The sequence below is a fragment of the Nelumbo nucifera genome, chromosome 8, assembly GCF_055504915.1.
Source record: "Nelumbo nucifera cultivar China Antique chromosome 8, China Antique-T2T, whole genome shotgun sequence".
NCBI lineage: Eukaryota > Viridiplantae > Streptophyta > Magnoliopsida > Proteales > Nelumbonaceae > Nelumbo > Nelumbo nucifera.
Genome location: NC_142656.1, coordinates 13,020,102 through 13,081,372, shown reverse-complemented (window position 1 = coordinate 13,081,372; position 61,271 = coordinate 13,020,102). Strand labels below are relative to the sequence as shown.

At 39.7% G+C, this 61,271-nt stretch overlaps 4 protein-coding genes and 1 pseudogene across 14 annotated transcripts in view; 1 reads left to right on the top strand and 4 right to left on the bottom strand.

The window, feature by feature from the left end:
- The first annotated feature begins 9,235 nt into the window (after positions 1-9,235).
- On the top strand, positions 9,236-11,324 carry LOC104592329 (protein SLENDER RICE1-LIKE 1 pseudogene; annotated as a pseudogene). The gene has a single exon (XR_016079409.1). The product of XR_016079409.1 is annotated as a protein SLENDER RICE1-LIKE 1 pseudogene (transcript).
- Positions 11,325-29,446: 18,122 nt separating this feature from the next.
- LOC104592328 (trichohyalin) lies at positions 29,447-33,026 on the bottom strand. Its single transcript, XM_010251650.3, has 7 exons — positions 32,756-33,026; positions 32,472-32,587; positions 32,261-32,379; positions 31,976-32,138; positions 31,647-31,873; positions 31,187-31,553; positions 29,447-31,084 (listed from the first exon to the last, which is right to left on the bottom strand). Exons 1-7 carry the CDS (start codon positions 32,912-32,914, stop codon positions 29,692-29,694), a joined length of 2,544 nt encoding a protein of 847 aa, XP_010249952.1. The 5' UTR covers positions 32,915-33,026; the 3' UTR covers positions 29,447-29,691.
- Positions 33,027-36,856: 3,830 nt separating this feature from the next.
- Positions 36,857-39,071, bottom strand: LOC104592327 (molybdate transporter 2). Its single transcript, XM_010251649.3, has one exon. It carries the CDS (start codon positions 38,325-38,327, stop codon positions 36,903-36,905), a length of 1,425 nt encoding a protein of 474 aa, XP_010249951.1. The 5' UTR covers positions 38,328-39,071; the 3' UTR covers positions 36,857-36,902.
- Positions 39,072-40,674: 1,603 nt separating this feature from the next.
- Positions 40,675-57,458, bottom strand: LOC104592326 (DNA ligase-like protein). Of its 4 annotated transcripts, XR_016079892.1 has the most exons (9): positions 57,073-57,456; positions 42,825-42,949; positions 42,660-42,748; positions 42,494-42,589; positions 42,301-42,395; positions 42,185-42,225; positions 42,021-42,104; positions 41,374-41,696; positions 40,675-41,176 (listed from the first exon to the last, which is right to left on the bottom strand). XR_016079892.1 is itself a non-coding variant. In XM_088894068.1 (8 exons), the coding sequence occupies exons 1-8, from the start codon at positions 57,200-57,202 to the stop codon at positions 41,547-41,549; spliced, it is 810 nt and encodes a 269-aa protein (XP_088750194.1). In that variant the 5' UTR covers positions 57,203-57,456; the 3' UTR covers positions 41,210-41,546. The 4 variants fall into 4 exon arrangements, 3 of the variants coding, with proteins under 3 accessions (XP_088750194.1, XP_010249949.1, XP_088750195.1); XM_088894068.1 differs by lacking the exon at positions 40,675-41,176 and having other exon boundaries at positions 41,210-41,696; XM_010251647.3 differs by lacking the exons at positions 40,675-41,176; positions 57,073-57,456 and adding an exon at positions 44,508-45,002 and having other exon boundaries at positions 41,210-41,696.
- A 1,397-nt stretch (positions 57,459-58,855) lies between these two features.
- Positions 58,856-61,271, bottom strand: part of LOC104592325 (protein argonaute PNH1-like) — a 16,511-nt gene continuing 14,095 nt past the window's right edge. For all 7 annotated transcript variants that reach the window (XM_010251641.3, XM_010251640.3, XM_010251643.3 and 4 more), the window contains 7 exons: positions 60,709-60,771; positions 60,471-60,534; positions 60,258-60,393; positions 60,086-60,159; positions 59,692-59,786; positions 59,585-59,616; positions 58,856-59,199 (listed from right to left, as the gene is read on the bottom strand). In XM_010251641.3, the coding sequence (XP_010249943.1) occupies positions 59,030-59,199; positions 59,585-59,616; positions 59,692-59,786; positions 60,086-60,159; positions 60,258-60,393; positions 60,471-60,534; positions 60,709-60,771 (634 nt within the window). In that variant the 3' untranslated portion in view covers positions 58,856-59,029. The remainder of the gene's footprint in view (positions 59,200-59,584; positions 59,617-59,691; positions 59,787-60,085; positions 60,160-60,257; positions 60,394-60,470; positions 60,535-60,708; positions 60,772-61,271) is intronic.

Genomic DNA, 61,271 nt, shown 5'->3' with positions numbered 1-61,271 from the left:
ATTTATGTGTTTTTTATATGTTTAATCAAATAAATGGAAATTTGGATATTTGTTCATAGTATTTTACTTGTTTATTATTTATATATGAGAAGAAATAAGGAAATTAGATGTGGGTTGTAGACCCAACCCACCAATCCGATCCATCTCACCCTCAAATGCAGAAAGAGTAGGGTTGAGAAGGGTTTGGATTTTGAAAATCCAACCTGCTACAAATTTTAGAGAGGGTTACAGGTTCGAAGGTCTAGGGTAGGATCTAAAATTTAGAAAATCCTCCCCATACCCGCTCCATTGCCATCCCTATCTAAAACTGCTAAATGATCTAAGAAATGGGCCAAGAGAAAACAAGGACATGATGGCCGGTTCAATCAATTACCAGAAACTTGAATTATCTCATTAATTCTTGGGACGGGGTCAGATTTCTGAGGTGGAGTGAACTATAAAAACCCCTTAATTCTTTTGCTCGGCGCCAGAACCTAAGCTTAATTTTGAGTCTAAGCACTTTCTTATTGGACGCATAATTGGCTGAACCAAGTCAAAAGCGTGCAGGACATGGGCACCAAAGGCTGGAATGGTTGATGGGATGCCTTTGAAGAAAAAATTAGAGCAATAAGAGGCCAATTGGGCTCTATAGATCCATTGGATAGGACTAGAGTTTGGCAGAGACTGGGCATTTGGGTCCAGTCAGGCCCAAGGAGCCCATTTGAATGAAATACTTCCTTTCCAAACACCCACTGGATTTATTTTCTTGATGATTTCAACTGGTTGGAATCCACCAACTTAAACTTTAACCCATTCTCTTCCCTTCATTTCTCTAGAAGAGAGGAAAAAAAAAAGTAAAAAACAAAAACAGAAACATCAAAAATCCCCCCAAAAAAAAAGCCGGTTTTAGCTGAGGGCTCACTTTCTCTCTTCAAAAGAGTACATCAATCTTCCAACATTAATAACAATCTATTCATAGCATCAATAGAAACACCACTTTAGGGAACCAAAACCCGATTCAATGCAAAAAAGAAAACCACTTTGCCAAGAAGTCAAATACATGCATCGACAGTTCGACACTATCAACATCAACACATACTATCATTCAAAAACTGCACATGAGTCTCCTTTTCTATTTGCTCATCAACTCTCTAGCCAATTCTGCCGACTCAAGAACAGCTTTTCTACTGAAGCCTTAGTTCCACAAGCTAAACCAAAGTAAAGAACAAAGCTTCTAAAAGTGTTCCTAAGAAAAAAAAAATCGTTTTTCATTTTAGTAAGTAGAAGTTAGTTCAGGAAATTAAGCAGCAGTAATTCATTTCTTGTCCTTGTAGATAAGAGAAGAGACTTTAAAGGACCCCAAATACATGAAACTCCCAATTCCCAATGAGAGGGCAAAAATCACTTCCACAAAAGGGATTTTAGTAAATAAATGGGTTTGCAGAATTCTAGAAGATCTTCCATTGAATGACCTTTTCACTAGCTTATCCTCCCTTCCCCCTTTCTCTAAATCTGGACCGAGCTTTGCCAGCTGGATCCGGGCTCGGGGCTCCTACCTATGTTCTGAAATGTAAAAAATGTAAATTTTATTTTGGGTTTTACTTTATTTTGTTTTATATTTTAATTTATTTCATTTATACTAAAATCAAACAAAATAAGCTAAAATTTAAAACAATAAAAGGCCAAAATTTACATTCAAATCATTTGCACTGCCATGATTTTTAATTTGCATTGCCATGATTTGCCATTCTTTCTTGCTCTGCATTTGGAATTTCAACTGCCCATAGTCACAGTACCTCTAAAATCTGGATGATCTCTCGAGTAGTTAACTATACATCCATTTTTTTATTTTCTGAACCATATATGATACATCTATGGACCAACTCCAACTGAACAGAGGAGGTTTCTACTTCCAGATTTATTTGCTTCAACCCAACATGTCAGTCTTGGGCCCAAATTAAGGATGCTTCATGCAATAAAAAAGGGCAACTCAGTGCACGAGACTCTCGCTAGTGTGAGGTTCGGGGAGGGACAGATGTACACAGCCTTACCCCTGTACACGCAGATAACTAGATAAGTTGTTTCTAAGATTTGAACCATGGCCACCCAGGTTGTAATGGAGCATCTCAACTGTTGCGTCAACACGCACACCCACATTTAAGATTTAGCACATAAATACAACTAAATCCTGATCTCTTCATCTGATTTGTCTCACCTATGATATGGCTTTTCCTTTAAGCATGTTTCCTGCAATCAGTTTTCTAAAAACTGAACCAGAGGACATTAGAAATTTGGTCATTTCTTCATCAGTTGGTATTTGGTAACCCGGAAAACCATGTTAAAACGACCCTAAGCTTATTCTAAGAGCTCACCTGGTTTTACAAACCACCATTTTCTTTGAAGAGAATGTGGGCACGAAAGCAATTAAAGTTCAAACACTCAGCAGAAGGAGAAGAGTCCCCTTACTCAGGTATACTATGTAGAATTACTAAAACACCCTCTACCAAACCCCATTTTCATTGTTATGGGGTGTGAAACAAGGGCAGACATTGGGGACAGAGTAGACTGCCATTTATGAGTAATGGAGTTGTTTTCCCCAGCTTGTTTACTGCCAGAGTTGAGTCAGTGGCTCGTGAGGCGCTTTTATTAGGTGGCCCCCGTTGATTGATCTCAGTCCCACATGAGTGAGAATCAATCTTTATGGTACATGGCTTGTTTGGGTCGCTTATCAAATCGCTTTCTTCTGTTGCTCAAAGACTAAAACGTGGGAGCCACCCTGTTGGAGACCATGAGACCAATTCAATAAATTCAACAAGGTGGGATTATTCCCAGAGTATTAATGTATTATCTCATTTTTACAGTTAAAAAAGTCAGGGTTCATAGTATAGTATTTTAATTGTAAAAAGGAGATAAGGCCTTAAAATAAGGAGTGCCAAATGCAACTTAAACTAGTTGAGAGCTTGAGATTGGGCCAAGATATTGAAAAGAGTATTCCGGATCAAAGACCGTGGGTCAGTCACTCGGTTTGGGTTGGCATGACCCCAAGGGCAAAGGCCGCTGTTACCCTTATGACAGGGATGGGATATTTATTGGGCTGGAAATGGGCCAAGTTGGGTTGGGCTGGAGATGGGCCCATAGCAACCCAATGTGCTGGTCCTGGCAATGGTGGCAAAATAGAAAGATGACTCTTCAGGGTTAGATGTAAAAAACATGGACAAGACAGAGGAATTGGGTAGTCTCTAGAGCAAATTAGTAACAGAAGTAGAGCAGCAAAGTAAAAGGATGAACCATATCCCACCCATTTCTTGTAGCCAGATAGAGGAATGACATGGAAATTAAATCCGGAGTGGCATCTGATACATAGTTGGGCACTGTATCTGTATGTGGATCAGTGCTGTTGTCTCTATCAGCCCTCTGACCTAATTATGTGGAATGAGCTGTTTCCTTGGTCACGCCAGCCATTGATGTTTCCAATAGTCCCTAATTGCAAAATGTGTAGAAAGAAGCGATGGTTTTGGCCACAATCCACATGGAGGTGGGTGGTGGGGCCTTAATCTTTCCACTTCAGAAGAGGGTAAAATGGTGTTCACACATGGAGCCCCATTGGGTGAAGGAAAAAGATTCTGGGCCTGTTAACCAAAGTAGGAATATAAGGCATTGGGTCATTTTGGGGTCTTGCTCATGCACCAACTGCAACACAACCACAACCCTGGACCCTGAAGGGCAGGACACTAGGACAATTAACTTTTTCTTTCTCCTCTTTTTAACCAACTTCTTTTTTCTTTCTTTCAGGTGCATTTGTGTATATATGAGAGAGAGAGAGAGAGAGAGAGGGTGGAATTAATGAATTATGAAGCAGAATAATGGGAAAATGAAAAGAAAAACCAAAGTCTCTCTGGGTCTGGGGGACCAAAACCAAGGATGAGAGAGTATCAGAAATCAGACGACAACATACTCGCTACTCTATGCTTTTAGTAACGTGACAATGTCAGCTAAAAGAACGGGACGGGCACATATCACCCACTTGGGGTGTCTGTCTCCAACACAGCATGTTCTCTTTAGGGGAATGCTGGTCCCAAGGTCCACCTCCACACAAACCCAAACCCCCCTCCTTCAAGAAAAGCCCTTCCCTCTCTGCTCTCTCCCGTTTTACTTTGTTATTTCCCACTGTCCTTGCTCGTATCTACGAGCCCTCTTTACTATCATCACTGTTGGAAATTGGGACTACTTCCTCTGTAGAATTTCTCATACCATGACCTAACTTTTTTTTTTGGGTGCTTTGCGAGGTTCCTGATTTTCCATTATTTTAACCTGCTGGAGCCCATCACCTGACCTATAACGGGCCCTAGGATAAATAAAATAATCTCTTGATTAATTTCAACTTCATAATATTTTAATTAGTCTCCCCAAACCCAATAGTTGCCAACAGTTTCTTTCTGCTCTTCTTTATATATTTTATTTCTTTTTTAAACAAAAGATGTGATTCATCTACAGGAATTTTACTGAGCTGATTGCTCGAACTTGATCCCTGTATGGAATGATTTATAGTTATATTGAATGTTTTGTGTTTGTTCACATGTCCTGACACCCCAAAAGTATTTGCAGAAAATAACTACGTTCAGTCTATAACAGTTATACAAAATATATACATGCAGCTGGTGCAGATATTCAAGGTGGTCTCTGCAGAATGAAAAGTAGAATAATAAACTCACATGGAATATAGATCTTGGAGACCTAAAAACACTCCAACAGTAGAATTCTAGGGAGACCCATGTCTTGAATTAACTCATTTGACTACTTAAAACTAATTACATGTCTCTGACAAGTCTTCCTTCTCATGAAACCATAGATAACTAATAGTTAATTAAGAGAGAGAGAGAGAGAGTTTTAAACTATTTTTTTATTTAATCTTTAGAGAGGGTTAGATTAGAATAATCTATCTTAGTGTGAATATTTATTATAATAATTGCTGATGTCCTACTCCTATATCTTTTCTTCTTTCAAAACCTCAAATTGGGAGGATATTCTGGTAGAAAATAAAATCCTTCCCCATTTCCATGACATTGAATATGTATTCTTCATCCACTTGCTTCCGCAAATGATGTTGAATCGACATTATTTTAGTAGTTATAATTTGATGGATGTCTAGTGACCCATTTCCACGCTCCTCAGCTCAAACATCCCTCATGCTAGCTAGAATATTATTTATCCCCAACAAAAGCTAGCTACTCCTGAATCCTGACCCGTTCCATCCAAAGCAAAAAAGCAAGTCATTTTAGGCTTGGCTAGCTCATCCTGCAATCAGGAATAAATTTGAGTTGGGCATTTCCAGCCCGACCTGATGAATTGCCCCCTCTGACTAGTGAGCATCAAAACCTGAAATGAAGGTGCCTAACTACTCAAAATGTCTAAGAACACTGGTGAATTATTGAAGTTGGGTGTATCTAAAACTTAGCAACCCCCTTAAGACTGATGGGGTGGTGCATGCAGTCGTCTTTGATCCCCCCCACCTAGCTATTTATCTAATAAGACTATGACTAAGATCTACCAGCTGATGTAATTCATTACTCTCATTAATCACTTTCAAGGGTTGTTTCTGTTAGTTTATCACACCCATCTATGTTTCTAATTAACATATCAGACGAGTTGTCTGTCAGTGACACAAAACCTTCTCTCCCTCTCCTATTAATGCCCTCTTCAAGAATCTTCATGGAAATATTGCTTATGCCCAGTTTAGAAAGAGTACAAATATAAATATGTACAGTGCAAAACAAGGTTTAGAAATACAAAATACATGTTTTTGCACTATACATATTTGTACTTGTACTCTTCCCAAACTGAGCCTAATAGAATTCATCCCTCAAATGAATGGAAACACATTTCTATCTCCTCTGCCAAAAAAAGGAAAAGAATTTTCAAAGAGTTGTGGAAAATGCCCACTTCATATTAACCATATTTGAATCCTCCCCCAACAATTGCATAAGCTTCATTTTGCTTTCCTAGTTTTTTCGGAAGAATTGCTGAAAAGAATATCTCTTGTTTTTTTTTTTTTTTTCTTGGGAGGTGGAGGGGGTTGTTTATCGGATCGAAGCTCCACAGGAGGAGAGAGGGTCATGTGATGAACAAGTACAGCCCTTTTAATCCACCATCTAATAAATTCCTACCCACTGGTAGAGAATATATTAATAATCCAAAAGCAGTCTAATTTGTTGAATGCTGCGAAATCTCAGTATTGAGACATGTAAAATCTTGGATTAATTAGTGCAAAATCAATATCCAATTACATAAAAGACATTAAGCAGTAGTTTTTCCTTTTAAAATTATTTTTAGTATATTTCATGGTAGTTCGATAACCCCTTTTTTTCTATTTTTTTCCTGCATTCTAAATAAAAGAAAATATACAAAAATTAATCAATTGTTATTTTTTCTTCTTTGTTCCGTATAAAATTATCTAACTTCTCTGAATAATATGTTTCATCATCCTAAAATAATGGTTGTTAAGAGGTCATTATCTTCCAAAGAACGTGGTTAATTGGTTATCATAATTGTTATTATTATTTTCATTAGCATCTAAGCTGTGAGTGGCCGAGTACATACTAAAGTCATCAAATCACCCTACTGTCTGGTTAAAAAATTAGACCTTTTCATCAACGTATGACAATCCACCTTGGTTTTGGTTTTAATTAATTATCAAAGGAAGATGCTAATCACTTGTGACTGTGATTTGCTTGATAACCAAAGAATATTATTGATTTATTAATTTCTACGAGCCCCTCATTGAGCTTGAGAAAAAAAAAAGTATCTCCATTATTTGTTTAATTATGTTCTAATTAATTAATTAATTATCTTTAATTAATGGGTTTTCAATTTTCATTGGGTATTGGGTAGTTTGATGTTGATACAGACCGCGACGTAGTCATCACCGGGAAAGAGTGGATACTGTTTCCAAATTCCAACCTATCTTATTAAGCGAACCTAACTACCAATATCTCACGATATATTCTGGGGTCCTTGGGAAACTAATGAGTGGATTAAAATTTAAATTATCTTTATTTAAATGGTGATTATGGATAAATAATTCAAATCAAAGGCCTATCTTTCTCTGGGGCAGGGCACCTACTGCGCAATTCCTTCTGTGGGTAATACAATGGCACGTGTTCTTAATTTGAGTGATATTTTTTTATTGGGACACCTTTTGGTCATTACATTACACCATAAGAAAATTAAGGCCAAGTTTGAGAGTGTTTATTTAAAAAATAAGTGATTAAGAACAATTGTTTATTCTAATAAGTATTTTATTAGCATTTGGTGAAAAGTCACTTATTTTAAACAGAGATAGTATAGATATTTTGGAAATGATGTAAGAGCCCAGATAAGTCAGAAAATAAATAAACACTTAAAAATAAATCCAAAATTTATGATTCTCAAATCTTAAAATAAACACTTATTCTAAATTTATCTTTTAAATGTAAATAAGCGCTTATTGATGTAGTCCCAGCTCAAAATAAGTGTTTATTTTAATAACTATTTATCCTAAACACTCCCAAATTTAGCATCGCAATTTCTTTCTTCCCGACTGTTTTTATATTACTTACCCCCCAAAAAAAAAAAACAGTTTTATATAAAAGTTGCTTAAAGGCAACATCCATAATCATTTCGTTTGGTTTGATTGATCGAGTTGGAGGAAAACAAAGACTCTAAAAATTCTTCGTGATTCATGAGTTATTGATGATTCAGCAGTGATTAGGCTTGTCACTTGTGAGGTTTCATGTCTTTTGGTCATTTCTTTCAAAAGTAGTTGATGATGAGTGGTTAACACGTTAGGCCAGGGCTTATTAGGAAATAGGAATCCATCATACTCATGCATTATTCGTCAAAAGAATAAGATTCTTTGCTGGTCGAGTCGTGTAGAGGACTCTGACCTGCTGAATGACTGAATATATAACCCCGGCAATCTTTTCCACCTGACCCCACTTGCCGGCCTCTACATGCACCAAGCGTCCTCTCTAGTCTCTTCATGCATTTTGCAGGCAACCCCAAAATTGAAGACTTAATTTGAAGCTTTATTATTATAGCTGACCTGGATTGAAGAATTTGACAGGTGGCCAAAAATCAATGTCCAATGGTTGGAAGATCTCTCAATTAATATTAAATCTCACTCACTCGCATCTCAAGACTACAAACTCAGAAAAAACATGGATGAAGACATTAAACCCCAGCTTCACAATGCATAAACATGAAGAAACTGTTGGGTCTAGTAGTTGGATGCATGCATATTACTTAGATTCAGTAGCTCTATCATATATACATGAACATGGTGTCTAGCTAGAAGCCTAGCTACAGCTTGACCATGCTATGATGTAGCTATAACAGCTTAATTTGCAGCTAGCTAGCTAGCTCTTGTAGCTGTTGCAAAGATAAAAGATGATCTTCTGTTTTTTTTATTTGTCACAGTACAGTACAAGGTACAACTTACGAGAGCATTAGGTGTAACCGGATGAATTTAAAAAGTAGAGCATGGAATATATAAACCTGGGAAAGCTCATTAACCTCGAAAAGTTAATAGAGATAAAAAGGAAGGTTGTGGATTAATTGACCTCCCTTGACCCATATCTTTGTACATTAATTATCAATCTATCTAACAATCCCATTATTTTAAACACATCTATAAACTATATATATAGATATCTCTTAGGGTTTCCTTAACTAGTGTTTAAAAAATGGCAACATAATCTGAATCCGGTTTTTAGACCATGTCTGATGTTTGGTTACATGTTTGGTGTTTTCTTATTTTACTGTTGCTGACAATATTATACTGATGTGGCATTGAAAAATGCTTATGCGGCATCAATAGAAACGGTTCCAAAGAAAAGAAAAGAAAAAAAAAAAACAAAAAGAAAAAACGTTTTATGAGAAAACCGCATACCAATGCAACACCCTTTTCTCAAAAAACACTTTTCAGAAAATGGCATTGGTTCCAAGCATGCAACATCACTCCTCAATATTGTGTGTGTGGCTGACCCACCACATTGCTATACTCCCCGGTAGCCGTTAACAGTGCAACTTATTAGTTATTATGTATATGTACCGTCTTATTATTATATCTCGCGAGATGAGATGAATTGGATAATCAAGCGACGAGAAAAGAAAAAAAAAAAGGTTAAAAAGGAGAGAAAATGGGATCGTGGGGTCATGCTACGTGCATGGCCTCCGATGGATGCATATCCATGCATCTTTTAACAGTTTTACAGTTGGCCGGCATAGAAGAAAGATAAAAACAACCCTGCTATCGGTTTCTATACATGTAATCCCCCGCTTACGTCATCAGTCATCTCTCTCTCTCTCTCAAAATAACAAAACCCACCTTCCCCTCTCTTTCACATATCACTTCTCAACCTCTTTTCCACATTCTCCACCTCTCCTCCGCCCTCTGCCCTCCGCCTCAGTGTCTCTCTATCTATTGCCTGCTAGTCCCCTTGTCGGAGTCCGGATGGTTCAGGCGAAACGCCAAAGCATTTTTTTCATCTAAGCGGGAAAACACAAGTGAGTGGGGGATGGGGCCGTATGACTACGGTATCTCCGCCGGAAGCAGCAGCAGCAGCTCGTCTTCATGCGCGGGGGGAAAACCGACGGAACTAGACGGGCTACTAGCTGGTGCCGGGTACAAGGTGAGGTCCTCAGATCTCCACCAGGTGGCACAGCGTCTCGAGAAACTGGAGACGTTCATGGTCAATGCTCCAACAGAGATCTCCCAACTCGCCTCCGAGGCTGTACACTACAACCCCTCCGACCTTGCATCCTGGGTGGACTCCATGCTCTCAGAAATCAATCAGCCCTTCCCTGTATCATCTTCTGATCTATCAGACTTTTCCGATTTCCATTACATGGATGATTTAGTAACTCCACCCCTCCAACACGAGGTGCTTACCGACGCCTGGGCTGATCAGAGTGCGCAACAGCAACAACCACAACCTCCTCTTCAGCAGCAGCAGCTGACTGTGGTGGCTGCAATTGAAGAAGATTCCGGCATCAAGTTAGTGCATTTGCTGCTCACGTGCGCCGAGTCAATACAACGTGGCGACCTCGCATTGGCTGGAACCTTGCTAGAAAAGATGCGGGCGTTATTGTCGCGTGTCAACACTGGATGCGGCATCGGAAAAGTCGCCGGATACTTCATCGACGCCCTGAGCCGCCGGCTTTTCTCACCCCAAGCCGTATGCGCCGGCTCCGTGCTTGAGAACGAGATCTTGTACCATCACTTCTACGAGGCCTGCCCGTACCTCAAGTTCGCCCACTTCACGGCAAACCAGGCCATCCTCGAAGCATTCGATGGCCACGATTGTGTCCACGTCGTCGATTTCAACCTGATGCATGGACTACAATGGCCGGCCCTGATTCAAGCCCTTGCACTCCGTCCGGGTGGTCCACCCTTACTCCGTCTCACCGGGATTGGACCCCCATCTCCCGACGGGCGCGATTCGCTTCGTGAAATTGGGTTGAAGCTCGCCGAGCTGGCCCGGTCCGTAAACGTCCGGTTTGCCTTCCGAGGAGTGGCAGCTTCACGGCTCGATGATGTGAAGCCGTGGATGCTCCAAGTCGGTCCCAGAGAGGCGGTTGCCATAAATTCAATAATGCAGCTCCACAAGCTACTTGGTCCAGACCCTAATCGCGGCTCACCCATCGACTCGGTACTCGGATGGGTTCGTAGTCTAAACCCGAAGATCATAACGGTGGTGGAACAAGAGGCGAATCACAACCAACCGGAATTCCTGGATCGTTTCACAGAGGCATTATATTACTATTCCACAATGTTTGATTCACTAGAGTCTTGCACGCTCCAACCGGAAAAGGCCGTGGCCGAGATGTACATACAGAGGGAGATTTGTAACGTGGTAAGCTGTGAAGGTTCGGCTCGGGTGGAGCGCCACGAACCGCTGGCAAAGTGGAGAGCCCGGTTGGGTGGAGCCGGTTTCCGGCCGTTGCATCTAGGATCAAATGCATTCAAGCAAGCCAGTATGCTATTGACGTTGTTCTCGGCGGAGGGATATTGCGTGGAGGAGAACCAGGGTTGCTTGACACTGGGCTGGCATAGCCGGCCTCTCATCGCAGCCTCGGCCTGGCAAGCCGTCCCACTGCCCGACACCAACTCTCTTCCAACAATAAACGACTGTGTTTTGTAATTATTCTTTTCAATAATTTTCTTCTATATTTTTATTTTTATGTTTTAAATATAAATTAGGGTAATTTCTAATTTGACTATTTGAGACTTGAGAGGGAAGCTTTATTTTCTCAAGAAGGTTCTTCTTCTCAACCAATAAAAACTTTTTAGACAAACATATTCAATATATGGTCCGGTCCCAAGTTTTTCTCTTCTACTCCACCTTCTTCTATATATGTATCATCACTTTAGCTTAGTTGGATTCAAATTCTAGCTCACAGCCATCTTGAAATTGGGATTAATTAATTTGATGCTCGCATTGCAGTGGTTAATTAGGGTTAGTTAATTTGAGTCATAGAGTCAATTTCCCTCTAACTCCAATTAAGTAAACTATTTGCGAGCTTCAGCTTTTTGAGTCATAGACTCATCAGTCTCCCTCATAGTCAACTTGTACTTTCGTTAATGGGCCTCATTAAACTATCAAAGTCCATTTTTATTTCTATAATTTTCACTTTTTTTCCTCTATTTAAGATCCATGTTTCAAACTTTCAATAGAAAGATGGAAAAAAAAATCTCGCAAGTCATAAGTATGGTGGGGAAACATTAATTAATTAAAATAAGTCAACTTGGTATCTTGCTACTTATTATATACATACAGTGCGTCCCACATCTGATGCCAATCCAGTGGTAATGGTAATGAGCTCTCTTCTTCTTGTAGGGACTAGCTATGACATAATGGCCGTTGATGCATATATTTATTATCATCATGGCCAGGTAAACAGAACCCTGTAGTGTCACATGGCCCACGACTAATCAATGCCGTTGAAGTTGTTCAAGTTTACTTATTAAAGTTAGACATTAAACATCATTTGGGCTTGCCTAGCTTAGACTCCAATAAAAGTATAATACACCTGAGCCCATACAATGGATCTTATTAGTTATTAGGTGCTGAGGCCACAAACCCACAATGAAGTAAGTAGTAAGCTTCAACACTTCAAATTAGAGGGGTCAAGAGAGAGCAAATCCCCCAAATTCTTTAGTGCAGTCCAATTTATAACCTTTAATGTCGAGAATACTTCCGGAGTAATCTGTAGCAATGCTTGCAATAGAACAACTTCCACCCACACGGGAGACGTCAAAATAAATTTTAATGAATCCTATCTTAAGGCTCTTCCAAATGACTTACCGCCACCATTTTGTAGTTTATCAACTTGCTTATACTGAGTACTTCTCTTTAAATGATCAAGCACCCTCTTAATGACCAAAGAGGGACGAATTGAAATATGTCAACTCTCGGAATAAGCAGCCTTGGCTTTGGTGGGGTCCCCTGAACATAAATGAGGAGAAGATCACATGGGGGGGTTCTGTCTGAGTCGCAACTCTAGCTGCTCGTTTCCACATCTGATATTAGCTTTTTATTCCCGTAGCCATTTTACAGAGTATCCCAAACGGGCTCCAACCCTTTATCGGCTCCGCGGCTTATTGCAGGTAGTAGTAAGTAGTAACTCAACTCAAGTGAAAAAGCTAGAGTTGTCCCAGTTTGAAAGTGAAAATGTGTAGATTAGGGCCCGCCATGACTTTTGGGTAACTTATAAAGACCCCCTATATCATGGGGTCAGTGACAAAGACCTACTGAGTCTGAATTTTCATTTTGCAATAAATACTCTTCTTATTAGAGTTAATTTCAAAAAAGATTCTCATTTAACTGCTTAAAATTTTTTAAATCTCCAAATTATCCTTTTTCTTATTTATTTCAACATCCTTATAGATTTCTTTTATATTTAAACTTAAGATTTCATTTGATTTTGAGTTTTTTTTTTAATAGATATAAATATAAGATTTCATTTGGTTTTTCTTCGTTTATTGGAGAAAAGAGTGAACAAATTATATATTTTAAGATAGGGGAATACATTCATGTCAGTGAAATGAAAAGGGGAATTTAAAGAAATTCATTTTTCTATGTCAATGAAATGGTTTTTGTTATTTTAATTGATTTTATTTATAGAAAATAGAGGTATTTTGGGGTCAATTAGGGTTTAAGAGAAAAGGGTAAAGAAAATAAAATGAGGAAAGTTTCAATGGGTATTTTCTATTTCTTGTAAAGTGAAAATTCGAGGAAGTATCTGTTGAAAATAAAAATTGAGAGGGGTCTTTGTCACCGACCCACAAGGCCACAAGTGGGTTTTTGTAATTTACCCTTCATGAAAATTACTGGGGCTCATCTTTTAAGATTTTTCATTTTTTGATTTGAACTGCACTAACGTGGAGTTTGGTTGGCTAGTTTTCCACTTTCCAATATGAAGAATGGAGATTCAGTGATGCAAGTGACAGTTCAGTTTGCGGGCTGGATTGTTCCGATGGAACCTCGGATTCTTGATTGGGGAAGGCTTTAACCAGTAGAGAGGAATATTTTTTTTTTCCTTTAAACAATGTCAGCTTTCTCAGAACACATGTACGAGTGTTTATGAAGTTCACGACTCGGTGATTACTGAAATAGTACCAGCTTTATTATGGAGTTATTGGGACGATCGATCGAGAGTTTTGAATTTTGTTTACAGGAAGCAGGAGGTAAAGGGCTAAAAGGAACTCTCCGACTTGAGTAGTCCGCCGGAGATGGCCGTAAAATGTATGGTGGTTGCTGGGTTGATCGTTGCAAGTTGCGAGCTGAGTTATGACTTATGCCAATCAAAGAAAAGAAATGGATGAGCAGATATCCGTCCAAACTCCAAACAGTAGTGCATCCAGTTTAGGTCTTTCACATGATCACCATTTTCATTAATTGTCAATTCTCATTAGAGGTTAGATTCCTTTTCATTTGCAATGTCCAGTTGGAAGTCGACACGTGTTGCTATCGAGGTGCCTGACATGCCACATGCGTCATAATTGTACAATGTCACTCAATGAAACCGATGTATTTGCTAGACTAGCTTGTTAGTAACAAATCATCCATAGCCATAGCCCATAGGGCACCTTTTTAATTAAGTTTCATTCATGAAATCAGAAAACAATTAATTCGAATGAGAACCCATATATAATATCTTAATAAGGTGAAACTTATTATATAATAAATATCATGACTATCTCTGTAAAATACCAACTAATTAAAATTAATGAAAATGGTGATGGAAGAATGGAAAAGGAACAGAAGGAGCCATGATACCCATTATTGTACAGCTTTTCCATCACTTAAAAGCTGCATGGGTTTTTACTCAAAAGAGGAAAAGGTTTTCCCTTGTTGTTAGTACAAACTGTTTGTCAAATGTGTGAAAGGATTCATCAAGTGTTTGGTGTCCTAGTCAGCATCAGATTTCAACATATATAATTGTATAATTCCTCTTCCAAAGGAATGCTGGCCATTGAAATTATTATATATATATATATAATAAAAATAAAAAAAAAAGAATCATGTCATGGGTATGTTTTCTTTTTGGTTCTAGGATTTCAAAAGGAAAATAGATCCCATTCAGAAATGGAATTATATTGCAAGTACAATCATTTGTTAGTACAAATAATCCTTTCCTTTTGCACTTAAGAGTTGGGATTATTTTTATTTTTTTCTCTTAGTCTCTTATATATCCAATTGGTGAGTCTTTCCGTGCAAGCTGTTGGTTGCTTAGAAGCTCAGTAATCTGCGTTTTGATTTTCTTTTGTTTGGCTGAGAAAAGATCTAATCACCAGAAATATGATGCCCTAAAAAGACGCGCAAAACCCAATTTAAGCTATTTTTGGGAAGCTCTAGATGGAGCTTTTTGACTTTTTTTTTTATCGTGTTTTCATGTGGAAAGATGCACAAAAAGATATGCCTTAACCAAATGGTCTTCAACCTACTAAAATTTATTACAAAAACTCACATCGTCTTTTAGTTGTTAGTTGATCTGACGGAAGATCTTTCCAAAAGGACTTGCCAAACGACACCATTAGACTGAATAGCTAATAATAGATCTTGTGAGAACTAACACCATTTATGGTAAAAAAGAAAAAAATCAAGTAATTTCCTAGTACACCAACAAAGTATGAAACATGACTATTTAACATGCTTCTGCATGTTATTTTAAGGGAAGTTTATTTAAAATCTCCCTCAAGTATGTGACAATTACTAAAACTTCCCCTATTTCTCAAATATTTACCTTTACCTCCAAGGTTTTAAATATCGATACAGGCTGATACGCTTTACTAGCGTATTGGTTTTTTTTATGTTTTATTTATTTTTTGGGTAAATTTCTTAAACTACCCTTATGGTTTAGCAAATTGACTAAGCATACCCTTACTGTTTGAAAATTGACTAATGCTACCCCTACTGTTTCTAACAACTAACTAATACTTCCATTACCATTAACATTCCGTCATAAACTGCTCACATGTGCCATTACGTGATTGTTATATCTTCAAAAATACCCAATTTACCCTTTTATGTTCGAAAATACCCTTTTCATCTTGGAGAGACGATTTTGGTATCAACTCGAGAGGGAGAGGGAGAGGGGGCTCGAAGTTGATTATCTCCGACACCGGCACCAGCATTTGCATCAATGTATTAGCACGAGAAGGAATGAAATGAGAGAGTGTTTCTCTCTCTCTCTCTCTCTCTCTGTGTGCTTGGTATGCTGCCTTTCGTTCGTTCTCTTCTCTTGGAAGACCCTGCGGCACTGATTGGTTTGTAGGAAGAGAAGGAGCCATAGAGGAGAAAGACTCATCCTACACAACCCCCACTCCAATGGCAAGCTATGAGCAAGCGGTAGAGCTCTCTTACCAATGTCAAAAAATAGAGGACTTGAACACACTCGAGCAGGCCATACTGAGACGCAAGAAGCAATATGCTCTAGAGCTCTCTTACCAATGTCAAAAAATAGAGGACTTAACACACTCGAAAACAAACAAAACGAACCTAATGATACAAAAAGCAACAACCCATTGCTTCAAAGCTTCTGGGATCAACTACAACCATAATACATGAAAAATGCCCTTTCTTCATCATCATCATCATCATCATCTTCTTCTTCTTCCGATAACAATGACAACCACTGACAAAGAACAATGACAGATCTGCCCTTCTCTTTTTTTTTTCTTGTGCGTTTTGGCCGAACCAAGCGACAGATTGAGCAGCGGTGGATCTCCCCTGTTTGTCTTGCTGAAGCTCTCTGAAAGCCGGCAGATGGAGATTGCAGCAACATGCTCACTAAAAACACCAAAAACAGTGGCAACCATTGTCAGAGAAGAGCGACGGATCTGCCCTTCTCTTTTTTTTTCATGTGCGTTTTGGCCGGACCAAACAACAGATCGAGCAGCGATGGACCTCCCCTGTTCGTCTTGCTGAAGCTCCTTGATGAGCACGGATTTGATCCTCCAATGATATTGTGACGCATGGCACCTCGGAACAACTAGGTTATACCTGGAACCACTTTGGCAACAACTTGCCTTAGCCAAGTTGATGGTGTCCCACCTGGTGGCCTGGCACGGGTGCCGACCTCACGGCCTGGCCCAGACGCGACCTGGCAGCTTGGCACAGGCGCGACCTGGCATAGGCACCGACCTGGCAGCCTTGCAAAGGTGCGACCTGGCGACCTAGCACATGCGCCAACCTGGCGATTTGCAAGACGTGCTCGCCAACGAATTCAACATGCATATCCAAACACTCCCACGACCCTTAGAAGTTGGCCCACGTGCCGAACGATCTGGATGGTGGTCAACGTGCATGGAGGTTACCTCCAGGAATCTCTGACCAGTTAGACACGACCTCCTAGAGATCTCAGGGGCGGTACATGAGCAAGGCGTATATAAAGGCACCAACCCCAATGACAAGAGGCAAGGGGAACAAGAAGCAAGTAAGAAAATTCTAGCTCCCATATTTTGTGATTTTTAGCTCGTAGTCTGCTATGAGAGTAATGACTTATGCATCAGAGCGACCTCGTCGGGTTAGCCACCCCGAGTCCTCTGACGTTTGGTTCCTTGTAGGTCTCTAAAGAGCAACGAAACTCATCAATTCAGCTCGGCACCAGGCAGCTCGGCACCTCACAGGCAGCTCGACACCTAGGCAGCTCCACTTCGGCCTCTGAGTCATCGGCCACTTGGAAACAGACCGAATGACAATGTACTTAGCCAAAAGATTGATACATGACCAAAAATCGATTCTTCAATTGGCACCATCTGTGGGAAACGCTACAATAAGCTAAGTTCTCATCCTCCGAAAGGCTAAGTCCGATTCTTCCAGAAAGCTAAGTTCTCAACTTTTAGAAACTAAAAGCTCTCACTTTCTAGTTTCCATTTTTTATGAACCCAAAGACTATGTAGGAAGTTGATGCCTAACAGACTAAGAAGCTCTACCAACTTTATTTCAACTCGGATAAAGCCACATAAGTCCTCTTCGCGAGGTACCCTCTACAAAGATGAACTTTTCGTGGCTTCCGCAGGAATAGGCGGCCAACAGACTACATGGACGCTTCTGTCGGTCGAGCCTTCTAAGGCTCACGTGCGAGCTGGTGACCTAAGTCAGTAGTGCTGCCCCGTAGGTCGTGCTCCTAGTAGCTTCTTGTAAGAGTGGGTAACCGATGTCACTAACGAGGCTGATGCAGCGCAGCCGTGGCCCCCGGCGTGACCTGGCCCTGGCACAGACGCGGCCCGGCGGTTTGGCCCTAGCACGACCTGGCGGCCTGGCCCAAGTGCGAGCTGGCAGCCTAACACAGGTACGACCTGGCGGCCTGGCACGGGTGCCGACCTGACGACCTGGCCCAGGCGCGAACTGGCAAGCTGATAAAAGACTTCGGCTCCACATAAGACCCACTCGCCTCTTCGGCATGGGCAAAATAAAAAATCAAAGAGAGTGGATTACGAGTCGCTCCCAGAGCCTAAGGGCTAAAACACCACATAAGACCTAATCGCTTCTTCGACATGGGCAAGATCAAGGAGAGTGGACTACGAGTCGCTCCCAGAGCCTAAAGGCTAAAACACCACATAAGACCCAGTCGCTTCTTCGACATGGGCAAGATCAAGGAGAGTGGACTACGAGTCGCTCCTAGAGCCTAAGGGCCAAAATACCAAACTAGTGAAGACCTCATCACCATATAAGACCCAGTCGCCTCTTCGGCATGGACAAAATCAAGGAGTGGATTGCGAGTTGCTCCCAGAGCCTAAGGAATTGAAATGACGCTTACGAGCTCATCGAATTATTCATTTCGGGCCAAAAGGAGAAATCTACTCCTTTCACCGAGTTACTTTCGGCTCGGAAGTGGGGGGGGCAAATGATGAGGGCGAATTTGGCCCCCCAATGATATTGTGACACATGGCACCTCAGAACAATTAGGTGACACCCGGAACCACTTTAGCAACAACTTGCCTTAGCGAAGTTGATGGTGTCCCACCTGGCGGCCTGGCATGGGTGTCGACCTCACGGCCTATCCCAGGCGCAACCTGGCCCTGGCGCAAGCTGGTAGCCTAGCACAGGCACCAACCTGGCAGCTTGGCCCAGGCACGACCTGGTAGCCTGGCACAGGCATGACCTGGCGGCCTGGCAGCCTAGCCCGGGCGAGACCTGGCAGCCTGGCACAGGCACGACCTAGCACATGCGCCAACCTGGCGACTTGCAAGACGTGCTCGCAGACGAATTTGGCATGCATATCCAAACACTCCCACGACCCTTGGAAGTTGGCCCACATGTCGAACGATCTGGAGGGTGGTCAACGTGCTTGGCGGTTACCTCCAGGAATCTCGGACTAGTTAGACACGGCCTCCCGGAGATCTCGGGGGCGATACATGAGCAAGGCCTATATAAAGGCACCAACCCCAATGACAAGAGGCAAGGGGAACAAGAAGCAAGTAAGAAAATTCTAGCTCTCATACTTTGTGATTTTTAGCTCGCAGTTTGCTATGAGAGTACCGACTTAAGCATCGGAGCGACCTCGCCGGGTTAGCCACCCCGGGTCCTCTGACGTTTGGTTCCTTGCAGGTCTCTAAAGAGCAACGAAGCTCATCAATTCATCTCGCCACCAGGCAGCTCGACACGTAGGAAGCTCGGCACCTCACAGGCAGCTCGGCACCTAGGCAACTCCACTTCGGCCTCTAAGTCATCGGCCACTTGGAAACAGACCAAATGACGAGGTACTTAGCCAAAAGATTGATACATGACCAAAAATCGATTCTTCACTCCTCGAAGGCCAATACATCCGCCGTTGCTCTTAATCATTTGGTCTGGTCAAAACACACAACAAAGCAATGGAGGATTTCCTGTGTGTTTTGTGAACCCAACAACGATAGGAAAAAGGAGAGAGAAAGAGGGAGAGGCCCATGGGGAAAAAGAAAGAGAGAGAAATAGCTCTAAAGGGTAAAATAGTCTTTTTATCTTTTGTTAATGGGAAATTAATGGGTGTTAACGGTAAGGGAAATATTAGTCAATTGTTAGAAACAATAGGAATAGCATTAGTCAATTTTTAAACAGTAAAGATACATTTAGTGAATTCGCTAAACCATAAGGGTAGTTTAAAAAATTGACCCTTACCAATTTAGAGGGACCTGACTACCCTCTAAACCATGGCCTGACCCAATACACTCCCTAGGAGCATATTGGAAAGGCCTTGATACGACACATATCGATCGATATAGGCCGATATATAAAGATATTTTGAACCTTGTTTAACTCCCCTATTTTCTACTGTGATCTTAAATGTTGTAGAAATCTGAAGTTAACCTTTCTTCTCCTTGAAAATCGTCAAACAGTCATCTAGGCAATTCTGGCTAGTAAACTAATGGAGCTTCTACTTCCCTCGTATCATGCAAAAGGGTTTAGCATTTTCTTTTATAATTTAAATGGGTAGATGGGTAAACAAAATTTGTGTTGGCATGCACGTTTAATAAATGGAGGGTTTGCCAAGTTTCTAATCATTCTAAAATCGAATCAATCGATGTAAATGCCAAAAAAGCAGAGAAAGTATTAGCAAGTGTATGATGGTTTAAAGGAATAAATTTCCTTTTTTAACATTTGTTCTTCTTGTGAAATGGAACAATTATCTACGTCTAATTGACATGTACAATAAAAAAAAGGCAAAATAGGGCAACTACTTGCATTCTAACCATTGAACAGATCGGCGGTTCAGTCGTTTGGGTTAATGGGTTCTTGACTGATTCAACGGTTATGGCTTAGGATCAGGTTTGAGGTAAAACGGAACCGGTTACTTAGATGGTTTCCAAGCCGAACGGTCCAACCCTCTGGGTTGACAGTGGTTCAAAAACCATATTTGTAACCATGAGTGCTTTGGTTCAAATCTTCATATCTTCAAAAGTATTTTGGGGTTTATTTAAGGTAGGTTTCACCAAGGCCACATCTCCAAAAGTATTTTGGAGTTTATTTAAAGGCAAGTTCAGTTCCAAGGCAGGTTCCACCATGGCTACATCTCCAAAAGTATTTTGGGGTTTATTTCAATACAAGTCCAGTTCCAAGGCATATTCCACCAAGGCCAACAAGGTCGATTTGGATAGAATAAACCCCTAGACCCTTAAACTGGCCTAGGTGGGGGTTGGTTCTAAGAATTTGGAACCAAACCCTGCCTTTTAACAGATTGGGTAGGGTCAGTTCGAGGCCGGTTCAAGATCGGTTCCATTTGGTTCCAAGTAAAACCTACCCATTTGCTCACCCCTAGTGTTAAGAACATCTTCCCATGAATGATAACATCATGTACGGGAGATGTTCTCATTTCATGCTTACGATGCTCTATGAGGAGTAAATCCCATCTCATGTACATATAGTGTCCAGTGGGTAATTGTGGGTAGGAGATCTAGATCACTAGTATCATTATTTGGATAAGAAAACTATGCATGAATAACTCGGATTAGAAGGAAATTAAGACTTGAGAGAGATCCAATTCACCATTTCTTATGATTTTTATGTTTATTACAAAATTAATGTTACACTGGATTCATTTGGTTCATGAGAATAGGGGTTTGGAATTGGTATTAGAATCCCATTCTCATTCTTGGTGGAATGACATTTCCCCATTTGAGAAAATGCATTTGCTCTCCCTCCTTTTGAATGAAACCCCATTCCAGTTGTTTTCAATTTTTATTCCAATTCATATCTAAACCAAACAAATTATAGAAATTAGACCATTTCGGTTCAAATTAAGGGATTTCAATTCCAATTCTAAACCAAATAGATTTGAAACATAAAATCTTATAAGTTAAGCATAGGGTGGGACTAGTCAGTAGTCAGTCATTCGAGTTTCGCCTAGAATTGGGATATGGTTTATAGCATGGTTTTTAAAACTGACCTGGTGACCGAACCGGTCAGGGGTCCAATTACCAGGTTGAATGGTCCGGTTGTCTAAATCGAACGCTCGACTTATTATGACAAAAAAACTTAAAAAAAATGGTCAAAACCGTTCGAACGGTTTGAATGATTAACCACCCGATTCAACAGTTTGGTGACCAAAAATCAATGATTTTGGGGAAAAATCTGGTTTTTGAAAAAAAACGGAACCAATCACCTGACAATTCCCAATTTTCCGGTCTGACCATCCGGTATGGTCCGGTTTTGAAAACCATGGTTTATAACATAAATTCAATCCATACAAGATATCGCATAACGCTTGGATTACCTGGTTTAAACAAAACTTGGATCCACATTCAACTTCAAAAGGAACCTTAATTTATAGATTGTTTTTAACCCTTGGATCCCCATTAAACGACATTCATCTGCCGGATTTATTCCTATCCAATGACAAAAATCATTCATTCCCTCATTAATGTACCTCTCACTGACATCAATGACAAAAGTCTGTATACAGTATATAATCTTTTTCAGTTGGGATTAATATTCTCGAGAAACTTTTGGTAATAAGTTCAACCAATTAAGGTTAAAAAGTTATAACGAGTTACAATCTTGGCCCCATAGGCCCATCGTGTGTCACCATCCAACCGTTGGCGTTGGGTGGGACGTATGTACTGAGTCTGGGTGGGCCCTGATCCTTAGAATAAAGACACGTGTTAAATTTCGATTTTTCATTATTCCGTCCTCTTGGAAATTGGGAAGTTTGTGGCGGTTGAGTCAAAATTAGAGACCCTGTTTTGTTATATCGTAAAATAGAAAGGATGGGTTTTGCTATTAAGATAGAACTTAGACTAAGAGGAGAGCCGGTTATAGGCCGTTATGGTATGAGCCGGTTATAAGCCGGCTTAGACTGTGAGGAACTGAACTGAGTAGAGGAGGAGACCAATTAAACGGACCACTCGAAAGTCAGAACCACCTTTGCGGAGCATATAACCTCATTTTCACGTGTTGCCGTTCCCGTTTTCCTGACAACTGGCGCCCACGCCATGCTACGGCTCGGGAGTCGGGACCACCACTCAACCACAGATCACGTGTCGGCCTTCTTCCACGTGGCGACAGTGATATCACGAGAATATCGTTGCTCGCTACACCACCATCTTTACATCTCCTCATCCCCTCCCCCCCCCCCTTCTCGGTTGATTTTGCATGCCATTTAAAGGAAGCGGGGTCCACCGTCCACCTCAGATACATCGAGCCGTTGAAGGAAGGTCCACCGTCCACCTCAGATATAGCGGGGTCCACCATCCCCCCGCTATATATTCATCATCTCAGCCGTTGAAGGAAGGGTGAAAAAAAAAAGAAAAAGAAAAAAGGAGGAATTAGGAATACACAGTGTAGAGATGGAGGACAAGAAGCTTACTAATTGGAGGATGGCTGTCTGGTTGATGTACACGCGTAGCTGTTTCCTCGAAATGGGGTTGGGTCCCACCCGCAAATCGGAATATCCCCTCCCCCCCCCCCCCCCCCCCCCCCCCCCCCCCACCCACCCCCCCCCTTTTGTTACCTGTTGCCCCTCCTGATTCTACCCAAGTGAATCCGCGCTTCCAAAACGGGAAAAAGGTGTTGAAAATGCGTTGATACCCCTATTACACACAAATCAATCCTCCATTGGATTGGAATCTCCTGTAAATCAGTCTGGTTTCAACCGTGGATGTGAGTCAAGGAAGGTACTACGTACTAATACTATAGCTGAGGAGTGAATGAGACGAGACTGGACTGGAGAGAGGAGTTTCTGTGTAGGTGGATTTTGCTTATTATTGAGGGAGATGGATAACAACCGTATTCGTTGTACGGGAAGCAATAAATTAAATAGACATTTGGAAATGTTGGAGTGGAGGACATTTGATTTGTGGTCCTATTCTCGTAGAGCATATCATTGGTCCATTAGACAGAGCGCAGTGATAGACAGGAGAGGAGTGTTGAGTGGAGCGGTGAAGCGGTGAAGCACTGAACCTGAACCACAGCTACAAAATACAACAAATCCATGGTCATGGTCGATGGTCCCCACCAAGGATTGGACGATTACAATGATTCTGATTTTAAGGTGATCTCTCTGACTCGTGTAGGCGTAGGCCCCACCTAGATATCTCAGTTCCTATGTCTCCCCGTCCTTATTATATGGTATAGGAGGAGGGGTGTGTGAAGATTGAAGAATGAAGAATGAAGGCACAAGCAGCCCAAAGTCCCAACTCCTAAGACCTAGATTGTGGGGGAGAGGGGAGAGGGGAGAGGGGAGAGGGGAGAGGGGAGAGGGGAGAGCCGGAGGAGAAGAATGAAGGGCAAGAGAGATAGATTGACCAATCTCCATTCACCATTCAATCAAAATCCTAGAATCCGACAGTTACAAGGTCCCCACGCTTTGCTTGGTATCATACTCTACCCTGCAGGGAACACACGTGCAAGCTTCAGAAAAAGGTGAAACAGTTGATGTGTCCCCCCACCACTACTGGGGATGGCTGTTGTCCTTAATCTGGATTCCTGACTGTATTTATATATATATATATATATATATATATATATATATATATCCCCACCATATTAAATATTTCACTATTAAGTAAGTAGGCCGTAAGTATTAACCACCTCCCCAACTGGATCCCTCTCTCGGTGCCGGGTCACCCATGAGATGACACTTTCAGATATCAAACCTCCCAAGTCAATTCGGATTAATCACTGCAACCACTTCATATTAAATATGAACCGGATCATTAATTTTGTCCATTAGAGAAGAAAACCCAAATAGCTCACTAAAATGGGTCATGGGTGTTTTTTTTTCTTGTTTGGTGGGTTAATTAACCAGGGTGACAGAGATGATCAGAAGCAAATGCTTCTCACAAAAGGAAATGGGCCTGGCACGAGGGGCCCATAGCCCATTATCAAATCAAAACCCACCCTTCAATTCATATGGGCTGAAATTGTCAGACCAGTGACTCTACTCCATCTCCATGATTCGGTCCTCCTTGTGGGTGATTCAGGTTACCTGCTGCACCGACTCTTTAGTCTATAGTGATGTAGACTACTAGTAGGTAAACGGAACCCTCAAGGCTTCAAATACAGTTAGGTCTGTTTGAATGATGAATCCACAAAGAGCCAAGCAGGTGTTTGGTCATTTGTCACTTTGTCAGGTTCATGTAGACTTAATCATCTCTGTTATTGACAGAACCACACATCCATAATTCTCTTTGTTAGCGTATTCTTTTCTTGTTTTTGAATATGACCCTAATGTTGATTCCATTTCCATTGCACTAAAGCTTGATCTCAGGGTACATCAATGAGGCAATGAGATTGAAAATACAACTTGAGGGGGGGGGGGGTCACCCAACCAGGTAACGGAATATAGATTACAGATCGCCATTTAGCAAGATAAAGAGCAACCAGATTTCCAGACCTGTGGATGTGATTAACTGATATTGAATCAAAGGAGAGGAGAAGCCTCCGGCAATTGGCAATGATAGAATGAAAGGTTGAGAAAGGAAAAGCAATGCTTAAAGTACTTCATATATGCATCCATAAAAAAGAAAAAAACACTTGCATATTGTAATAAACACATGTGAACCAGAAAAAATGATGAAAGAAAAAAAGGAAAACCAAGGTAACTGCTAATAGCTTCTGTATATAATGAGAAAAAGAAAAAAAAAAAACTTGGCTTTCTTTTATTGGAAAAGCCACAGCACCTTAGTAACTTATATCAGAAATACAAAATATCATGTTCTATGAAATAAAAAGGAATTTATTTATTTATTTGTGGTGTCAAAAGCTTCCACTTTAGGTAAATTAAGTGACTTTATCTATTTATTTTAAGTACCTTCTATCTAAGAAAGTAAATCTCGAACTCTCTTAAATCAACTAAGAATTTCATGATTATTTTCTCCTTTCCATTTGACTTGGTATCAAATATTTCAAAGTTCTGCACAAGTCCATATGTTCTCCAAAGGGTGCTTTAAGTTAAAATTTCGTAGATATGCCTACTACAGAATATATCAAATTAGTTCAGAAAATTTCTCTTAAAATACATTATACGGCTAATCTAATAGTTCTTCTTACAACCAAAGGTATTACTGAAAATTTTCACAACTACCTCAACCTTCAAGGATTTAACTTGTAAGGTTGAAATCATGGATGTTCACATCAAGAAATGGAATAAAAACTGGTGGAGTTTGGAAGTGCATAAAGCAACTATTTTTGGGAGAAGAAACTAATTGATGTGGATAAGAAGGTTCAACATATTGAAGTAATAAAATAACTTTCTGGGGAGATATTAAGGCTGCGTTTGGAATCGGTGTAAATCAAGAACGGTGTAAAAGTTTACACCAGTTTGATTTTATCTGTGTTTGGAAGGAGAGTGTAATCATGATCGACGTAAAACTCCACTCTGGTTCAGTTTTGCGTACGTTTGGATGGAGTGGAGTCTTACATCGATAATTGATGTAAAACCTATCAAACTTAAGGTTTTACATCGACTATCAATATAAATACTACATTAATTTCATCGCATTTTTCAAAAAGCACGGTCACTTTCATGGTTCAGTGTAAAACGTCATCAGTGTACTTTTACACCAATGACATTTTACACTGATTCCAAATGCAGCAGCCTAAAGGATTAGCAAATGAATTCTGATTTTCAGATTAAGAAAAGGAAATTTAGTACTATCAACTTGGAAAATCACATTCATTTCTTTCCTAATACTCATGCAACATGAATGGGAGGATGAATTATCATTTGATATTCAGTCAATTAAGCACCCAATGACGAATCCCTGTATTCAGTCAATTAAGCCAGTGGCTATTTGCTTCTTTCTCTACTTTTGTGCTTGAGCAGAGTTGGTGGCAACTGGCAACTAGGAGGAACGGCTTTTATTGCAGACCGTTTTCATCATATTGGTCAAGAGAAGCCAAGATTCATCTTAGAGAGACCAATGTCCTATAACTCATTGAATCTTGTTTTATTTTAGTAAAATCCAAGTGGGCAGAAGTCTTTCCACCTTTCACTCTTTTTTTTTTCCAGTGAGATATTTATACCTTGAAAATCTCACTCAGTGTTCATAATGTTGGTAAAGCATATATATTCCTATCCCTACTGGTTTTCTTGGAGGTTTAATCTACAACCAATATTTCCAGGAGATTATGTTGAAAATCTGTAACCATGTTTCCATTTTAGGCATTGCCTTGCTAATTTTCCCAGGTAGAATAATATCTTTTGCATTACAAACTTGTATGTCTATTTTCACCACAGACCTGCCACAGTTTGCAGAATTTTCTATATATATATGAATTAGGGTGGCCATTCATATTCGGGTCTAAGTTGGAGAATGATTATTTGATATGCAATCCCCAAACAAGAAAAAGAAGCCGGTTAGGCAGGCTAGTTAGGCCATTATTGAGCAACATGAATGTGAAAAAGTACAAAACTATGAAGTAATCAAAGTAAGAGTTTGCACACACCACTAAATGGGTAAGATGGACCCTTATTTTGAGTAATCTCTATAGAATTACTTAGGTAAATCAGCTGATTAAATCGTCAAAATAGCCTAACATATACAACCTTCTAAATGGTAAAAGAAGACCTTGAATTCATGGCAAATAAATATAATTGTCACTTGATTTCTTAGATTATGACTTGGAATGATGAGATTATCTTATGGACAATAAACCTGTTTGTTCTCCTAGGAGATTTTTTTTTTTTTCATTCTCCATTTTGGTAGATAGTAGCAAATATCCATAAGCAACAAAAAAAAAAACCATATAAGATAACCTGTTCATGAGCCATCAATAACTTCACTTCTTTGATAAACAAACTTAAAAATCTTCAATCAGTCTACTACCCTTCAAAGTGACAGTTCAACTGCAAACAAAAAAGAGGTTACATGTATAAACTGTTAATTCCATAGGGATATTTTTTTTTTCTTTGTTTCCCTCAACAAGGCCTATGAAATCCCAAAGTAGTTCTCCCCATGGATATTGCAAATGGTGTTGTATGTAGTTCATGTTCTGAACTTCAATTCATTATAGTGTAATCTGACATCTTGGAGAACTAAATATATATTCAGGGTGAGGACTGGAAGTCTGGAAGCATTGCCAAAACATGCTTTAGGGACTAATGTCACCAAAATTCTTGTTCCAAGCATCTGCCAGTTAGGCACCTCATATTTTCTTACTCTCAGCTAACAAGAAGCATGACACTAACTTCTTTCATAAACATATTGCCTTGAAGCATCAGTCTGTTGAGAATCAAAAAAGAGACTGATGGTACATTGTCTCTAACATAAAATTTATGAATACTGACTGTTGACTTCAATCCAACTGCATCCCCGGGACTTTGACATTCCCTTACTATTGTAAGTGCTCCTACCCTGTTCATATCATTTCATTTACCCCTATCAGCATATATGTTAGTAGACAGACACCCTTCTCACAAGAGTTTACTTGAGGTGTCTGGCTATTTTTTTCTCCAAGTTCCACCTTAATTGGGCAAAAAAAGTTCATCATCATCCATGCCTTATTCCAACTATATGGGGTCGACTACATGAATCCTGTTTCGCCAATCCATTCTATTTAAAGCCATACCCACAGTTAAATTATTAGTGCTTTTATCATTTCTTACTACTTCTACCCATGTCCTTTTTGGTCTACCCTGAGCTCTTCTAGCCCCATCAATGAATAACAAATCACTTCTTCTAACTGGCACAGTTGGTGGTCTTCAATGCACGTATGTTCTCAATCCATCTTAGTCTACTCTCTCTCTCTCTCTCTCTCATTTTATCACCTATTGGAGCTACTCCTAGGTTCCTATGGATAACTTCATCCCTAATCATATACTTCCTAGTTTTTTCCACTCATCCACCTTAGCACTTGCGTTTCTGCCACATTCGTTTTCTGGACATGTTTCTTGACTGCCCAATACTCTGCTCCATACGACATAGCTGGAAAAGTTGAGAGAAGAAATTCCTAGATGACGTTAGGTTCCACTAGCAATTTTTTAATAAAATCGCTTGCCTTCTCTAAAGACCTGCTCTACTGAGGATATTTACCATACATCCATAGTGGTCAATGCTTTGGCTGATGCCATACAAGTTACCAGAATTGAAAAAGTGGTGTTGTTGAACCAGGCTTGAATGGTTTCTAATGAACAGCTATGAAGGTTACACCAGGCATGGTTTCCCCCTAAACTTCACTTAGATAAAAAGATTGCTAGCCTCTTTTCCATATCCATCAGTGGCAAGACCTCCAAATCATAGCATTCTATGAAAAAGCATACACAATATATAAAAGATAAATATCTGCAATGCACTTTCTATGCATCCACACTTAGCACATGTCCAATGAAGCATTGCCCTGGTAATGCTCCCTCAGCTGCTCACATGCATCTAATAAAAGTAACTTAACAGAGTTGCATCTTCTGTAGCGCGGGGGGGGTGCGTGAAGTCCTCTTGGCATACATGTCTACAAGTGCATAAGCAATGATTCTGTCAGACTCCATAGAATGAAGCTACTTTCCTTTGTCAATAGATCAAAGATGTCCACATTTTTTCAGCTTGATGCATGGATATCCGCAAACATGTATAACATGTATGGACAACTGAGCCGTTCAAACTCATCAAGCTGTAGGACAGACTCTGCAAAATTGTTCAATTGACCATAACCAGATATGAGATATCAGAGTTGTTCCTGCATCTCCAATTCTTTGGAGACAAGATGCAGCTTCTCTATTTTGGAGCAGTTTTGCATTAGAGAACTATATTATGGCAATACTGTACCTCTCTAAAGTTGGTGTAGGGTGTTGGTTTGGGGTTAAAGTAGAGGCAGTGTATGAATCACTCTAGTTAAGGTACAAGGCACAGAGATAATGATATCGTTATATAACACTGAAATGCCCTGAAATGGAGAATCTCATTGAAAATAAAGCTAAGGTGCTTAACTACCTAAACTAACTTTTTAATATTTCAGATGAACTTACTTGACCAAAATACCCTTACATAATTTGTTTCACATGGCTTGGCAAATACGTGAAAAACCATGAAGATCACTCTTATTTATAAAAGGAACAACTATAGTTACAACAAATATATGGCACACATACACAACCGAACTTTGTCTACAAAAATCGACAAAGAAAACACTTGAGAAGCTATGGCCAGCATTCTGAGGCCATCAAAGACAATGGAAAATTTGAGTACCACAAACACTTATTCAGCTAAAGAATAGTTAACATCCTAAACTATCATGGAGAATTGCACAGTATACTGCTTCATATCTTCACTCCCTTCTTAATTGTCTTCATGGCTGATTTAATGAAGTTGTTCTCATTGAAAAGAGCCTCTTTCTCATTCCCAACTACCACAGGCTTCTTCCGTATACAATCTACTCCCTTTCTCATTCCTAATATCACAGAAGGTGAAGAAGGCCTAACAGGCCTAGCACTCTCATTGAAAAGAGCCTCTTCAGCATCTTCATCAGACCCAACTACCACAGGCTTCTTCCGTATACAATCTACTCCCTTTCTCATTCCTAATATCACAGAAGGTGAAGAAGGCCTAACAGGCCTAGCACTCTCATTGAAAAGAGCCTCTTCAGCATCTTCATCAGACCCAACTACCACAGGCTTCTTCCGTATACAATCTACCCCCTTTCTCATTCCCAATATCACAGAAGGTGAAGAAGGCCTAACAGGCCTAGCACTCTCAGACCTACCTCCCTTTTCCTTTCGTACTTCCCTATCTTTTCTCTCATTATCTTCAAAGATCTTACTACTCCCAACACCTTTGCCTATGCTGACTTCAAATTTACTGGTATTCTCCAATTTGATTTCGTTACTTTCCATGTCAACAATGTGACTCCTCCTCGTTCCACCCTTTCTTTCCTGCAGAGTTTGCAGGCCAATCTGCTTGTTCTCTGAGGTAGGGAATTTCAAAACCTTGACCTCTTTCTGTGGATTCTTGTGATTCAGTTTTCTTATTATTTCACCAGTTCTGCTTGCCTCACATTCATAAGCATTTACAGTAGGCAAGTTGACAGAGTCTCCTTCTTCTGTGTTGTCTAGAAGCATTTGGAGCCACTTCTCCACATTCCCCTTTCCAAGTTGTTTTCTGTCTTCCTCATCTTCCTCTTGTATAGGACTTCGGAGAACTGAACCTTTCAAAATCTTCCTCTCGTTCGGTTCTTGGATCTCTAAATTATGAAGCTTGTTCTCAATTGGTGATTCATTATCCACAGCATCAAGTGACTTGTTATGTTCCTCAGGATTCTCTCTGTCAGTATTGCTTTCAAATTCCACCTTTCCCTCTTCCAGCTCTTCTTGCTTTCCTTCTTCATTGAGAGATAAACCAGCTTTAGACGCCTTGTGTTCTTCTTCTAGGAATACTCTTAGTTCCTTTTTAGAAGGTTTCCTCGCTCTGGTTTCTGGTAGGTACAGAATACTTTTATCATCCCTTTCTGCATACAGGGTATCATCCATTCTCGATCTCTTTCTTGCTTGTTCCCATTGGGGCCTAATCTGTGTTTCAAGCTCATCTCTCTGTTTGAACTTTTTGTGGAGTTCCTTCTCTGAAGAATCGCATATTGCTCTCTGTGCTTCAAGTCTTGCCATCAGAGAATTGTTTGCTGATTGATTCAATCTGACCTGCTCCTTATAGATGACACTCCTGCAAGAGACAAAAATGAAATGGTAAACATTCTAGATTCGTAATTAATGGTAAATAAATCTTCTATTTCCCATGAACAGTCGGTTTTGTAATCAATCTTACTGGTGCATGGCATCTCGAATCATCTTCTCTAGCAGAGCTTTGTATGAAGACTGTGACTCTGCTAGACGCCTACATTTCTCGACCCTTCTCCTACGTTTTATCAGCAACAACTCCAACTCTTGGATAGCAAGCCTTTCATCTTCATTCTTTTTCTTCATTTCATCCAATTCCTCGTCCAGTTTTTGCATTTCTGATTGCATCTTTTCCGTCTCTTCTCTCTGCCTTAGGGAATCTCTGGCCATGGAGATAGCCATATATGGGTTTGTTACCATGTTAGGATTATCATTTTCCTTTGAGATACTAGGTTTGTACCTCTGGATCGACTTGCAGACAGATTCATTATCATCAGCTAACAATTTCCTTGTAGCTGCAACATTTCCATGAATGGGATAAAGAAAATGTTATTTTATGTTTTAAACAACTTTTGAAACCATAAAAATAATGTTATGTTTCAACTAACCTGTAGCAGGAGAGCTTGGCCTGAATCGCCTATTGAGATCGATAGACTGTAGAGCCAATGATGCATCAGAAGAAGGCTTACGAGATAAAACAATGGCAGCTGGAGCAATGCCTACATGTTTGCTTGTCTCCATGAAATGTTGTGGAAAAGCATGAGAATCCACTGTTTGCGAAGAATTCAATTCTTCATTTTCTCCTTCAGAAAACAAGAGGGAGAATGCTCTATTCCTGTGGAAGGAAATTATTGAGACAGCATGAGTGGTCTCTGGATTTGGGTTTTTGATTGTCAAGATGAAATTAAAAGGTATACGTATAATCAAGCAAGCTCACCTAAAATCCAAGTTTGAAGAAGCAAATACAGATAGGAACTGATTTACAGAGATACCCAATTGAAGATCCCACCACGGAACGAGAAATTCCAGCTTGTTGTGCTTCTTTCTGCACACTTGCAATTGCAATATCCTCAAATTGCTTGGGACAGTTCGTCCTCCTCCTATAATCCCAAAAAATAAAGGGCCCCCAAAGTCATTAATTTGTATACGGAAAGAGAGTACGAGTAAATTGAATTAAATAATTTAAACGTGAGGGGAAGAAAATCAATCTATGAGTGGCTACTTGAGCAAGGGAACCAATGATCGATTTCCCAGGCAAGGGGAGAAGCGGCATCTGCAAGATAATACAGAACATTGCCATATGGATCTACTCGAAACTTTGCAGGATCGAAGCCAGCATTCCTGAAATTTTAGAACAATACCAAGTCAATAATCAGGAGTCCTCCTGTTATATCTGAAAAGGTTGCATTTTTCTCCATTTGCGAGGAGTTTACCCGAGGTGGTCGAGCTGCTTCCATAGAAGGCCAGAATAGATTGTTGGTTTCGTGGAAGGTTTCGCTTCAGGGTCGGTTATAGGAAACATATCATCTAATTCGCGAGCCCTTGAAGCCTGCAGGGAACAAAATCCCACAGGATTCAACATTAAGCTTCAAACACAACGTAGATAGAAAGAAGGAAAATGAAGGAATTCAGCATAAAGCAGTTTATCTGGTAAGAACTAAAAGTCCAAAACTAGAAGCAAGTAATGGACAGAGCAGGGGAGGATGCTAATACTTACCTCATGGTCGGGCAAAACATAAGGAATGAAGGTGGAAGGGGGGGCATTGCAGTAAGGGTTGAGATGGGAATCCCGACAGAGCTTGGCGTAAGCTTTTGGGTACCCGAGGCCTTCGTCGACAGTCATGTCTTCTTCTGAAAACACCAGTCTGGTAGCCATGGTTGTGGACGTACCGAGGACAAGAGATGGGGGGGAGCCGAGAGGAGGAAAGGAGAAACACAAAACGCTCGTGAAAGCTGTGACCTGTGAGTGGGGAACGTCGAACGTGGAATAGAATAAAATGCTAACGGTCGAAAGGGTGTATTAAAGTATGTTTTCAAATTTGAGTGCCACGTCAGCGTCGGTGGAGAAGGTGATTCCAGTAACGGCTACCTCGAAAAATTTCTTCTATCCCTGTCTGTTTGTCATTATTCATTTTATCCCCACATTTAATTTCAGAACCGTTATTTTGTTACTATCCACCACCGATATGATGATCAGACGCCCTTGATTTGCGGTTGAGTGTGAGAGTGATTTTGGCACTCCCCTTTTCACTGTTCTAATGTTCTTCCTTTATGACAATGAGATGTGCCCAAAGCAATCCCTAATGAAACGGGAGTGGGTCGGGTCGGGTCGGTTCAAACAAAGTGGAGGTCATGGTCATAATAATAAACAAGAGAGAGAGAGGCCAATTGTATATGATTTCTACTTTGTTAAGGTGTTGTACTATAACGAGTAATGATGATTCAATTCAAGCTCACCCGCCCACTGATATCCAAATTCAAAAGCAGCCCATGATACGTTCAATTGAATTTCATCACTTTTCCGTTTGAACTTTGGACCCACAATCAGATAGATTCTGCCTTTCTATTCCCACCGTAATGTCCAAAACCTGATAGGGTTTTAGGTAGTAGGTCACCACTCCGCCACATAAGAGTTCCAAGTGGCAAACTACACTTGGGGGCCCACCCATTTGATGGGCCTTGCATTGTGGGTTTCATATGTTTCCAATTTGTTTTTTGTGAAACATTGCCAAGTTCCAAATTCTACAAAGCTCATCACTCGTTGCTAGCCCAACCCCAACTGTGCATACTCCATATGAGTTTCCCTACATCATACTGAATTACTGATGATGGTAACGTGATCCCAACTGTCCATTGGATAGGGCCTAGGAGGGGGCCGGGCCCTAAACATACTAGCCCACGTAATGCCATTGCATTTGATTACACATAAATTGGTAGGAACAAATGGTTTTCAATAAGATTTACTTGGTGTTTCACTTAACTTAAGAAGCAAAGCCTAAATACAGTAGCAAAGAGAAATCAATAAATAAAAGAGAAACATACAAAGCACCATACTACAGCAAATTTTAAGGAACCATTGTTTTTACATGAAACCAAACAAGCCTAAATTTAAAATTTAAAACTTTAGTTCTTAGGATTGGTATTTAATTTCCTTGAAATTCCACGGAAATTAGTTTTGGTAAAGGCGAAGGAAAGCAAAATCAGATGTTTGGTAGAAAAAACAATGAATGCAGTTTGGAATTTATTTGGGAGTAACCATTCTCTTTCTCTCTATTTTAAACAAAGTTGATTTCTAAAGGTGGTGTTGTTATGATCAGAGGCGTAAATGCATAAATATGAAGACTGAAGTATAAAAGAAATACTTGACTACACTCATTCAATTCATCAACGAATCAGCCAATATATAGGCTATACAACCAACAGAATTAGCAAAATAATAGCATCACATGAAACCACTAACCAAGAGCAACCTAGCCACTATCTGCAACAACTAAATCCTAAAGAATAGGTAAAACAATACGTGAATAACAAACTGAAACAAACTCCTAAATACTAGGATAACATAAATCATCAACATGTGTTAGATATTAGGAAGTTGTGTATGCAATATATTAACAAAAAAAAAATAGTGTACAAAATATTATTTACATCTTATAATTTGGGTCCTCCTATAATTGATAATTAATTCATTGGCAAAATCTCGAACAGATAAGCATGAGAAATCGGGTTTAAGTTTGAGAGCAGTCATTTTGCAAAAGAAATGCAAAAGGTTAGGGTTTAGGATTTAGGTCTTGTTTGGCTCGCAGGAATAGGCGTTTGAAATCAGAATCAGAATGGGCCATTCCAACTGTTTGGTTGGGGGAAATCAGAATTTCATTCCCATTCCTAGTTGAATGGCATTCCCCCATTTGAGGGAATGGTCATTCCCTCCCCTTTTCTTGGGAATGAAGTCCCATTTCAGCTAATTCCAATTCTCATTCTAATTCCTATCTGAATCAAACAGACTATGGGAATAGACCATTTCCATTCTGATTCTAATTCTAATTCCAATTCTGACTGCAAACCAAGCAGACCCTTAGGGGTTTAGGGTTTAATGGTTTAGAGATTTTAGGGTTCATATTTATAATTTAAGATTTAGATTTAGGGTTTAGGACTTTAGCGTTTAAGGTTTAGAATTTAAGAATTTAGGGTTTAGATCTAAAATTGAGAGGTGATAGAATGAATGTCCTCCAACATGGTAGGAGCCAAGTATTGCCCCGTTACTTGGGTAGGGTCGGTTGGGCTTTTGTTTAAGCCCGAAGCAGTAACCAACCCAAGTTGCACCCCACCCAAAACCCCAGATAGCTTTGGACAATGGCCTTTTTATTTCATTGGCAAAGCCACAACCACACACCCAGGGCTCCACCTTGAAACAAACAAACAACGAGTATTGGTTATACGCTGAAAGTAGAAAGAAAATCTACTCAAAGTTTTACTTTCTTTCATTATGTTTTATTTTTAATTGTTAATTAATTAATTCTTTATGATACGAATTCATTCAGGGGCCCGTCTTGGGGGATAGATAAAGTATGTGTTTTTTTCATTAAACGTTTATATTTTATTTGTTTGTAAAACCGAGAAAGGTAATAATTACAACTGTTTATGATAATTAGGCGTTAGTAGAATCCACATCAGTGCAACAGTGAAAAAACGTCTAACCGTTTGTGGAAGCTTTAAAAAATAATTTTCCCAAATGGTAGGCGTGCACAAAAACTGAATTTCACTTTTGCTATTCTCGATACATACGGAAGAACAAGAAAGATAAACTGCTAAAATGACGCCTATGTGACGGCCTTTATTGAATAAATGTCCGCAGAACCAAACACCCTCAAAATCATAATTTGCTTGGATAAAAGGCCCAATCCAAGACGTATAGTGGACCTAAAACATGGGACCATTATGAGCCCTCAATGCATGTGTAACAGTGTAAGATGTCATCACTGAACGACGAAGTGCTTAAATAAGATGTCATTACAGCTAGAGCTATGTGTAATGAGAAAGGATTAACTGAATAATGTGATAGTTGTTTTACGGGCTGAGGGACCAACCATTTTTTACTACATCGCATATGGCCCACAATCACCCAATTTATCATTTGAAATTTATGGCTGACGTGGAACAAAATGATTGGTCCCACAGCCAGTACAACAGCTATTAGATTCAGTTAATCAGCTCTCCAAATATCAAATTCAGCTAACGTCTTCTGTCTTTAGAGACAGTTTACGAGAAGACCCTTTAGAATTGGAGTGGCAAGATCTATATACATGGCCGTTAGTAACTGTTTAACGGTAAATGTAATGGGCTGATCAGCTCATTCGTGCAACCCTGGGTCATATGCGTGATGGACAATGTGGGATTTTGAGGCTCAATGCCTAGACAACCCCTGACCTTGGCCCAATAAGTTTGGATTGAGTAAGAAGGCTATTCATCGACGCAAATCCATAAAGCCCAAAAAAAAGGAAGAGAACGAATTAATAAACTGGCCGTTCTGCAAATCCAGCTCCCACAAGTCACAATCACATCAACTCAACATTGGAGTCTTTGGGGATAAGTTTAGGAAGTCAATCGATCTACAATTGCAAACTCATTGATGTATGCAACTTGCAAGCATTGGATTCTTTTAAAACTAATATCGGGCCAGCATTATTTTTATGGCCCAATGGACCTCGATGGACCAGAGCCCACCAACGGCCATTGTCCAACTCCAACCTAACCACTGACTTTCCAACCACAATGGCAGTTTCCAGACCAAGAAAGGGTTTTATATAATTTGGATCAATTGGACAAAAAGAAGCTGAGATTATTAACCCTTTTATTCTGTGAGTTCACACTGTTCCAGTTTCAACATCAATTGAAGAGTTGGGTTTGGAGAAAAATCCTCCCCAAATCCCTAATGAACAATCCCATTTCCTAAGCTTGACCAGCAAGAACAATATAATCCCACATCCAAAACCTAAAGCAGCGCTGGAACCAGTGAGAGAAACAGCAGCACAAACCAGCATCACAAAGGACTCTTCTTTGCTGTTCATGTCCCTTGAAGCCATCGCCAATTCAATCCCAGAGAAGAGCAAGAGCACCCCTAGTATCCCAATTGGAAACTGACTCAAAATTCTCACTAAAGAGTTCCCAAAAACTAACCCCAGAGCTAACTTCCCCAAGCCCAGAAACAGCACTGAAGCACCGCTCCGCCCTCCAAATCGGTACTGCCCTGCCAGACCTCCAGCGCCATGGCAAACCGGCATAGCTCCAAACCAGCAACCAACCAAGTTCATAGCTCCCACACTGACGGAAACAGCTGTGGCTGATACCTCTCTTTCGGGAAAAAGGTCTGCAGACAATTTACAAACTGCGATCACTGAATTAAGCACCGAGAGTGGAATCTGTGGGATCGCAGCTCGAACGAATCCTATCTTCCAGTCTTCCCACGTGATCTTCACCACACTGATCTTCGATGGGCCGAAGCTTAGATGTTTAACAATGGATGGGTCCCGAACAAAACATAATAACAATCCCAACAGAAAAACGATGAGTGCAGCCGGAATTGCCGATAAGACGCGCAATCTGTGGAGACGCCGGCGACGATGATAACCACTATTGGAGGAACTGAGTTCTTCTGTTTCAAGCGGAGCATCGTTCTCAGCCGAGTCACCCGAACCCGTGATTAGGACTATGAAGAGAATTGCAGACAGCGCGAGTACAAGACCATCTAGACCTAGCCAGGGGCGAAGAGAGCCTGATTTTCCGGTTGTAAAATTCTGGTTGTATCGGATGTATTTGATGGCGGAGAAAGCAAAGGATAAGCCTTGCGAGAGCTGAACGCCGCGAACCACGGGTAGAGGGATGAAACGGTATATGAAAGACATAAGGCCGGTGGCACCGAGGAGGAAGAGAACGGAAGCAGTGGATATGCCTGCAGCCATGATTTGGGGAACGGTGAGGTGGGTTTGGGACTCGGAGATGGCGACGGCGGCAATAGATTTCATGGGTTGGACGGGCATGGGGATGCCAAAGAGGAAACCAGTGAGGATGTTGTAGAGAGAAGTGAAGATGAGAGTGGTGCCTAGGTCGATGTGGTTCACTAGAGAAAGAGCGAGAACGATGGGGATGTAAGTGCCGAGATCGCCTACGGAGCCACCGAGTTCAGACCAAATTGTGGTCTTGAGGCCGAAGCTGGTGGCACAGGATAGTTGGGGGAATTGGTGGCGCCACCGCCGGGGGAGGAGAGGGGAAGTATTTCCTGGGGTATCCATTGTGCTGTGTGGCCGAGAGAGAGAAGCAATCAGAGAAATTGGATCAACTTCTCACTTCTCAAGGCTCTTGGACGGTTGAAGTCTTGAAGAACCAGAGAGAGAGAGAATCACTCATTCCCCGGCACTGCACCCATTTGTCAAATTCAGCAGTTGCTTGAGGAACAAGGAGAGCCAGTGAAAGGCTTTTAGTTAAGGCAAGAGGGAAATTTTGATTGAATGTGGGATTGTGGCTTGTGGGGTCCCTCCTCTGAAGCCCTAGTCAATCGAATATTCGTCAATACTTCTGTGCTACAGAGTACAGACTCTGTGTACATAGTACACGAATGGGACCGTGTTGGGCATCAAGAGTCAGGTCCCAGCTTTGGATGGAATGTAGATCCCACTCCAATGGTCTTGAAAAAAAAATCAGGGTAATCAGATGAATTTCAACCATCTGATTTGGAAACTGTGTTGGAACTTGGAAGGTGCTTTTAAGTTTAACAAATTTAGAGAGCTATGATCTATCGTGCGGCCTATTTTTTTTGTCCAGCATCCAGGTAGAACATCTCCGGTACTTATTAATTATGTGAATATGCATGTGAGGCGCCCATTTGTGAGGAGCCGTCTCAACTATTATGTGGGCCTCGCGTTTCTATTCCCTATTTCTAATCTTTCATCATCTCGTTTAGTTTAGTTTTTTACATTTTATTTAATGTTATATCAGCTCATTGCTTACATCAACCTTGGATCACAGTCACCATTTTGTATTGTGAATTCAGGAGTTGAAAGTTGCTCTCACTATGCAATTTTCTATTTCTGTTCATAACTTCGCGAATAGTTTATTCACTATTCAGTTTTCCTAACTTCATTATTTTATTGCCTTTTTTCATTTGAAAATTTCATTAGGCAAGATGAAGAAAGCCAGTTTATTCAGTGCGTTTGGACTCGAAGGGATATTCTCTTCGAGTCCAATAAAATTTTGACACATCATTTCATGCTTAATTGGCCATCACTTATAACCGGTTGGAGCTTAAATAAAAATTGATAAAAAATATAAAAAAAAAAAATCCACATTCTACAACTTGCGAAAAAGACTTGCAGTGCAGTCTCTGCAAAGCCCCGTGACTCAAACCTTCTCTCCCCAATCAGTAACAACAACAAGTCTAATCAATGGTGTTCAAACTGCAACAAAACAACGACAATTGTAGATTTTAGCCATGACAGTAATGATATTAAGGGAAAGTTTCAAACATCAAAGTGTTCAAAGCTGAATGAAACCCCAAAATATACAAGGCAGAAACTAAGAACAAAAGAGCTAATGAACCCGCTGATTTGGGTCCAATAATCTTTTGTATGACCGAAGATCCTAACTCTTAACTCATTTTGGCAAATTGTCAACACCGGCCAAGTTAATGAACTCACTGATTTCTGTCCGAAAATCCCTAATACCACTTTTTCGTATTAAAATCTGAAACCCAAGAATCCTTTGAAAATAGAAATTTTTGAGAGCCTATCATGAAAGAAAATCCTGTGCGTGACAGTGTGACTGCTTGAATATATTTTCTTGAAAAGATATCTTTGGAGAATTGGAGCTATTGCTTTTACTTTCAGAAGCTTGGTATGGACTATGGAGGAAGAAGAAGACGTCTCGTGTCTTGCAAATCCAAAGCCAAAACCGGATTTGTCTTCCCATTAATGGTTGGAGGAGTAAGGCTTGAATTCATTTGGATTGAGAACATGAGGGTTTCGAACTTTCTGCCAATATTTAGTTAGATTTTTTTTTACAAAAATTTTATATTTATCAATTTTTATTTAAAAATATTTTTATCAATGATAACCCACAGTAAAACTTCAGCCGGCCGTGTCAAAATTTTGGTTGACTCGAAGAGAAAATCCCTTCGAGTCCAAGCGCACTGAATCCGAAGACAAAAGCATCTTGCTACGATCTTAGCCATCAAATCCACCATTTCCTCTTCCTTTTTTATGGTGAAACAAACGTAGCCTAAAAATAGATAGCTTGGCTTTATATCTAAAGTAAGTTGGGACCTTTGGCTGGCTAATTGGGTGCTATGGTATGGAAACATAGATTTGGGATTACACTAATCACCTGCACTAAACAACAAATACGGCAAATTTTGCCTTGAATTGGAGTAATATCAAGGAAACTTCCCATGGAAAAACAACAACAGCAGCCATGTTTGGCAGATCTGGGATCAATAGTTGCAATTCAGAAAACTATAAGATGCACATGGATGAATAGGTCCATCTAAAACAAAAAGAGGGCCCAAACCAAAAAATTGATAATGATCAAATAAATTTCAACATTTGATTCTGATTTATGCAAAACATCGTATTACTTTCCAAGGATTTTTCTTAGCCAAACAAAATATTGTCAGCGAGGACGAGCGTATAACTAGCCCAAGGTGACACTCATCAAATGTGTATTCTCATACATGTGGTTACTTATACACGTGTAATGGGGTCACCCGTCCCAGACTGAATGGAAGTGCAGAAGCAAGTCCGGATCTCCTTCATTTATTTCCACAGTTTTTCCTGCACTTCCATTCACTCATTCAATCTGTGGAGATCCGAACTGGACTATATCCCACACCCAAGATTTCGGGTCCTTGATCTTTACTATTCAAACAACTCCTATTTTTACTGACAAAACTTCCTCGGGTATTTTGTCAATTTCTTACTTGGAGGTTTAGAACAATAGAAGTAAGAACCAACAGTGTCCAATCCAGTCCAGTCCACTCCAATCTAGTTTCTTTAGCATTTTCCCTGACAACATAGCATCCTGAGAGCTCAATTTCTGATTGCAAGAGATCTTATCTCAGAGGCCAACTACCATTATGACGTGTGTGATCCTGTCAACAAACAGTTAATAGGGATATAACTCCTTTCTAGGGCCAAAATAACAGTCACCAACTATTGTAGTACATATCTTAACAAATGGAGGAAGAACCATCATAGATCTGTCTAATTTGAAAGTAGCAATGAAATTTTCAAGCTAACAATCAGAGAATACAGTCATTTTTTGCACAAATTCAGACATCAGAACTACCTGTGAACAATTAGCATGATTTGGCCCCATGGCAGAACATCAGTATACAAAACACAAGCCAGCATTAAACACAGAAGAAAATCTATGGGAAGGCTAAACCCTTAGAGTTTAAGGCATCACTTCAACACCACCTCTGAATCCATTTGCAGAAATACCTCCTTAACTCTATTTGACTAGTTGATTTTGGGGCTCAGGTAATACTTTGGATCTCGGAAAAACTTGGTGATCGTCTCTGCCTTGTCTGCCGAAAGATCTGTGTTCTCCAAAATATAATGCTTGGATGCTGTGGATATTGCTTCAATAGAACCAATGGCTTGATTAAGCTGAACAAAGGAAAAGAAAGTCGAAATAGTTATCTGAGGTATAGGTGCATTCCTACTGCAATCCACTTTTTCACAATGATTTACATTTTTAAAGGTTTATCAAGATGAATTCATTAGATCAAATATTCAGGAAGGTGAACATATATGATCAATTTGTTTCCTTTCCTACAAGGGATATCTCCTTGGTAGGTCCTGCATATGCACCATACTTAGGGGACGAATGAGGAAGATGAGAACCTTCATTTACTTGGAAAGTCCTCAATATAAAGGGTTACATCAGATATCCATGCAAACTAGAAATTCAACATGTTTAAATTGAATTACCGCATTTGCATCATGGTTATCAATTCCAGGTATGGACATAATGACTCTGAGGAAAGCATCCATTCCCCGCACCAATTGCTTCCTCTTTTGCAAACAAGACATCACATATTTCAGGCACATTTCAAAACAGAAAGGAGTACAGTGAAAAGAATCAACTTACAGACCTCAATTTTCAATCTGGAAATGGCATCTTGCTTCTTACACACTGCATCAAATGGTTACAGAGACACATTTAAGTAGAGTTTCCAGGAATTATGAGCGCCAATGACTAGGTTCTTACCCCCACGAGCATGGGCTATCTTCAGAATCTTCTCAAAGCCCATCTCTAAGTCCTGAACTGGAATAAATGTTGGCTTCCCAGGCTCCATTCCAAACCTTTAACATAACCCCCAACAAAACAATTACTAAAATTTTGCACATCCAGGAAAACCAAATTATGAATTTATGAGTTTCAAATAAGTGTCTTGACTCACTTAAAGTAAGATCGAACAAATGAATCATTTTGCTCCTTGGTTGGGAGGGTGACAACAACATAAAAGTTCCCAAACTGCTCTTTCAGTTTCTGCACTCTGTGTAGCATAATGATGTCAAACAGAAAATAAAACAAAAGATCCAAAACTGTGGCATTTGTCAGGGGACCTGCTAAAAATGGGAGAGATGTTGTTGCAATCCCAATTTGTCACAAAAACAAATGCTACTGATAATCCTCCACAGTTGAAAATGAAATCCTACAATTACAAGTTCACTGGTTTGAGTACAAGGCAGTCAAAATTACAATACAAGACCAGAAAGAAAGGTCATTACAGGGGCAACAGGGACAATGTTAAGTCGAAATGAATTTGCACTGAGGAAGGAGGAAATGAAGTGGATGAAGGATGGGTGTTGTTCATCTCTCCATTTGTTGCTCATCATACAAACTCCATTGATACCTGCATAAGATAAAATAGCATTGAGTCCTCTTTCCCAGAATTTAACCCCCAAATTTCAGATGTTATATAAATATCCTTACACTTCGAATATTTTTATCATTAAAGAGAAGGATACAGAACAAAAATGATGTTTCTACGTGAAAGCTGAATTTGATAGGTACTTTTAATTAGTAATTTACTACATGGACTGCATAATACTATATTATCTAGCATCCTATATCTTAAAACTTCTAGCTTTCAAACATAACAGGATCTGTTCTCAACTTTTTGTTTTCCTTCACTTTGTAGATTTCCAAGGTAAAAATTATTCCATTGAAGAAATGACCTCCAGTTTGTTGAATCTGATATTCTTCCTAAATCTGTTCTACAGAGAATTAATACAGATGCCTAACTGAATTCTCAGCAGTATAGAAATCTTTTTGGCCCGGATCTTCTGAGGAATTTACTCCCTGCTTCCATTTCTCAACCCAGAAACTGATAACATGTGATAGCATAACATAATAAACCTTCAGCATGGCTCATCTTTGTGGATTATGCTAAGTGCAATGTTCAAAATAAGCCCTGTGCGATTCCAGTTTGAGACTCCTAAAACCTATAATAGTGATAAATTTCAACTTTCTTAATTCAAACAGAGATGGACAAGTTGCTGCTCGAGCTAATATACGCCTTTCAGTTCAATTGAAAGTTTTTCAGGAAAACTGATAATAAATTTCCTTTTTAACCAAGCAGCATTTCCTTAATTGGCAGATGACAACTTTATTCTGTCAAGCCAGAATGGGAAGAAAGAAGGAAAACAAAATTCAACAAATAGATAAAAACGGGTAAATTGTTTCCGCTCACAAAATGCATCTAGATAATTTACTAATAACGCAAACAAAATTCAGGAAACAGTAATATCTAGCAGTTCATAGTCTAACGGAAAAGCAAATAAGAGGCAATACAAATGTCATCTATATTCTCAACTTTTTTTTCCCAGACATAGAAACACTCAGAATAGTCAAAATGAAGCCGTGCTGCAGGATCGCGTCGATCAAGACAGTATTTGCTTCAGAAACAGCATGGTTTACAGTAACTTGGGGGGAAAGATGAGGATAAGGTTGTCGGCAGACTTAATATTCAATATAATCATCAATCGGGCAGAACTTTGTAAACTACGTAGATTTAAGCATCAACAAATCTAAATAAGGAATGCAAGGCAAACTTCGGCAGTCAAATGAAGCTCGTGAAAAATAATTTCAAGCTTAACATTATCTGATCTTAAGTCATCTTAGTTTTTAGGGAAACAAATGCGATGCCCTGAGTAGAAAACTCAAATTGCTTTTACATTATAAACCAACAGAAAAATGAAGGTTTCTTAGCTCAGAACAAAGTTCAGTCGACTTCTTAGGGTTCAACTCAATTTGAATATTTTAAGCGGAGCGCAGAATGCAAACTCGGTTATATATCACCTAAATACACCCTCGGAATGTATTAATGTCGATAATAATTGATAGTACGATGTGAAGATGAAAAGGAAAAGGAAAAGAAAATAAAACTCAGAAACAGTCCGCAATTCTACCTGCGTTGGAAGCTATCGAATGTTCTTTATTTGGTAAATCTCTATAGCTTGGTCTGAAATTTGCCATTTCTGCAAATTCCTCCTTGGCGCCCAAGAGAGAGAGAGCAAAGTGAGGAAAGAAGAGAAAGCGTAACAGCTTAAACAGTCAGCCTCTGTTGCCTTTCGAGACCGGTTCTGCTCCTCACACCTGACGCCTCACAATCACATCCTATCATGAGAACATCTTCCATACTTATTAGTTATAATTCACGGAGATGTTCTTAATTTACGGTGAATGTGCCTGTGAGGCGCCCATTTGTCAGGAGTAGATCCCATCATCTCTAATTCTAATATAACCCAATTTTCAATAAATTTTTAGGCTATACTTGCCTAGGCTTCACGTTCAGACAACCAAGTGAAATATCTAATTCATTTTCCCTCTCCCGGCCATCTCCGTTCAGGCCTATGAAGAATGACGGTAGGCCCAAAGTACTGTTGGGTAGGTGACAGCTCGGAATTGATGTCAGTTCATAAGTGGGTGTTGATGCATAAAATGTGAATTGTTGACATTTTGAATGTTTATAATTTTGTAGTGGAAATCAGAAATTAGGCCCGTTCATACTTTTCTATTTCTTTTTGGGTAAAATAGAAAAACCTCCCTAAAGTTTATGATAATTATAAAAATCTCTTTTGAAGTTTCATTTTAACAAAAACCTTTCCTAGAGTTTTGAAAAAACCTGCAGTTACCTCCCTTTCATCAATGTTCCAGCCAAAAACCTTTGGCCTAATGTATTAATTTTTTGAAAACACCCATTTTACCTTTATGTTTATCAATATAGATGGAGATTTACTGAAATACTCTATTTTTTTTTATTTTTTATTATAAAAATTCCCTAGGTTAATTAAAGAGTAAAATAATTTAATTTTATAAACTCATAATGATTGAATGAAGTCTAAAAGGACAAATTTAGCATTTTGGTTATATTAAAAGATTTCCTAACAAATAGTAAGGACAATTTTATAACTTCAAAGTCTTTATTATGGAGACAAAAATATTTTTTTCTTGATAATGTACTGAGACAATGATAAAAAGAAGGTAATTGCAAGATTTTTTAAAACTATATAGGAGGTTTTAATTAAAATAAAACTTGAGAGGAGGTTTTTATGATTGTCAAGAACCTCAAGGGAGATTTTTATATTATACCCTTTCTTTTTCACAATTTTTTGCTGCACCATTTCTATTTCACATTAATTTATTAATTTCCTGCAATCTGTTACGGACCACAGGACCAGGGTGCATATTGGGCTCATCAAGCCAATCTACGGTCACCACGGCCCAGCCCAACCCATCCATTACCATTCCAACGTCATAAGATGACGTGGAAATTATTTCTAATCATTACTAATCCCCTTGATATAGAAAGTTTTCTTAATATTCTACATCATTTAAAAAAATCGCTTTAATTTTGAAATGAGGAAAACGAGCCAATGTGGTAGAAAGTTCACATCCTCCACTGACATCATGACACATGGCATAACAGAACAGCTGGACTACATCCCAGCATCACCTAGGCGACAACTTGCCTTACCTGGTGACCTACTTCTGCTGCCGACCTGGCGACCTACTTCTGCCACCAACCTAGAGACCTGCCTCTGCTGTCGACTTGACGATCTACTTCTATTGCCGACTTGGCGATCTCCCTCTGTCGCCGACCTGGCGACCTAACAATCTACCTCTATCGCCAACCTGGCGACCTACCATTCTAGAAGCTTGCCAGTTGTCTTTGAACCTTTTGGGATCACGTTAAGTAACCATAGGCCTTATCCTCATCCCGCTCGAATCGATGGGAAACGGTAAGCCTTATTAACTGGCACGCTATCCTCCTTCCAAAGCGAAATGGACCTCTACGTCGTGGGCTGAGGATTCCGGGGGCGTTTCGCGAGACCCACGACATCCCAACTATATAAGGGCATTAGCCCCTGAGACCCAGATAGATGTGCAATTTTTAGTTCTCGTAGCTCTCTAGCTCTCTCACATTTTGCTATCTTAAAATCTTTGATTCGCTAACTTAAGCATCGGAGTGCTCACCCCGGGTAAAGCAACCCGGGCACTCTGACACTACTTCCTTGCAGGTCACATCAGAGCCACCTTTCCAGCTCGTCACCATTTAGATAGGCATCAAAGCCACTTCTCCAGCTTGTCACCATTCAGCTAGGCATTAGAGACACATCTCCAGCTCGTCACCATTCAGCCAAGCATCTGAGTCAGTAGTCAACTGGGAGCTGCCAAAATGTGCATCATCAATTGGGGTCGTCTGTGGGATGCGCTACAAAAGGCTATGTTCTCACCCGATTCTCTAAGCCTCAAGTAATAACATCTTCAAGCAACAACAACAACGCTTGATCGAAAGAACCCCCTAGGGGGGCAGAAACAAAATGATTAGCCCAAACGAGTTCTCGCAGTCTTGCTTGGACATAATCTCCCTAACTATGAGGCCACCGCCATATGTCGAGCTCTACGTGCTCTCTGCGAGAGTTGGCAGCCAACAGAATGTGAGGCCACCCCATAGGCCGAGCCCTCCGTGGTTTCCGTGGGAGTTGATAGCCAACAAACTGTAAGGTCGCGCCGCAGATCGAGCCCTCCATGCTTTACGTGGGAATTGATGGCCAGCTGGCTGTGGAGTCGCCCTCGCAGGTTAGTCTTGCCGAGGTGACAAGGTGCCTGTAGGTTGAGGTGCTGAGAGCAAAACTAGAATGTCAAAATTCCGACGACCTGGCGACCTGGAGACCTGCCTCCGAACTGGCGACCTGTTTCCGCTGACCTGGCGACCTACTTCCACAACCTAGCGATATGCCTCTGCCGCTGAGATGGCGACCTACCTCCGCTGACCTGGTGACACATATAATCAGCCCAGACGAGCCTTGTCAGCCCTGTTTGCGAGGTCGCCCCTACAGGTCGAGCCCTCTGTCGCTCCCGTAGGAGTTGGCGGCCAACGGACTGCAGTCGCCCTTGCGGGTTAAGCCTTTCAAGGTTCCCATGCGAGCTGGCAACCTATAGTTAGTAAAGCTGCCCTCGTAAGTTGATCTCCTTGTGGATTGTCGTAGGAGTAGACGACCAGCACCTTAGAGGACTGACACAGTGCAGCCGTGACACCGACCTGCTATTTAAATTCCAACATCAACGCACATATCACAAGGGGAAGCCAAACTGCTTTCAACATCAAGGACCCCTAAGCTGACCTCGAAATATGTTGGTAACAGGACAAAGGACCTACGATGAAGCATGAATCTACTCCCTTCGCTGAGCTGATCTCAGTTCGGGAGTGAGGGGCAATTGATGAGGGCAGATTTGGCCCTCCACTGACATCATGACACATGGCATAACAGAATAGCTGGATTACATCCCAGCATCACCTAGGCGAAAACTTGCCTTAGCCAAAAAGGGGTCCCAATTGGCGACTTGCCTTTGCCGCCGACTTGGTGACCTACTTCTGCTGCTGACCTGGCGACCTACTTCTGCCGCCGACCTAGAGACATGCCTCTGCCGTCGAGTTGGCGATCTACTTCTATTACCGACCTGGTGACCTACCTCTGTCGCTGACCTAGCGACCTGCCTCTGTTGCCGACCTAGCGACCTGGCAATCTACCTCTGTCTCTGAACCTTTCGGGATCACGCCGCGTAACCGTAGACCTTATCCTCATCCCGCCTGAATCGGAGGGAAACAATAAGCCTTATTAACTAGCACACTATCCTCCTTCCAAAGCGGAACAGACCTCTACGTCGTGGGCCGAGGATTTCGGGAGTGTTTCGCGAGACCCACGACAACCCAACTATATAAGGGCATCAGTCCCTGAGACCCAGGTAGATGCGTAATTTTTCGTTCTCGTAGCTCTCCAGCTCTCTCACATTTTTCTATCTTAAAATATCTTATTTGCTAACTTAAGCATCGGAGTGCCCACCCCGGGTAAAGCAACCTGGGCACTCTGATACAGTTTCCTTACAGGTCGCATCAGAGCCACCTCTCCAACTCGTCACCATTCAGCTAGGCATCAGAGCCACCTCTCCAACTTGTCACCATTCAACTAGGCATCAGAGACACCTCTCCAGCTTGTCACCATTCAACCAAGCATCTGAGTCACTAGCCAGCTGGGAGCTGCCAAAATGCGCATCATCAGTTCACTTTTTACTATTTAGGAGATGTTTGGAAGGTGGCCGTTTTTCTGAAAAACGGTGCCATGTTAGGTGTTTCAACAAATGCCCATATACATGATTGTTTGGTTCAAGTGTTTTTTGAAAAAAAAAAAACACTTGAAGCATAGACATGCCTTGTAAATCAGGACCCACCGATGCATATAACATCAAATTTGGCGTTTCATGCTTCGGTGAACCGTTACCCCCAATGGTTCACTAATATGGCGAATACATGACAGAATATCACCTTACCAACTGTGCACATGCATGAAAAGCAGTGATGAAAATCACCTTGCCAAACAGTATAGTGCTGCTCAATGCCTACGTCGCAGAAACACTCCCAAACATATCAAGACGTTTTTTTGTGTGAAAAAATGGGTCTAGCAAGCATGTGCTTTTTTTTTGAAAATCGGTCCCAAAAAATGCCCACGCTTCCAAATACCATCTTAGTATTAAGTTTATTTTTATTTAGTGGTGCTTTTATAGTTCTGATTTCAATACAATGACAATAATCACCAGATAAAATAGATGATAAGGGAACAAGGAGGTGGCGTTCAGGTAGCTTGCTTGGGCGTTGATTCTGTAAACACCAAACTCAACTTGTTCAGTTAAGAGAGGAAAGGAAGGAAAAACAGGGGTAAAAATGGAATTATAAAAGAATTTAATGATGCATCAAACAACTCTAACTTTTTTCTTAACAAATGGCCTAAAGCCATCCTATAAGGTATATAAGTAGGCTTTGAAAGTTTAGGGTACATTTAAGTGATTTCCTAAATATACATAGTATATATAAATAGTTCTCTTTTTTAATCCTTCTTTGAATTGGGTTTGGTGGCTATTTGGTATAAATACTTAAAATAAGTGGTGGGACTAAAAAAAAAAGAACAGGAAGAAGTGCTTAAAAAATAAGTTGGTCCAGGAATGCTTATTTTAAGTACTTAAAAAATAAGCTCTTTTTTTTTGTGACAAGCAAAGTTCAAAATATCAATACATATCATGCCGGCAGTTACCTGATATGCTCCTCCAAAGATTGTATCGGGTCAGATCATGGTTCAAAGGGTAACTAAGACTTAAATTAACCCCTCTGAACCGGCTTTAAAAAAAATAAATAAAACATAAAAAAAACACTGATACAGGCTCAAAATCCAATCATCTTCTCCATTCACACAAGAACATGGTAGAGGCAGCGGTAAGCTGAACCAAAAGGGTGACCGGCGATTTCCCTTGTGTTTTTGCTCCTATGCATGGCGATTCCCCATGTTTTTGCTTGATATTTCGCCATACCTCTGTCTCTTCATGGAGGGTGTTTTTTTTGTTTCTAATTTTCTTGGTTTGAAACCATTACTGCGCCATTCTTGCACAAATTTGAGTTTGGGACAACTACAACACATCCCACTGCCAGCGAATCGAGGTAGGGTGATCTCTAATCATTCTTTTAGTTTCATAGCAAAACATGAACTTTTTGATATTTTTTTTTAATTCTCTACATATTATTGTGAATAAATATGCCATTATCCAAAATTTTTATATATAAATTGTGGGATATTTTATTATTTTTGCTTATGATGTTGATTGCATTTTCTTCTTTGATTATTTAACAAAAAAGCAAACATTATTACATGTTAATGGAATGTTATTTTGGATTTATTTGGTGCTTGAATTGATTTTCTTTTTTTTTTTTTGATATGATATTGAAATTTCCTTTAGGCTACATTTGGAAACGATGCAAATAAGTGTGAATGCAAATATGTAGAATGTAAAAGTCTACATAAATTGCAAAGTTGGATTAGTTTTGCACCGACAAATTTACTTTCTTATCAAACAGACTTTTAGCTGTAATGGATGCAAACACGAATTCCAATAAAGCATATGCTTTTTTTGTTTTTTTTTTTTATCAAAAGCCCACTTGAATGCAAATTTATTTCTTTTACATTGATGTGCTTTTACATCTTATTATCAATGTAAATATGCACCGGAAAATGTATTTTCTATCATTTGCCAATGCATAAATGTAATGTTGCCAAACACAGGCAAAAGTGAACCAGAGTGCAAATTTACCCTAAACCGGGATTTACACTCTATTTGCATCGTTTCCAAATGCAGCCTTAGGGTTATTTATATAGTGATGCAACTTTTATTTCTACATGAATGAAATTGTAATTCGCATTTGATGTTTTTTTAATTATTTTGCTATGGTATTGGTATTTGTACAGAATTATTATAATTAATTTATGAAATTAATTATTATTATCATTGTTGTTTTTGCTACATAATCTTGTTTCTACAAAATGCTAACAATAAAATATTATTATTTGTTTTGTTAACAGAATTATTATTATCAATTTTAATTTATAGATAACGTTGTTGTTAATAATAATATAGACAACCAAAATATTATTTATTTTGTTATTGTTGTTATTATTATTATTTATTATTGTTTTTGGTATTAATATTATTTGTTGGTATTATCATTATAGCAATTGATACTTTCATTATTAATTTCATCAAAGTACTTTTTGATAATATTTCTATAAAATTACTTTTTTGGAGGTACTGCAATAAATACTTATTTCTAAAACCACTTTGAACGGTGCTCTCCCACCATTGCTCGAGACAAGTAGCTCTTCCTCTCGTAGAGAAAGGGGTTCATAACACTACCATCTGACCATCTTCGAAACATTAAGCATTCTGTGTTATTCAGTGTTTACTTTTTAAATAGAAAAAGGTAAAAAAAAAAAAAAAAAAAAACGAAAAGTTTAAACTATTATTTATCATTTTCCGGTTGAACCGGACACAAAAGATTTCATTTGAATTCCTTCCTTTTCTCCTCCACCAAGTCCTAACCCAAAAACATCCCACATCCCACCGGCAATCTTATTGTACGTCGGTGTTTGTGGACGCGAAATCCACCGGCGGAAGTCCGATGGTAAACGGAGAATCTTCTCCTTGACTATTCACTATTTACTATCTATCCCAAAGGCATCCATCATAGATCAATTAGAACTCTGCCGCCTTAAACATTTCAACAAACTGAAAGAAAACAAATAAATTTCCACCGAAACAGGAGAATAAAGTTAAAAGATAATCAAGAGATAAAAGAGAAACGATCAAATTAAACAACAAAAGTGAATTTCGTATTCTTAATTTCCCACAAACAGTTACATATGCCGATAATGCATCCAAATTTACAGTCCTATGCAGTAAAACATGACCATGAAGAACAAAGCAAAGACAGCAAGAGAGAAAAGGATAGACAAGAAACATGGCTTTCTCGCAGTCGGAGAAGATCAACTACGATACGGGAGCCCTGGGGTTTCAAATCACCTACAAACCTGCTGACGTGGCCACCATCCTAATCATCATCAAGAATGAATATCTAAGGCTGCAAACTATTATAACAATCATCACAGTAATCATCGTTGCAGATTATCATGACCCATGATTGACAGTTTTAACGGCTTCCCATATATAATCAATCAATACTGAAATGAAGTGATATTGGACGATTAAACTCTTCTTCTTCGGTGATCTTGTGATTGTTGAAACCCTCTTTGAGTGGTGCTTCAGCACTACAGCTCGAGGGCAGATACAAACTTGTTCCAGCAACGGGAAGGGTTCATATCAAACTACTCCGGAGATCGACAAGATCCCGAGACTAAGGACCTAGTCACAACCTGCTTGTATCTAAAACCCTCTCGTACCTCCAAAGCTCTGGACAAATATGAGGTTCTTCGGCGCATCCGTCATTTCCGGGAACGCTCTACAAGCTCTCTTAAACTTGCCCCTTCTGGGATGGATGGATGATTTCCTCTAGGAAGAGAGGTGGTTAGAGGACGCTTTCTCTGCTCCCTAGTAGTAAGCCCGTGCACTCGCCGGATGATATGCTCTCGCTGCCGGTGGCTTCTACATTCACGACCGCCGGTGTTGAGTGAGGATGCCGTTTTTGTTGGGCTTGGGTTCGGTAGAGGAGAATCTCAAAAAATGGGAGGGAGTCAGAAATGAGGTTCGAAACGAGAAAGAGAGTCTGTGAACCCAGGTTCATTGTCTCTTTGCGTCCGGTTCGACGGGACATCCAGGTAATGGCCAAAGTCCCGTTAACGTTTGAGAGCTCGCATTCTGTGAACCCGCGGGTTCACGGGGGAGCGTGAACCAACCAACCAGAATCGAACACGTCTCCTCATTGAATTAACAGTGATCTAACGGAATTGCTCTGTTAACTATGATTGAACCGGCCACTAAATGACAAAAAAGCAATGAAACCCACACTTGGATTTCCTCTCTCATTCGAAGTCTCCCCCATCCATCATCTCTCACCATACATGACCAGAGGCGTCAAAAATCAACTGGCCTGAGTGGCCTATGGTCCTAGTTGATCTAGCTTTGGTGTGTTGGACAAATCATGGCCATTGCATATAATCACACACCAATACACTAATTGTTTACACTTTGTATATATGACATACAATATCACTTCTATTTTATTTTCATATAAATAAAATATTTTTTTAAACAAGTCTTTTATACATATTTATTGGGCCAAGTCTATCTAATGTTTACGAATGTTAGGAGTAGAGGACGATAAGTGGAGCCCAATTAATTCTCATCTTGACTGGAACCCAATTAAAAGTGACGATAAGTGACAGGTTTAGAAGCAAAAGTGGTTACTTATATTCAAGGATGCTCATGCAGTTATAAATACGAATGAGAACTTGCACAAGTGAAATATATCTTTTCTCTCCCGTAAACCCACTATATTGGTGCTCCTTTAGTTGAATGGTCCACGGGTGTCACGATCCGAGCCTTCCATCATCATCGGCTCCATCTTGCTAGGTGTTTTCATTCTCCTCTCCCTATTCTTCTTCCCCTTTTCTTATTTCTTTGTATTACCCCTGATTGGATCGACTTCCTAAGTTTCAATTCCAGACATGGTGACGGGCACCCGGCAATCCAACCACTTCTAAAGAAAAACAGAGTAGACTAGCAAAGTATATTGACAGAAATCTGCCGACAATAGCTTCGTCATAGTAGTCGGCAATAGCTTGGTCACAGCAGTTGACAGAAATGAGAGAATAAAAAGGGAAAATAAGGAGAGGAGGAAGAGAATAAGAAGAAGAGTTTAACGTCGAGATACGGATTACTTGTTCTGTTGAATGATTTTAGATGACCACCAGTTGATGTTTTTCTGCTGTCGATAGATCTTACATTTGACTTCACGAGCTCCGGTTGATTTCTTACCATCGCCAATAGATTTTACGGTTGATTTCACGAATGTCGGTTTGCAATGAGATCGCCGGTGAGCTTCTAGACTATGGCTCGGTGGAGATACAGAAGAAGAGTAGTTTGACATTGAGATACAGATTCATTGAAACCCCATTAACAAACAGATAACAAACCACTCTATTTCAATCTTCTCTTTAATTTCTTTGAACTTCTACCGGTGAAGAAATATTATCAGCAACATGCTGCTGCAATGAAGATAAGATTTGAGGTTTGAAAAGATTGGTGCATGCACCAATGTACGCACAACTGCATGCCAGTTGGTCTGTAGAAAGGAAAAAGATAAGATTTGAGAAGAATAACGGGGTTTCAAGGAAAAGGAGAAGGGATGCTTACCGCCGGTTGAATGCACACAGTCGAAGCTCAGTGAAACAGTGAAGAATGCCGCCCGTGGTCTTGTGTTATTGAGCTAAGGTTCACACGGATGTGTGAAGCCATGGTTTCACAGAACGCGGACTTAAAAAATTCTAGGGTAAATTTTTTAAACTACCCTTACCCTTATGATTTAGCTAATAGACTAAATGTATTTGAAAATGGACTGATGCTACTACCACTGTTTCTGAAATTTACTAACTTAACATCCTTAGTATTTCGTCAAAACCCACATACACATAAGACCAAGTGACATTTAAACTTCTTTTAAAATCTAATATTACCCTTCCCTCCTCCCCTTCCTTAGCAATCCCTTCTCAATTTCCTTTAGAAAATCAAGAAATCATCAATAAGAAGGATCTCTCAAAATAGAAAAAGGTAGGCAGGGCTTCCGCAAGAGCCTCCCTCCTCTTCCTGGTCAAGAATCAAGATAAATGGGAAGGAGATTGATTGTTTCAGGGTGGTGCCGCCCTTCCTCCTGCGATTCCCAGCCCATGGTGGTGGTGGCGGCAGCTACAGTGATTGCTGTAACAGACGAAGGGAAGAGAGAAAGAGCGCCACCTCGTCTCTGAAATTGAAATTGAAGGAATGCCTGCCATTTCCAAGGCAATCATGACAGAAACGAAACCCTATAAACTGAAACATTCTTCCTTGGTTGTAGACATCCATTTTCTCGTCTCATTCTATTTACGACAACAAAGCTCACGACAAAAGAACAATTGCTAGCTTTATTTGCCTTTCTCCTGTAGACATCAAGGCATTTTTGTTCAAGTTGCAGAAGCATCTTTAACCCATTATTTTTTCTTCTTCCTCAGGTCCTCTAGCAGAGGTTTTATTATGGATATGTGCTCCTTGATTGGCAGTGCAGATGATTGACAATGGAAGAAACGGGCAGCAGTGGACGCAGGCAATCGGCAAGAACGAGAGAGAAATTTCTCTATTTATATTCACACAGACCCTGATTTTATATTGATCAATCAACAACGAGATCACCTTTCAACAGTTGAATGATGTTGGTGCATTTGGTTGGAGTTCTCTCTTTCTCTCCTTCTTCAACCCCACCTCCCCTGTTCTTCCCCCTATCATTGCTGCTGCTAAGAGTAGCAGCAGCGATTTGGATAGAACCTCCCTGCCCGCCCTTCTCTATTTTGAGAGATCCCTCTTATCGATGATTTTTTTATTTTCTAGAGGAAATCCATATTTGCTCCTCCGACCCTAGGTAAGAGAGAGAAGAAATAGAGATAGATAAGAGAGAAGATACCGGAGGTCTAAGAAGGGGATGAGAGAGGGGTAATATTGGGTTTTAAAAGAAGTTTAAACATCACGTGGTGTCATGTGTATATGGGTTTTGACGGAATAGATACCGGAGGTCTAACCGCGGTGAGAGTAGAATTAGTCAATTGTCAAAAACAGTAAGAACAGCATCAGTCAATTTTCAAACAGTAAGAATACACTTAGTCAATTAAGTGAACCATTAGGGTAGTTTAATAAACTTACCCAAAATTCTAACTATTTTATGTGTAAAAATATGCAAACTTAAATAAAACATTCATGTTATTAGATTCCATATCATGTGTCAGGTTTCAGATTCTACTGCCACAGAATGAAAAAGAAATGCAGAAAGGATATTAGAGCCCGGAGCCCAAAAAGCTGAAGATTGTACGAACAAGTACGGATACACACAATGCAGAATTTTGAATTCCAAACCCCCCTATAAACCACATCATTCCCATGAATTTGGCATCAATTTACAGTCAAGATGCATTCCTCCTGTACTTTGGGGCTATAAAATTCTGATCTGGGCTGATTGGTCATTCTCCCAAGATTATATGCTTGTCCAACCGTATCTTATTTTCTCAAGCCCACCTTGCAAATTGCAGCCATCATCAAACAAGGAGGTTAAGATTTTAGACTTAAGCTCATCTTGGAAGGATTATAAATACAAATATTTATTATGCAAATATATAAAAAATAATAAAAATTATAGGGTTTTGTACTCTACAAATTTGTATTTATACTCCTTGCCTTAGGAGTGAAAAATAAAAGGCAGCAGTTAGAAGGCTGAACTGTTGTAGCCTGTAGGTGGATCTATTTGCCTAAAGAATGGATTAAATACCTCAGCTACCCTTATAATTTAATAAATAGACACAAATTTACCCTACTATTTAAAAAATTATTTAAAATACTGAGACATTTCTAATAAACGATATATCATTAATGTGCTATTACAATACAATTTGTTCGCATGTGACATATTGTTGTGATCAATTTTGCCCTTTTATTAATTTTTCTTAATTTCAAAACTACCCTTTTTTGATCAATTTTGCCCATATCATTGTTTTTTCAATTTTCATCTACCCAAGAATCAAATTGATCTAATAATTTTATGACAGAAAGTGTTGGTTTTGGGCGATGTGGTGGTAATGGTAGAGTTTGGCATTTTTGAAGGAGGGGAAGTGGTGGTAAAGTGTACAGGGGCGGACCCTAGAGTGTTGGTTTCGAACGAAGGAATTGAAGGAACAAGAGGCATTTTTGCGCTGCTGCTTGGTTGTTTCTATGCAAGGCTTTCGCCCTAAAGTTTCAAACAATCAAATCCATTATTCTTCAAATTTTCAAAATAAAACTCCCTATTGTATAATGCAAACATTTTAAAATAGTTCAAGAAAAAAAAATGCACAAATCAGAAAACAAGGGAATGAAAGAAACCCAGAAAGGGGAAACAAACAATCGAATCCATATATATACCTTTGCAGGGGATTATGATGCTTGACATAGAAACCAATATTGTTCTTACACAAGATCTAGTAAGTTTTCCTCCTCTAATTGTGAGAACCTTCCACTGAAACAATTGTCTGTAGACGAATATACTGAGCATGGCGTGGTAGGCTGAGCAGGTGCTTGCTATATTTAAACTGAGCAGAGAACGGAGGAAGGAGAAAGAAACAGGTGGACATAAAACAGCCGTCCACGTTGTAGTGCGATTTTCGTCAAAAACAGCATACAGTGAAACCTGGTTTGGGTTCGTAGCACAGAGACTGAGGGAAAGAAGCAAAACTAGTAGGCACGAGGCAGTAGCAGAGTTAGAATTGGGAAAGACTTCTCTCGTGTCTATACCCTACATTCCACAGAACGAGGTAGTCCAAAATTAATTTAGATGGATTGGACCCACTAACAAGATATATTGGATTAGACTAATCCAGCCCAAAATATTTATTAGATTGCATTGAATGTGATCTGTCCGTAATAAATTTATATTGGATTGGGTTGGATTAAGCCAATATCTGGTCCATTGATAAAATAAAAATATAAGGGTCAATGGATTGTGTTTGGGTTGAAATCAATTTAAATCAAAACGAATTTGAATAGATTGAACTGTCCAAAAATTGGATTGAACCAGTTCAAAATGGTCCAAAATATTAATTGGATTGGATTAGACCTGATCCATTTATAATGGACTCACATTGAACTGGATCAGATTGGACCAAATCCAATCCAATCGACACCCCTATTTAGAGTACAATTGTCTCTAGGTTGGGACCCTCTGACGATCATGTACCATCTAATAAAATGATTCAAGCAGACAAATTTGACTCAGTGGTCTGCATTTTAAACACGAACTCTCCTTATCCCTCCCTTTTCAGTGAACTGGATTTCTAATCCTAAGCTCTAAAACATTTTAAACAGGAACTCAATCCCCTATTTCATCGCTTTATCGTCTCTGTTTTCTACATCCCTTTCTGCATCCCGCCTTTCCTGTCCAAATGCAAAGAAAGATTGAAGGGATATTATTTGGTTTTGGGACTTCGGATATAAAATTGTTAGGGCAAATCTGGGCAAAGAAGAAATGTTACATTTTGAGATTTTGAAAAAAAAAAGAAAAAACAAAGGTAAAAATGTAAAATAGTCTTTTCAATCTTTTTGTTTGTAACGATTGTTCATTGTCAGAGATGTCTGAGATACTTTAAGTAATTTATTAGAGAGTAAGGTAAATTTGTGTCCATTTTCTATATGAGAGAGTTGGCACAAGGGTTTCGATGCTTGTCAAATCAATGGACTGATGGATTCATGGTGGATGAATATGGTAAAACCGTCGAATCTTTAGTTAAAAAAGAGGATATTCCATTTGAACGCTGCATGAGCGTGACCCGAACCCATTAATTAAAATCTTTGTAAGAGAAAAATGAAAAAGAACCCAGTAATCAAAGAAAACGAGGCAGGAGACCTTTGGCTTTTGAAGTTTGATCAGTAAGAACTATGCAGGAAAAGACTTTCAAGTTTCAACTGAGATAGTTCTATGCTATGTTTGGTTTAAAGGAAAAAGTAGAGAAAGGAAGGGAAAGGCAGGGAAACCTTTACAAACTTGTATAGGTTTCCCTACCTTTCCTTTCCTTTCCCTACATTTTCCTTCAAACCAAACACAACCTTAAGGTAATTTAAGCAAGGGACCCTTCCCTTCCCTCAAGTGATGATGCAAATTGCAATGAGGATGCAGGTATTTCTATCTTCAATGGCATTGGCATACATGATATGACCAGAAATATGAGCACCAGACCAGAAGCATTAATATTTCAGAACACTAGCCAAACAATAGGATCAGATATTACATTGAACAAAACAAAAACCTCACTGTAATACACTCTACAATATGAATACAACATTCATGTACAACATCTTTTTTTTCTACTCTTTTCCTTTTCCCCTTCTAACAATAAAACATCACCTTTTTCACCTTCTCTTTCAAAGCAGGTAGAGGGCGAACGCATGATCCATTCACCGATTGTGTACCTCGTGACATAGGATTCTCAGACACCTCTGGTTCCATGTAAAACCGAGCTCGAAATGCAGCCAGATGGGCATAGTAAGCAGGAGGCACTGTCCAAGCGAGTATATAAATGTCAGAAAAAGAATGTATCATTGACATGCTATCAGCAATAGCTCTATCCAAGCATGTCTCTAGGTGGAGCACAATTTAAATCCACCTTTTTAAACTAGATTTGCATAAATACAAAGCTCTAATCAAGCATCACGAGCTACTCAACTTGTATAAATGCAATTTGGTATGAGGAATAGCTAGACAAATGGGGTCACGGAAATCTTAAAGAATATAAATAAAGACTGTGCAACAATCCCACCTTTCCAACCTTTAAACTTATAGTACAAGTAGAGGATAAAGAGATATAAAGCAGAATAGCAATATAGGCAATATGGACAATTCTTCTTGAACAAGTAACACCATAGTGAAGATTCAAATGCTTACCCACTGAAACAGACCTGGTGCACCGTGCATACCTGAAAAGAAATCAACTGGATTAGGTACTAGAGTAACAAGATTGTACAGATATTGCAAAAAGAGTGAAGGATTACGTGTAGCAGAGATTGTTGGTAAGTGATTGTATCTCATCTGCAGTAAAATTGTTTTCATCCCAGAGGACATGATAATGAGCTGGTCGACTTGTCCCCTGCCAAATGCCGATCCGGAAAAAAGATTTTACATGATCAGATTACAAGAAAGAAATACATCTATTAGTGATTTACAAAAGCTTTCAAAAAAACGCGCCATTCATTTAGGCTGTGTCATTTGATAGGAAATAAGAAAAACAGAAAGTTGAGGGGAAGTTCTTAACAAATTCTGTATCCCTCTCTTATCTTCTATCAAATCAAAGACAACCTTCTGGATTATCTACAGATTTTAAAACCCATCTTGTTTATATTGGTATTCACAAGTGGAATCCTACTGGTATTCAAAATACTCCAATACCTGGATTCCAGCATGACTGCAAAGATAGAAGTCAAACTCCGAAGGGTGACATATTTTAGAATCCACCACTGTACCTGCATAGTTAACCGCACAAGTAGATGACCATGTAAAAATTTTAATAAATTAAAGAAAGAAAATCATACAGAAGGTCTTAAAAGCAGATATCTATTACCAGGTAAGATATTTCCACTCTTATCAATGCTACTCCTATCTTTGTGATTGTTGGCAAACAGCCTTGTGTGATGACGTTTTTGGACCACCACAAATGTAACAGGAGGTTGGTAATTTGGTTCCAAGGATGCACAAGCCTAGACAAGGTGAACCTATAAGCATTTCATGAAGCATAGCAACTACACTTTATGATACAGATCAGTTTTGAACTTACCTTACGGATAGCATCTAATTCAAATAATAGAACCTGATAGAATTGTCCTTCACTGACACCATCTCTGCAAGGAGTATAAAAAAAAATAAAAAATATGCAAATAAATACAGGACATCAGAAGTTTAGCGTCCATCAAGTAGGGCTAATATTAAATAATAAATAAGATGACAAGTTAGCATAATAATTTAAAGGGAAAAATAAAATAAGAAAACTGTCAAAGCAACCTCTATTAGAATACCTGTAAAATATTATCCTCAATGGCTTTTGTCCAGTTGCCTTCCTGAAGGAAATCAAAAGCTCCCTGTAGTAGTGAAGAATTAGTAAATTTCTCACTGGTATGTTGGGGTAGGGAAACAATGGTTAAAAGGAAATAGTACAAAATAAATACACAATTATGTCTCCTTCACCAAATTGGCTAAGGAATTAATGGTTTTAAGTAATTGCGACAGTTTTTAACTGATCATGAAAGCCAATCCCCCAAACCTATGGTCCCACTTGACATATGGAAACTCAGAAAGCTGTAGTCTATAGCATTTTGCAACCAAATTGTCTATCAACATAATATAACTCCCTTCAAACATCCAGAGCGAAGAAGTGGAACAAGAATAAGAATAAAATAAAATGGCTATGTTCCATATTGATTTTGTGGGAGGATTGGTGACCTCACCTAATTAGACAACAAGTTTGTTGTATACTTGATTATGTAATTGGTTTATCTAACTAAAATAAAGATATTAAAACTTTAAAATAATTTTTTGGTAGTTAAGACGGGATAGATTTTCTAATCCCATACTTGCAGCA

What these genes read in the sequence shown, in the direction of transcription:
- LOC104592328 (XM_010251650.3), bottom strand. Translation starts at nt 32,914, where the DNA reads ATGGCTACCAGACTGGTGTTTTCAGAAGAAGACATGACTGTCGACGAA. An exon ending in GCCAAGCTCTCCTGCTACAG is followed by an intron (nt 31,554 to 31,646) that starts GTTAGTTGAAAC and finishes GAAATGTTGCAG; the next exon opens with CTACAAGGAAATTGTTAGCT. An exon ending in ATTCGAGATGCCATGCACCA is followed by an intron (nt 31,085 to 31,186) that starts GTAAGATTGATT and finishes TGTCTCTTGCAG; the next exon opens with GAGTGTCATCTATAAGGAGC.
- LOC104592327 (XM_010251649.3), bottom strand. Translation starts at nt 38,327, where the DNA reads ATGGATACCCCAGGAAATACTTCCCCTCTCCTCCCCCGGCGGTGGCGC.
- LOC104592326 (XM_088894068.1), bottom strand. Translation starts at nt 57,202, where the DNA reads ATGCTCAGTATATTCGTCTACAGACAATTGTTTCAGTGGAAGGTTCTC. An exon ending in CATCATAATCCCCTGCAAAG is followed by an intron (nt 42,950 to 57,072) that starts GTATATATATGG and finishes TATCTTATGCAG; the next exon opens with GTATCAATGGAGTTTGTATG. An exon ending in ACATTGTCCCTGTTGCCCCT is followed by an intron (nt 42,749 to 42,824) that starts GTAATGACCTTT and finishes TTGTAATTGTAG; the next exon opens with GATTTCATTTTCAACTGTGG.